This window comes from Heterodontus francisci, chromosome 3 (genome assembly GCF_036365525.1).
Source record: "Heterodontus francisci isolate sHetFra1 chromosome 3, sHetFra1.hap1, whole genome shotgun sequence".
Taxonomy (NCBI): domain Eukaryota; kingdom Metazoa; phylum Chordata; class Chondrichthyes; order Heterodontiformes; family Heterodontidae; genus Heterodontus; species Heterodontus francisci.
In genome coordinates, this window is record NC_090373.1 from 60,680,972 (window position 1) to 60,753,060 (window position 72,089).

Consider the following 72,089-nt stretch of genomic DNA (forward strand, 5'->3'; position numbering starts at 1 on the left):
CGCGCAAAGAAAGATAGTTGTGGTTGTTGGAGGACAATTATCTCAGCTCCAGGACATCACTGCAGGAGTTCCTCAGGGTAGTGTCCTAGGCCCAACCATCTTCAGCTCCTTCATCAATGATCTTCCTACAATCATAAGGTCAGAAGGGGGGATGTTCGCTGATGATTGCACAATGTTCAACACCATTCATGACTCCTCAGATACTGAAGCAGTCCATGCCTACAAGACCTGGACATTATCCAGGCTTGGACTGATAAGTGGCAAGTAACATTCGTGCCACACAAGTGCCAGGCAATGACCATTTCCAGCAAGAGAGAATCTAACCATCTCCCCTTGACATTCAATAGCATTACGATTGCTGAATCTCCCACTATCAACATCCCAATGGGGGTTACCATTGACCAGACACTGAACTGGGATAGCCATATAAATACCGTGGCTACAAGAGTAAGTCAGAGGCTAGGAATCCTCCTGACTCCCAAAAGCCTGTCCACCATCTACTAGGCACAAGTCAAGAGTGTGAAGGAATACTCTTCACTTGCCTGGGATGGGTGCAGCTCCAACAACACTCAAGAAGCTCGACACCATGCAGGACAAAGCAGCCCACTTGATTGGCACCCCATCCACAAACATTCACTCCCTCTGCCACCAATGCACAATGGCAGTGGTGTGTACCATCTACAAGATGTACTGCAGCAACACACCAAGTCTCCTTAGACAGCTTCCAAACCTGCGACCTCTACCAACTAGAAGGACAAGGGCCATAGACACATGGGAACACCTGCAAGCTCCCCTCCAAGCCATACACCATCCTGACTGGGAACTATATCACTGTTCCTTCACTGTCACTGGGTCAAAATCCTGGAACTCCCTTCCTAACAGCACTGTAGATGTACCTACCCCACATGGACTGCAGCAGTTCAAGAAGACAGCTCACCATCACCTTCTCAAGGGCAATTAGGGATGGGCAATAAATGCTGGCCTAGCCAGCGACGCCCACATCCCAGCAACAAATATAAAAAAATAGCCTCCTGTTGGGGTCAGTGTGGTCCCTCCTTTGAGGGAAAGGTAGCAATTCTTGCACCCCCCCAGGGAAGACCTCCCCCAGCCTCACTAACAATGCGCCACCACCCTGTTACCACAGCCTACCTGAATAGCCTCAGTGCCCCCACCCCACTCACATGTCCCAGGGTCTTCATCACTCTTCTCCTCTGCAGGGCCTTCTGAAGTACTGGTAGTGGCCACCACTCCTTGTGGCACTGACGGTATTGCAGAGCTATCGGCCTTACGATTGTGTTAGGACCAACCGCTCCAGTCAAAGCCCCCAATCAAAATATACGATTCTGATTATGGTGGGAGAAACGCACTGTTAATTCAATCCCGTCCCTCCACAGATTGCCTAACATATCATTTAAAACTTTCCAAATTAAAGAAAGACTGAGCCAAATTGTGCCATCTATTAACTCCCGAATGAGGCTAACCAAACCAGGTGTCTCTAAATCAACAAATTAACTGTTTAATTAGAAAAACTAAATTCTTAAACACTATGAAGATACAAACAACATTTAAAATAGAAAAAAATTAGAGTCCTTGCAAATTTACAGTCCAATGTTGCTCGAAGTCCTCACAGTCGTCCGATGGGGTAAAAAGGTTCTTCCACAGTAGAACAGTCCGTAGTCTAACTCCAGCAGTAAGTGATGCTTCCTTCTTCAGCAATGGATTTCAACAATTAATGACTTGCTAACACTTTCAATAGAATCAATCTGACTTTAGAGTTTTTGAGGGATAAAAGATTGTCACAGTCTAACTTCCCTTCCTTCAGTTTAAATTATCAGAGATCTCTGTTTTGGCTTGCCATTTTTAGAATTTTGAGAGATAATAATTAAACACACTAAATTCTCTTCCTTCAGTTTAAATGGCTGAGAGCTCTTTTTTCACCTGCTAACACTAGCTGTCTGTGTTCTTCATTTGAAAAGCCAGTTCAAAATTGAATTGAAACGAATGTATCGTGTAATGCTCAGTCCAAGTGGTTGTATCCAAGGTAACAAGAATGCACCGTTTGAATCGTAGTCTCCAAATGGCTGTTGCCGGGTAACTAGGATGCATTCTTTGAAGTTGGTTGCTTCCCTCTCCATATGTCTGTATCTAACAGCAACCAAAATGCATTTTTTCTTTAACTCCTGAGGCTTGCTGGTTCTTAATGCAGTACGGCTCCTTTTCCAGCCTGAAAGACACACGACATATTCTCCGGACAAATAAAACTACAGGACCATGACAATTGGCTGGCACTCCTTGGAGGTGGGAGCTCATCCCTTAAAGGGACAGCGTCCCTGATGGTGGACAGTTGATTGCCTGCCCGCCATTACATAGCAATAGCACCAAGGGTCCGACGGAGGGCTGAGGCAGGGTCTACCTCCGACCTTCCAGCCCACCGCCAGGACCACCATCGCCGGAATAAAATCCAGCCCACACAGACTGATACAAGTGAATCATATATGTTTGTATTTGCACACTTCAACTGAGAACACATACAACATGTGGCATGAGCTGAGTGGATACCAGATACCTACCCTGAGGAAGGAGGAGAAATTAGGTAGAAAATGTTCTTGGAATGTTAATTTGGATTTTGCATTGCCCATTCTAGAGAACCAGTGGCAGAGGTCTAGAAACAGGTAACCTTCTTTTCCACGGCACTACTAGTCCCAACCAGAATGGAGATGATTGGGTAAATTCCCTGTCAATCACTCCTGGAGACTGGACTGCTGTAATTGACTGGCGTTAATTTTAAGCAAGAGTTCTGTTTGTTGCAACTTGTAGAAACTTTTTAAAAATTATTTTTAGCGGAGGAACATGGGAAGGCCACAGTAAGAAAAAGACAAAAATATTTATAAGGAACTTGCACCCACTCCTCCACTCCCCACCTCCTGCAGTTTACAGTAATAACATAAATCAACATTATTCCTTAAAAAAGAACATTTCATTTCTAAAAGGGTTTAGATGGCCACACAGGGAACAGCAAACTACAGGCCACTTAGCCTAACATCAGTTTTCGGAAAAATGCTGGAAGCCATTATTACGGAAGTAACAGGGAACTTAGAAAATAATAATATGATTATGGCAGAGTTAACATGGTTTTATGAAAGGTAAATTGTGTTTGACAAATCTATTCGAGTTTTTTGAGGCTGGGCTGATGAAAGGAAACCACTGGATGTAGCATATTGAGATCTTCTAAAGGCATTTGTTAAGGTGCCACACAAAGGGCAGGATTTTCCTGGAAGATGGGGGTTGGTGGAAAAATGGTGTGGAGCCGCATTGGGATGGCTCTCTGATGCAGTCCCGTTAGCGGGGAAGTTTCCCAGCAGCCAGTTTGGACACAGATCAGCTGTCCGCCGAATGGAGACAGGTAGTAAATTTAAATAATTAAAGGCCCGATTAGGGGCAAATGTCCTTGGCTGCTGGCAACACCCACCCCCCCACCCCCTGCCAACTCTGTGGAGTAGCTGCCAGCTTCATGGAGGTGACCTTCCTGTGGTCACCCAGGTGACCATTGGAGCTTAAGTCTCCAAAGAGGGGGCCATGGGCAGGGATGCCGCCCCAGTGGGCCATCCAGAAGATCCTGCTTGCTTGGCCCCTCTGATTTTTAATTATTTACACCTGTTTGAGGGTACTTCAAAATTGGGGTGCCCTTCGATCCCCTATCTGCATCTGCAAGGCCTACCTTGCCTGGTGGGGCTGCCCAGACTTCAGAGCTGCTGGCCCTCTGATTGGGCTGGCAGCATCTACATCCCACCCAACGACGAGCTCAGAGGTTGCCAATTAGGATGCTACCGGCGGGAAGATTGCTCTGCCCATTCCACTGCCAGCATGCAGGCTTGGGGCCAGCTTTTGGTCCCACGTTGGGGTCCTGAAGCCTGTGGTAAAATTCAGCTCAGAAGGTTGTTGCACAAGATAAAGGTTCATGGGGTAGGAGGAAATGTGTTAACATGGATAAAGAATTTGTTAAAGGACAGAAGAATAACTGGGTCATTTTCAGGTTGGCAGGCTGCTACTCGTGGTGCCGCAACGATCAGTGTTGGGGCCTCAGCTATTTACAATCTATATTAATCACTTAGATGAAAGGACTGAGTGTAAGGGACCCAGGTTTGCTGATGATACAAAGCTAAGTGGGAAAGTAAGCTGTGAGGAGGATACAAAGGGCATAATCTTCTCACTCTAATCCCTGCCGGAACTGTGGGACCATTTTCGAGAAGGCTGACCACCACCCCCCCCCACCACCCCGGTCTCTGGAGATCCTGCTGTGGGATCTGAGCAGCTGCAGTGGGGTGAGCTTTCCTAAGACAGGAGGTAGAGGACAACCTCTCTAACCAAGCAGCCATGGATAGAAATGACCAAGGAAGTCAACATCAGGAGTGTGGTCCCTCCAACCTGGACACCGTGCACCAAGAGGCTCCAGAATTTCAGGAGGGTATCACAGATGAGTGGCATAACATGTTCAGGTGCCTAGCCCACAATCTGACTTGACCAACATTCACCTGCACAGCTCAATTCAGGTCAACACTCCTTGCAGTTCCACTCATTCCTCTCTGCAGGCACCTCACATTCCCATCTGAGCAGCTCACAGTCACACTCACCGTCAGACTATTGCCCTCTCGCACCAATGCTTCACATTCACTCTCCATAAATGGTGTTCCCTCCTCTCCACACAAGCCATTACAATCATTCATACCTCTTTGCTTTCCCTCCTTGCAGGAGAAGAGAGCACATACTTTGGCAAGAGACAGAGACCCAGGGATGTTGTGGTGGGGGAGGGGGTCCCCCATGACAGGCACCTTGTTGGCTACTGGAAATAAGTGCCCACCTACTCCACTGGGAAGGAAGTCTTGTTCCAGGAGGTTGAAGATGGCAGCAGTGACCTGCTGTGAGAACCTGAGCCTCCTGTGTCACTGGTGCTCAGACATGTCGAAAGAGCTGATTCTCTGTCTGTAGAGCCTGTATTGGGGGTCTTGCCTCCTTCCAGTTGGATCTCAGTGTCCATCCCTTCTGCCCTGTGAAAGGGCATGTGGCTGAGGAGGCTGCAACTGGTGCTACTGCTGGTGTTGCTGCTGCTGCTGGAGCGGATGACTGTAATGTGGCCTCTGCTCTTGACCCTTCGCAGTGGTGTAAAGTAGAGCAGCATAAGCTGCTGCCATGCCGTGATGAAGACTAGCAGCAGGGAGGTGCAGCTGAAGGTGAGTGAAGTGCTCGACAGGTGAACTGCCTTCCAAGAATCACCTGTCAAGCAGTGAAAGCACTCTCTAAGAGAAGAAGGGCTTTGAACAGCAGTCTGTCAATAGCCATGGCTGGAGCTCTTCAGTGTAACTGATCAAAGCCTTGAGTTTCACTGAAGAAGTTCTTCCCCTGTGCATTAACCTCAGTAACCCTGGCAAGTTGCTGACATGTTGGGAAACAGGTTCTCTGGCTGGGATATTCAGGATTCAAGGTTCAAATTGCCCATAATTGGCTTCATAATAACTTCAACCACTTCTTAATTACTTCCCAATAGATCCAAGGGAGTTCCCCACTTGCCTTCAATCCTACCCTGGGAAAAGCCAGAAGAGGGTGGAATCACATCGGGATCTTGACCCAACATCAATTTCCGTGACTTTCCCACCCCGCTCGCTCCTGAACCCACCTCCACCAGGCTGGGAAATGCTCAAAGAGTCTGCAAAGGGATATAGAACAGGAAGGTAGCAGATGGAGTACTATAGGGGAATTGTGAGGTTATGCACTTTGGTAGGAAGAACAGAAAAACAGAATCTGTTTTAAATGGTGAGAAACTATTAAATGTTGATGTTTGTAGGGATTTGGGCGTCCTTATACAGAGACACAGAAAGTTAACATGCAAGTACAGTGAGTAATTAGGAAGGCAAATAGTAAGTTGACCTTTATTGCAATTCGATTTGAGTAAAAGAGTGAGGAAGTTTTGCTGCAATTGTATAGGGCTTTTGTGAGACCACACGTGGAATACTGTATCCATTTGAGGTCTCAGTATCTAAGGAAGGATATACTTAACCTTACAGGCGATGCTGCGAAGTTTCACTAGATTGATTCCTTGGATGAAAGGGTTGTCTTATGAGGAGGTATTGAGTAGAATGAGCCTATACTCTCCGAAATTTGGATGAATGAGAGACAATCTCATTGAAATGTATAAGAATTTGAGAGGGCTTGATAGGGTAGATACTGTTAGGCTGTTTCCACTGGCTAGAGAGTCTAGAACTAGAGGGCATAATCTCAGGATAAGGGGTTAACCATTTAGAGCTGAGATGATGATAAATTTCTTCACTTGGAGGGTTGTGAATCTTTGGAATTCTCTATCACAGAGGACAATAGATGTTCAGTCATTGAGTATATTCAATAGACAGATTCTTGGAGTCTAAAGGAATGAAGGAATATGGGAATTAGGCACGATAGTGGAGTTGAGATTGAAGATCAGCCAGGATCTTGTTGAATGGCAAACAGGTTTGAGGAGCTGTATGACCTACTCCTGCTTCTATTTCTTATGTTCATACAGAAAATTAATTGCCACTTTATTGAGATATCAGAAACAAGAGTGAGGAACCAAAGTTACTATATTTTTCTAGCTGGATTCTGACCCTGGATATTTATGGGGCTGTGTGCTTGGAGCGGAGTTGGGGAGTGGTTATGAAGAGGAAACCGGGAATTACAGGTTTGCTGAACAAAACTGCAGACATCTTTGAAAATTTTTCTCCAGGTTTCCCACCTAATAGCCAGCTAGGGGAAAGCCTGCAGCAGAGCTACAGAGAGGGATTGCGGTCAGGCAATGAGCAATGTGCTCTAGTGGTGGGGGTGGAGGAGAGATTGCAGGGGGAACCAGATGGTGGTCAGTGGAGTGAGATGTTGGTTGGGGGGAGCAAGATGGTAGTCGGAGGGAGTGAGGTGGTGGTCGGGGGAGAGATCGCATGTGGTGGTGGTTGAAGGGTTCCAATCATGGGGGAAAGGAACTGACAGATTGTGGTGGGGGAATGCGTGTTTACAAGGTAGCTTTTTGAGCCTGGAGGAAACACTCCTGCTCCTCCTGGCCCATAAGCATTGCTGTAAAGGCACTTATGATATGGGTCCAGCCCTTGCTGCCTCCTTTTACCTGTCGGGTTTTTCAAGGCTCAGGAACCCCAGCCAGCTGGGTTAAAAATAGAAACACTGTTAAAATGAAGGCACACAGCCTGCTTAAAGAATTTTAACTACTGACCTGCCTCCTGAAAGCATGTTAGTCAACCACCCCTTGTCCCATCTCTGTTAGAACTGAAAATGGTCGGCTCCAAGGTAGCTTAAGTTCTTATTTCAGAGTTTTAATGTTTTAACCTCCCACCTGACCCCAATTCACCCATTTTAGCAGATTAATATTATCCCTGGGCTGCCTTTGTACTTTGTCTGTCTGTGGCAGCCTTCTCTTAGTCATGATGCTCTTTTATGTTTATTTCTACTGGGAAACAGAGGGCAGAATTTTAATCTGCAATGGAAGGTGGGTACCAGTGTGTATGGGAGGTTAAAATATCAAAAAACATTGTGAGTCAGAAACCTGACATGACCCCCTTCACTTCTGCATTTAACCGGTGCGCATTTGGAGATGTGTGGGAAACCCCTGTGGGGATAGTGGGTCTGCATTTAAATATGTAAAAAGGCAATTGAAAGCACATTTAACTCAGGATTCTAGCTTTAACAGCCAGCGCACGAGTTTCCCAAGTTGTCCGAAACTTGCTAGAGTTAACAAAGCGAGAGTACAGTGGAGAATGATGGCTCTGTGAAATTGACAGGCTGGAAAGCCTTTAAATACAGAATTTAAATCCTAGGTGAAAGGATTTTGCTCACAATACCTCCTGAGAGTGTGCTTTCACTGGTTTAGGAGTGATTTCCAACATTTTGGAAGTCATTTTTGCTACCTTGGACTTTATTCACCTCGATCTGCATTTCCCTGCTGTCAGCCTTCACAGCTTATACAACTCTACCTGTTTACAACAGGAGGAGCAGCAACATCAACAGCAACAGCAGCAGCTGCTTTCTCCTCAGCCACATGCTACTCCACAGGACATAGGGGATGGATGCAGAGCACTACATTGAAGGAGGTGATACTCCCAATCCAGGGTATACAGACAGAGGATCAGCTTTCTTGCTATGACTGCCTCCGGCTCCTTCTAAGGATCTGCTCGTGACATCTGAAGGATTTCATAAACTGCCATCACAAGCTTATCATCCAGGTGACCAATGCCATATTTGTCAGGGCCTCCAATTATGTCTGCTTTGCTACTGATGAGGCCAGTCAGAAGGACAGGGCTCTCAGATTTGCTGCATTCCAATAGGTACAGGGAGTCAGACTGCACATAGGTGGCAATCAAGGCACTGTCACATCAACCAGCAGTATTTGTCAATCGAAAGGGATTCCACTCAATGTTCAGCTGCTACGTGACCACCAGAAGGTTGTCATGCATATCTGTGCAAGATATCCTGGAAGCTGCTATGATGCCTTTATAATGTGCCAGTCATATCTCCTACAGGTTTTTTGTTCCCCCAAATAGAGTTAGCAGATGGCTCCTTGGAGACAAGGGCTACCCTCTAAGGATATGGCTGATGACACCTGTGATGAGCCCTACCACTGACCCCGCCTGTGCTCATGTGGCTCTGTACCATCCTCTGCAACAATGAGCAAACCATTGGATTGTTGAAGTTGCAATTCAGGTACATGGACAGATCTGGGGGTACCTTCAGTATGTAGCATCAAGAGTGTCAAGAATAGTAATGGTCTGCTGTGCCTTACACAACTTCGCACTGCAGAAAGGATTGGATCTGCAGAAGCAGTAAGGTGATGACCACTAAATATCCTTGAAGGAGTGGGGGGGGGGGGGGGGGAGGAGGGGGAACAGGAGAGGGAGGAGCAGTCTGAGAAGGAGCCTGATGTGATGGTTCAGATAACCTGAATGATTGAAGCCATATGGCACATCATTGCTGAACCCACTGCTCACTCATCCCTGTGTCTTCAGTAGAGCTAGAAGCAGGCTGCTCTTTGCTCTGACAGCTGAGATGCTCATAGTGGACATCCTCTAGGTTTTGGGGCACAAGAGGGCCCTGCCAAAGATTGTCCCATTTGTACCTGTGCAGGGGCAGACTCAGCCTTCAGGACAGGATGCAGCATGTGGGGCTGTGACTGGGGGTGGGGTTGCGGGGTGGGCAAGGGATGAGAAATAGGAATGCCTTGAGCAGAATGCCCACTTCCATGTGCCCTTTCTCCGTCTTCCGTTGCATGGCCCAATCATATTTTACTGCTAGCCAAGAGCTGGAGAGCACTTTGCTTAACTGCTGTGAGGCACGGAACGGTGACGCTTTTCTCCATCCTATTTAAAGTGGCAGACTAAGTGTGCAGGTCATTGGTGAGGGTAAGCATGTATTTGGTTGCCTGCTGCATCTGATGCTCCATGCAGGTGGCCACACTTTCCGTGGAGGTGGACATCAGCGCAAAGGCCTGAGACATCATGGCACAATTGCTAGAAACGGACTCCTCCAAACTCTCTCCAATGGTATGAAGTGCCTTTGCAAATGCTGACAGAACCTCACACATTTTCTGTTGTTTCTCCAAGATCGTCCTCTTCGTGGATTGATCCCTAAGGCTTCAGCATCCAGCAGAGCAGAATTTGAGTGTCCTGCGCCCTCCAAGAGGGACTCTTCACTGCTGTGCCTGTCTCCAACATCTGCTCCTGCTCAGTTGTGGTGTGCAGCTTACCATGTGACAATCTAGCTAACTCCTTTGGAGGTCTCTCCGAGGTGTATATATCTGTGCTGGTGAAGTGTGTGCATGAGTCATGTGACGGTGTTTCCTTGGATTGTGCAACCTGCTCTGAGGAGTCTTGCTCCTCTTCCTGCACCAGATCCTGTGCCTCCTGTGTCACCATGTATCTGGGAGACCCCCATTCTCCATCACCAATGACCAGGTATTCCTCCACCCTACTGATCTCCATGACCTCCTCCTCTATAGCAGTCAGGTGGCTATTCCTGGAGGGCTACCCCAACCCCAGTTCTCTGCCTCTCCCTGGAGTTCTGCGCTGGTTTCTCCTGCAAGGAGAGAAAGCATGAGAAATGAATTGTGTGGAGAGAAATGAATGACACCATGTGGAGGGTAACTGTGAGGCATGAGTGTAACATGACAATAAGATGAGGGTAAGAATCAGTGTTGGCTGTTCAGATGGGGATGTGAGGAGATGCTTCGAGGGAGAGGAATGAATGTATCTGTAAGGTGTTTTAGTCTATGGAGTGCTGTGCAAGAAAATGCTGGAGAACTCAGAGTGTGGGTGTTGGCACTTGAATGTAGGATACCACTCACCTTTCCTGTCCTAGTGAAGTCATTGAACCTCTAGTAGCAACTACTAGGCACCACACTCCTGCTGCTCACTTCTTCAGTTACTTCCAGCCCTGCCTGTTTGGTTTGTAAGGCTGCTCTCTTCCTCCCATCTGTGGGAAGCAATGCCTCTATTCAGGCACTCACAGTCTGCAGTATGATCTCCAAGGAAGCATCAGAGAAATGGGGGGCAGCCTTTCTACGTTGTAAGTCCATCCTTCTGTTTTCTTTATCTTCAGTGACAGATCTGCAACAGAGCCATTCTGACTCTGGCGCAGTCCCTTTAAAAAGACACCTTCAATTTACAGGTGCAGGTCATCATCATCATGTCGGCACTCTCTGATTTATTGGGAAACCCAGAAGCAGAATGCTAATGCTATGGTTGAGTTAAAAAGCCAGGGCAAAGCATGCTCAAAGAACTGTCTGATGAACACACTGCCAGCACCCACCACTGCGAGCAGGTTGATTAGACAAAACTTCTGCCCATGTAGTTTAATAGGCATGTGTGGACAAACTGAGCTACAGTGACCCGCATCTGTCAATTGAAGGATCTCCATTTAAAGGGACCCCGCCAGGGGTCAGAATGGCTCCAGATCTGTCAATGAGTGCCCGAGGAGAAGTATTGTTCCCCATGGATGGGAGGAAGAGGTCAGCCCTGCGAACCAAACAGGCATGACTAGCAGTAGTTGAAGAAGCAAGAAGCAGAAGTCTGGTGCCTTGCAGCTGGATTTAGTGATGAATCAGAATGGGGTGATCTTGGAGGAGTGCATGAAATTTAAATTCCTGTTGGCTTCAAGCCACAAATGTGGACTGTGCAAAAATGGGGTCCAAACTTTGACTGTGCAAAACCTGGACAGTTGGTCAGTACGAGTACTTCCTGTAGTAGCCCAGCCCAGCGGGGCACTGTACAGATACAGCATCATTTCTGGAAACTTGAACTCAACAGATCAACTGAAATAAAAACAAAATACTGCGGAGGCTAAAATTCTGAAATAAAAACTGAAAATGCTAGAAATACTCAGCAGGTCTGGCAGCATCTGTGCAGAGAGAAACAGAGTTAACATTTCAGGTCTGTGACCTTTCATCAGAACCTTTCATCAACTGAAATATCAGCTTCAGCATTCCAAATCATTGCAGTTTCATTTCTTCTGAAAGGAACAGTAAAACTATCTATAGGATTATTGAACCCTACAGAAGCTGAAGTATTCATGTGAATTTAATCTGCTGCAAAAAATTGCCTAGTTAATTTTTTCTGTTAACTCATGAGGCTACTGTCTGTTGTTCCTGAGTATTTTTTTTTTTTGCAAAGGCCTCCCCTTGCTATAGAAGAGTCAATGGGCAGAATTTTGTTCTGCCCTTGGAGGCGTGCACAGAGGCAGGAGATCCAACAAAATGGCAGGGGACACCGTTCCCGACATTGCTCGGGTCCCTGCCATTTTGTCCAGGAAGGGGAAGGCTGAAGATGACCTTCCCACCCTAGGCCAATTGAAGCCCTTAAATGGCCAATTAATGGCCACCTAACAGCCTCTTCCTGCTTCCACCTTAATTTTGTGTAAGGCAGAGGGGCCCACCGCTGTGGGAGGACGCCGCCAAGTAAAGCCGCGGTCTCCTAGTGGGGTCGGGGGCGGGGGTCTCCTTTGGGGGCAATCCAGGGCCTGTGGAGGGCACCCTGGCAGTGATCACCACCGCCTGCCCCCCCCACAAAGGAAGACATCCCCCCCCACCTTCACCAACACCCCATCCCCATCCAGGGGCCTGTCTGAATGGCTCCAGTGACCCAGACCCCACTCATCTTTCTCGGTGCCTCCGGACATCTTCATATTGCAGGGCCACCCTGCAGTTGCCATTGCTCCCTGTTAATTGACTGCCCACTGTTAAATAGCTTTGGGGGTCCGACGGAGGGCCAAGGCGGGGTCTGGTCCGCTTTCCGGCCTGCTGGTGGGACCTCCATTGCCATAATAAAGTGCAGCCCAATATTTTAGGAGATTTGGGCCTGGATTTTCATTTTCATTTCCTGGGCGGAATGTAGAGAGGTAATTCTAGCGGGGAGGATCATGCACCTCTCACACAGTGGCACAGTGGTTAGCACCGCAGCCTCACAGCTCCAGCAACCCGGGTTCAATTCTGGGTACTGCCTGTGTGGAGTTTGCAAGTTCTCCCTGTGTCTGCGTGGGTTTCCTCCGGGTGCTCCGGTTTCCTCCCACATGCCAAAAGACTTGCAGGTTGATAGGTTAATTGGCCATTATAAACTGCCCCTAGTATAGGTAGGTGGTAGGGAAATATAGGGACAGGTGGGGATGTGGTAGGAATATGGAATTAGTGTAGGATTAGTATAAATGGGTGGTTGATAGTCGGCACAGACTCGGTGGGCCAAAGGGCCTGTTTCAGTGCTGTATCTCTAAACTAAACTAAACATAAACAACCCACTGGATTTGAGGTGGTTCTGTTAATGGTGTGCGATGATCCGTGTGTGAATTTTTTCTCTTCACTCTGCCCAGGTGATGTTTCACACATAGGAAGTAAATACAAAAATTCCATGTCATGTGATTCATTATTAATTGTGGTTTTTAAAAATGTGCTTGCAATACAAATGGCAGCAGGATAATCAATAATAAATTTGGGGTGTTGTTGCTGTTGAGTGAGGGAAATATAACCCTAAATTTTTGAAACTAAACTGATAATTGTCCTATTTTTATGTTAAAAAATAATAGTAATAATTTATGCATAGTGAAATGTTATTTTTAATTGTTGCAATTTTTGATTAACCTGACTATAAATATAGTAGTTTCAAAAAATATATTTGTTAATTATATATGGCAGGGTAATTACCATCTTGACTTAAAATAATCAACTTATATAATTGCAGAGTTGAACCAGCTATAATACCCAGTTTGACCTCAGTCACTGTTTGTACCTGTGTTATTTGTCACTTACTTTGATCTTACTAGCAATCCTCAAATGGAAATACTTCCTATCTAATGTATCTGATATTATTCGATGTACCAATTCCAATTTCTGTTGAGATACTAGATTTTTTAATTGCTAACATATTCTGCATTATTCTAATTATTCTAAGCCTTTCTAATCATTTTTAACAAAAACGATTACTAATAAACCAGAAAGGTACAAATGCAATGAGCCATATTAATTTTCAACTGAAATGTCTTCAAGGATAATTTTCCAATACATTTGTCACAGCTGCCTTACACTGTTTCTCAGAAGACAGTATTAATTTAAATTCTTAAATGCTACATAAAAGGAACAGAGATATAAAGGTATTATGAAGGCAACAAAGCAGCACAATGTTGTTAAAAGCTTCAAACAATTAAGGTTGTTGTTACTATAGCAACAGCTAAATACGATGGATGGTGGTGGTTAAAATTCAGGTTCACTGTGATTTCTAAAATCAAGATTCTTTTATAAAGCATTATTTTATATATGTGTATATATATATCCCTAAATGACATTTAATACTCTACATTAGTCACTGTGAATCTTGAAAGCAAGAAATTTTGGTTTCCAAGCCTTAAATTCTTTCAAATCAACGCCATGAAGTCCCCTCCCCATTTTACCAGCGACGGCGGCAATGCCTTGTGGTGGTCCCTACCCCGCCGCTCGGCGACAGGACCTTCATTAAATACAAATTACTGAATTAATCCTTACCTCATCGCGATGGCCGCTCCTGTTTGGAGATCCGAGGCAGGACACTGGTTGGGAGGGGGGAGCAGGTAAGTTTTCAGGGCAGTGGTGGGGGGGGGTGGGTGGTGGAACGGGAAAAACCATTGCGATTGGTGGAGGGGATAGTGGGAAGGGATTGAAGGTTAAAGCTTGGGGGGAAAGGTCGGGATCACAAGTTTACTTTTTTTGGGGTAGAGGGTAATTAATAAAGTGTATAGTCATTGTGGGGGTGGGAGAGGGGATTGAAACTTTTAATAAACTTTTCCTTTTGATTTTTCAGGTCAGGTAACTTTAAATATTTAAATTTAAATGGAGGGCTGGAAGGCCTTTAAAAATGGCGACTGTGCAGTGGCTCCGGATGCTGTTGCGGGGGATGGAGCGCCCGCCCCTTTATGTCATCGGGGGTGGACGGTCCGGCCCAGACATGTAACTGAGCTGCCACGCTAAATATTGGAGCAGCTTCGCGGGGCAACTCCTGTGCATACGCCCTGCTGCTTTTGGAGATCTGCGGCGAGCTGGAAAATTTCCAGCCATAATGTTACTTGCTTGTAGATTTAAATTAAATTAAAAGAACAGACTGAAGAAGTGTGGTTTATAACATTTTCGAGCCAATTAATTAAAGAAATAATAAAAGAAAGATTGCATTTATATAACACCTTTCAACGACCTCAGAACATCCTAAAGTGAGTTATTTTTTGAAGTGAAGAAACTGAAGGAATGCAGGAAATGTGGCAGTCAATTTGCATACAGCGAGGACCTACAAAATAGCAATGTGATAATGACTAGATAATTTGATTAAGTGATGTTGGTTGATGGATAAATGAGCATCGGGGAGAACTCCCCTGGTCTTGAACATAGTGCCATGGGATCTTTTAGGTCCACCTGAGAGGGCAGGTGGGGCCATGGTTTAATATCTCATTGAAAAGATGGCACTTCTGACAGTGCAGCTCTCCCTCAGTACCATGAGAATGCTACCACTGAGTCATGACTGACACCTTACAACCTTCCCTATAACTGATTTTTTTAACTCAGGGCATGATTTTCTTACTTAAGGCAATGGGGCAATCTTGCCAGCCATTAGATCATTGACACTTTCCCTGTGAAAAGACAGCAGCAGAATGAAAGAGTTGTGTCAGCTGTGGCTCAGCTAGGAGCACACTTGCCTCTGAGACAGAAGGTTCTGTCAAGTCCCTCTCCAGGACTTAAGCTCAAAAATCAAGGCTGACATTCAGTACAGGACTTGGAGTTCTGCACCATTGGAGGTGCTGCCTTTTGGGTGAGACATTAAACTGAGGCCCTGTATGTCTTCTCAGGTGAATCTGAGAGAACCCATGGCACCATTTGGATGAAGAGCAGGGGAGTTATCCCTGGTGGCCTGGCCAGTACTTGACCCTTAATCAACATCACAGAAGCAGATTACCTGGTCATTATCACGTTGCTGTTAGTGGGTGTTTTCTATGCACAAATTAGCTGCCACATTTCCTACATTACAATAGTGACTACACTTCAAAGTACTGTAAAGCACTTTGGGACATCTGATGATTGTGAAAGGTGCTTTTGTTACGACTGAGGCGGGAGGAGTGCACTGTTAATTCAGTCCCACTTCTCCACAGGTCACAGAATATCAATAAACATTCCCACTTACCGAAACAACCAATTAGATACTCTATTTGTCCCCAGAATAAAGCACACCAACCAGGTTTCTTTAATAAAACACAAAATTATCCATTTATTATAAAACCAAGTCTTAACCAATAATGAAGTAAATATATATGTGAATTGAAATATTAAAGCCCTGTATTATTATTCTAGCCCTCATGCACATACATCCAAAAACTGATTAACTGGGTGAAAAGACAGATTTTTGGTTTACAGCTGTTACAAAAGAATATAAGGAATGATTTAAAAAAGAAACTTATTCTGCAAAGATCTGGAAGGAAGTCCTTTGGTTTGGCGAGGTGTCCCAAAGTTGAATAGTTGCAGCCACTAGGACTCTATCCAAGCGAGGTTGATGAACAGACTGTTTTGGGTAGGCACAGAAATTCAACTGCAGAAGGCTTCACATAGGTCTTCCAACAAGTGTGCAGCAGCAGAGGTTTTAGTCTTCATGCATTTGATGCAAAGGTCCCTTTAAAGATGCAAGGTTTCTGCAATCATTCGGGGTTTCTTCAAAAATGCAGGAGGCAACAGTACAACTTCATACACGCTTTTGCTTTTCCAGAGCAGGGATTCTTTTAAAGAAAGGTAACAGTTATCTGTTTTTTCTTCTGATCTCCTGGCAGGTCTATATGCAGATTCCAACTGCCTGCTTTTAGTCCAAAAGCCAGCATCTTTTAACAGTTCAAAGTGAAACTAACTTTTTGCAAGCAAGTCTCATGCTAAGTCATAAATTCTTTCGTCGCAACAAAGGGTAGCTCTTTGGTCAAAACCCCCTGTGGTTTACTCAAAATCACCTGGTTTCCAGTATTTGTTTACTGGTCAAAACCAGGAACCTCTTGGTGACGTTTTTTTTTCCTTTAATAGCATCCATAAAGTTCAGCTATCTCCAGGTGTTTCAATGTCTATGAAATACTTTTTTTTAGTTTTTTAAGAAATATAGATTCCCAGGTTTTTAAACACAAAAAAATGGAAATTCTATAACAATAAATGCAAGTCTTTCTATTTAACATTATTGTTTAATTTCCCACAACTTTACGCAACTGCAGAACCCAGGCAAGCAGGGAGGTTCTCTAGGCCTGGCTAGAGCATGCCTCCAGGTGGCTGCCTCCAGGCACCTAAACTGGTCATCGCCACCTGCAGGAACCTGCAGTCCAACTGGAAAATCCAGGTCGGCCTCCTTTAATTGGCTTGAAATGGCACTTAATAAGCTTGTCAGCTACCCTCTGCATGTGGGAGGTAGCCCTGCTGGCCCACCCGCCCACATCCTGCCTCTGGAAAAATGGCCCAGGGGCAGGATGGAGCTGGGGAAGCAGCACGCCGGCCTGCGGGGCTATTTTTAATTCTCACCCACCTCCAATCCCAGTCCCGGCAGGGCCACAAAATCGAGCTCTAAATCTCTCCACCTTTCTATCTTTCACTTCTCCGTTCAGAGGCTCCTTTAACCCTACCTCTTTGACCAAGCTTTGGGTCATCTGTCCGAATATCTCTTTATGTGGCTGGTCTCAGATTTTGTTTAATATTGCTCCAGTGTAGCTCCTTAGGATGTTCTACAACATTACAGGCACTATATAAATACAAGTTGTTGTTCTTAATAAGAGGCAAATGGCCAATCAGGACCCACCTGTAATAATGCTGCTTTCATATTTCTTAAGCACATAAATTGACATAAAAAGATATACAAACTACAATGATTGATGATAATCTGGAAATGTCATACAAATATTATAGACTCAGAATTTCAATTGAGGATTAACAATTCAATCCCCAATGCAGGTATATCACAAAAAATCAGACTAAATATTAGTAAGGCAATTTGACATTGCCTCTAAAATACAATAACTAACAAAAAACACATTGGAGTAATTGAAGTAACCTAAATTGCCTAGTGGAAACTCAGCTTGACTGCCTGTTGTACATGCCACCCAATTTTACTTTCCATTGACTTAAAATTAAACCATGTGTAAAATGGGAAACAGATTTAGTTAGTTTCCCACTGGGCAGATTAGATTAAAATTATTGAATGTGTTTTTTTATACTTAGTGGTACATCGAATTTACCAATAAACTCTACAGCTTCAAACACTTTGTAGAACAGATATTAATTTTATTTCAGCTGTGGCTTTTCTTACATTTTCTTTTTATGTAACAACTGCTCTCCATTTTCTCCAACAACTATTCTTCCCATTTCAACTATAAATTCCAAATGACCATTTCAGATTTATATTGCTGTCAGTTGCATATGAAAATAAAGTTTGCAAAAATGTGTCTTTCCAGATTACAAAACACATTACAATCTAATTATAGGCTACCGTTACATTCCAACATTATAATAAAATTAGATGTCTCCTGGCCTTAAGAGATTTAACCTCATCAGGAAAGTAAGAGATTTGTGTGAGAAAAGGCAGTGCCAAAGCTTGCTTAGGATGAAAGACATACAGATTATTTGGTATTACCAAGAAAATTACATTTCTTGGCATTGCCTTCAAAAGTGTATCAAACACCTCTCTGAAGGTTTTAATAAAGACTGAACAATAAGAGGATCTTATGAACATTCATTTGGAGGAATAGCATCTGCAGCCATCTGCCATGTAATGCAAAACATCTGCTTCTATATCCATATTTGAGTTACTGCAAAATTAAAGGACAGGAATTCCATGGGCAGGATTTTGTATCCGGGGTCAGAAACCCAGTGTTAGAACCATTTCCAGGTCCTGACCCCACACTAGTGGGGGGGATGTAGTCATAGCCTGAGATTTTCACTGATGACGGCTGCTAATTGGCTGGAGGGCGGGTTTGGTGACCAATTAGCAGTGGCGGGTGCAGAATGGAGGCGGGGGGGGGGGGGGGGAGGTGTGGGGGTGGCTATTAAAGTACGGGCCCAATTTAAAGGCAAGACAACAGCCATTATTGTAGCAGCTGTTTTGATCAACCATGCAAGCTCCAGTTCACCAGGAGGCGAGGCAGAGGTCCTGTTTCCAGGAGGTAGCCGGAGAAGGCCACCCTGCCAGACCAAGCAGGCCTGGCTGGAGGTGGCTGAAACTGTGATCGGCAGAAGTATCACGTGGAGGAACTGGGTTCAGTGTTGCAAGAGGTTTAATGACCTTCTTTGATCTGGAAAGGTGAGTGCAACACAAGACCTTGATAACTGGCCTCTGGGTATGCAACCTCCAGCAGATACATCAGCTGAGCAGCCTGAGGGTGCATGGTGCTTCTTAACATGGGAGAAATGTATGCCCAGGGTGATTACTGGCACCTCATCAATGCCTGGAGCCCTTGATGACCTGGCAGCACTGATACATACAGCTTATGTAAATGAGCTGCTGGCATTGGTCAGAGAGGCTAGCATTGCCTTATCTCTTTCTGTTTTGTCATTGCAGGAGAAGAGAGCACATAATATGCTGGAGAGGCCTCACACAGGTGGAGGAGTGCCCCTGCTTGCCATCCTTACTGCCATGGAGGAGGCAGCGATGGAAATCGCCATGGTGGCCCCACAAGAGTAAGTGGGCGATGGAGAAATGGGAATACTTGGAGGAGAAGGTGAAAAGATCTTTAGATGAATAGGGTGGAGTGTACCCCCTCCCGTCTGACAGCATGCCAAGGACTCAGCTGCATTGGGAAGCCTCAGCACTGTAGAGGCTACTGCTGTCACAGGCTATTTCTCATAATCTTGTGTCTCCACAGGGTCAGTCATGGAGGACTGGCACCAAAGTACTGTCATATCACTGGGGGCATCTCAAACATCTGAGACAGCAGAAGCAACATTGTCACATCACGTAAGTGCATCAGTGCAAAAGACAAGGCTGAAGCATTTGCAATCATCTTCAGCATTGTCGGATGTTGCTGTACAGGAACAGCTTGGCTAGGGGCGCGGCCAGTGCTGCAGCACAAATCTTCAGTACTATTGCTGGAATGTTGTCGAGGCCCATAACCTTTGCAGTATCCAGCGCCTTCAGCCGTTTCTTGATCTCATATGGAGTGAATCGAATTGACTGAAGACTGGCATCTATAATGCTGGGGACCTTAGGAAGAGACCGAGATAGATCATCCACTTGGCACTTCTGGCTGAAGATGGTTGAAAATGCTTTAGCCTTGTCCAGGGGTTGGCAACGTGTCCTTACACGGATACCAGTGTCTGTGGTAAAAATGTTGGTGTCCGTGACTGGTAATTTCGGGGACGAGAGATTTCCCATTGGCTTCTTCTTTCAACCAGTCAGTTTTTTAAAAAGTCACAGCTGTCAGTTTCACAGCTGACATGTGTTTAGAGCAGGAACAATGCTTCCAATTCAGAAAAGTTCAGGGTTATCCGGCGGGTTCCGATTTTTTAAAAAAGCCCACCGAAAAGCCCTGAACTTGTCGCAATTGGAAGCGCTGTTGCTGCTCTGAACATATGTCAGCTGTGAAACTGACAACTGCAATTTTATAAAAAAACAGACCAATCACAAAGTTCAGAGTTCCTGCTCGCGACAGCTATCAGAGAGAGAAGGAGAGAGAGATAGAGAGAGAGGGAGGGGAGGGAAGAAAGGGGAGGGTGGAGTGGGGGACAGATAGAGAGAGGGAGGGATGGCGGTTGAGAGAGAGAGAGAGAGAGGGAGGGAGGTTGAGAGAGAGAGAGAGGGAGGGAGGGAGCAAGGGATAGAGGGGGGGGGCGAGGGAGAGAGAGAGGGCAGTGCAAGGGAGAGATAGAGGGAGGGGGGCTGAGAGAGAAAGAGAGGAGCGAGAGAGGGGAGGGAGAAAGAGAGGGGAGGGAGAGAGAGAGAGAGGGAGAGAGAGAGGGAAGGAGAACACAAGAAATAGGAGCAGAGGTCGACTATATGCCCATTGAGCCAGCTCCACCATTCAATACGATCATGGCTGATCTTGGGCTTCAATTCCACTTTCCTGTCCACTCCCCATATCCCTTGATTCCGTGCGAGACCAAAAATCTATTTATCCTAGCCTTAAATGTATTCAATGATGGAGCATCCACAACCCCTGAGGTAGAGAATTCCAAAGATTCACAACCCTTTGAGTGAAGTAATTTCTCCTCATCTCAGTCCTGAATGATTGGCCCCTTATCCTGAGACTGTGTCCTCGTGTTCTAGATTCCCTGACCAGTGTGAAAAATCTCTCAGCTTCTACCCTATCAAGTCCTTTCAGAATCTTGGATGTCTCAATTAGATCGCCTCTCATTCTTCTAAACTCCAGAGAATACAGGCCCAATTTACTCAGCCTCTCATCAATGGACAACCCCCTCATCCCAGGGACCAATTTAGTAAATCTTTGCTGAACTGCCTCCAGTGCAAGTATATCCTTTCTTAAATATGGAGACCAAAACTGCACACAGTATTCCAGGTGTGGTCTCTCCAAAGCTCTGTATAATTTTGTAAGACTTCTTTATTCCTGTATTCCAATCCCCTTGTAATAAAGGGCAACATGCCATTTGCCTTCCTAATAGGAACCATGCACCTGCATGTTAACTTTGCACATTCCTTGTATGAGTACCCCCAAGTCTCTCTGAACATCAACACTTACCAGTTTCACACCTTTTAAAAAATATTCTGCTTGTCTATTTTTACAACCACAGTGAACAACTTCACACTTCCCTACATTATACTCCATTTGCCATCTTGTTGCCCACTCACTTGACCTGTCTATATCTCATTGCAGCCTCTCTACATCCTCCCTGCAGCTTACCTTTTCAACGATCTTTGTACCATCAGCATACTTAGATACATTACTCTCTGTTTCTTCATTCAAGTCATTAATATAGAGTCTAATTAGCTGAGGCCTCAGCACTGATCCTTGCAGCACCCCACCATTCACTGCCTGCCAACTTGAAAATGCCCCATTTATGCCCACTCTCTGCTTCCTGTCTGTTAACCACTCTTCTTTCCACACTAATATATTGCCCCCAACACCATGAGTCCTTATCTTGCCTATTAATCTTTTATGTGGCACCTTACTGAATGCCTTTTATAAATCCAGGTATAACACATCTACTGGTTCCCCTTTATCTATCCTACTAGTTACATCCTCAAAAATCTCCAATAAATTTGTCAAACAGGATCTCCCTTTAGTAAAACCATGATGACTTGTTCTAATCATACTATGCTTTTCCAAGTGCAATGTTAAGACTTCTTTAATAATAGTTTCCAGCATCTTCTCAAGAACTGATGTTAGGCTAACTAGCCTGTAGTTACTTGTTTTCTCTCTGCCTCCTTTCTTGAAAAGCAGGGTAACATTTGCCAACTTCCAATCTGACAGGACCATTCCTGAATCTAAGGAATTCTGGCAAATCATAGCCAGTGCATCCACTATCTCTGCAGATTTGACTTTTTGAACCCTAGGATGTAGGCAATCTGCTCCCAGGGACGTGTCAGATTTTAGTCCCTCAAGTTCCTCTAATACTTTTTCTCGGCTGATATTAATATCCTTAATTTCCTCACTCTTTTTAGCCCCTAGGTTACTGGCTATTTCTGATATGGAACCTGTGTCTTCTACAGTGAAGACAGACACAAAATATTTGTTCAATGCCTCTGCCATTTCCTCATTCCCCATGATAATTTCTCCTGTCTCTGCCTCTAAGAGACCAACATCTACTTTAGCTGCTGTCTTCCTTTTTATGTACTTATAAAAGCTCTCACAATCTGTTTTTATATTGCTGGCTAGTTTACTTTCATATTCTACATTTTTTCCTTTTTATCAACTTTTTGGTGGCCCTTTGCTGATATCTAAAACACTCCCAATCCTCAGACTTGCTACTATTTTTTGCAACATTGTAGCAAAACAATGTTTTGAGGGAGAGAGAGAAAGAGAGGGAAGGGAGAGAGTTTTAATTTGCACTGTGTTTTGATGGCATTAGATTGGATATATATTTTATATACAGATTAATCGCCCCCATGTCCATGGCCGAGTCAATAATTTGGTGCAACATGTTGGTGCCTATCCCTGGCCTTGTCTATTGCACTGATGTGTTGGGCACCCCATCATTGAGGATGGGGATACTTGTGGAGCCTCCTCCTCCTGTCGATCCCATGCTGCTTCCACTGTTTGTCATGCATGTAGTCCTGTGTTGTAGCTTCACCAGGTTGACACTTCATTTTTGGTGTGCCTGGTGCTGTCCTGGAATGCCCTCCTGTACTCTTCATTGAACCAGGGTTGATCCCCTAGCTTGATGATAATGGTAGAGTGGGGGATATGCCAGGTCATGAGGTTACAGATTGTGGTTGAATACAATTCTGCTGCTGCTGATGGCCCACAGGTCCTCATGGTTGGCTCGTTTTGACTTGCTAGATCTGTTCAAAGTCTATCCCATTTAGCACAGTGGTAGTGCACGACAGAGGGTATCCTTAATGTGAAGACGGAACTTCATTTCCACAAGGACTGTGCAATGGTCACTCCTACCAATACTGTTATGGACAGGTGCATCTGTGACAGGTAGATCGGTGAGGATGAGATAAAAATAGGTTTTCACTCTTGTTGGTTCCCTCACCACCTGCCACAGGTCCAGTCTAGCAGCTATGTCCATTATGACTCAGCCAGCTCAGTCAGTAGTGGTGCTACTGAGCCAGTCTTGGTGATGGACACTGAAGTCCCCCACCCAGAGTACATTCTGTGCCTTTGCCACCTTCAATGCTTTTTCCATGTGGTGTACTGATTCATCAGCTGAAGGGGTTTGTGGGGGGGTGGGGGGTGCGGTAATCAGCAGGAGGTTTCCTTGCCCAAGTTTGACCTGATGCCATGAGACGTTATGGGGTCCGGTCAATGTTGAGGACGCCAGCGCAACTCCCTCCTGACTGTATACCACTGTGCCGCCACCTCTGGTGGGTCTGTCCTGTTGGTGGGACAGGACACACTTAGGGATGGTGATGGTGGTGTCCGGGATTGTCTGTAAGGTATGATTCCATGAGTATGACTATGTCAGGCTGTTGCTTGATTAGTATGTGGGACAGCTCTCCCAATTTTGGCACAAGCTCCCAGATGTTAGTAAGGAGGACTTTGCAGGGTCGATAGGGCTAGGTGTGCCATTGTTATTTCCGGTGCCTAGGTCGAAACCAGGTGGTCCGTCTGGTTTTATTCCCTTTCGACTTTTCTCTAGCAACTTGGTACAACTGAGTGGCTTGCTGGGCCATTTCAGAGGGCATTTAAGAATCACCCACATTGCTGTGAAGTCACATGTAGACCAGACCAGATAAGTATGGCAGATTTCCTTCCCTAAACGTCATTAGGACCCACATGTCAGAGTTCTCTGAGCCAGTGCGGGGTCATGGGCTGAGAATGGAGGAGTCCATTCAGCTTATGTGGGTGACCATGGCTCAGAGCTTTGAATACATGAATTCCTCCATTGAGAAAGTGGCCAACCTCATCAAGAGCCATATGTGGCAGCACTCAGAGTGGATGCAGGAAGGTGAGGTTATCCACTTTGGTAGGAGGAATAGATGTGCAGGGTATTTCTTAAATGGTAAGTGATTAGAAAGTGTAGATGTACAAAGGGACCTGGGTGTCCTTGTCAATCAGTCACTGAAAGCTAACGTGTGGGTGCAGCAAGCAATTAGGAAGGCTAATGGTATGTTAACCTTTATCGCAAGAGGATTTGAGTACAGGAGTAGTGAAGTCTTGCTTCAATTGTATAGAACCTTGTTTAGACTGCACTTGGAGTACTGTGTGCAGTTTTGGTCCCCTTACCTTAAGAAGGATATTATTGCCATAGAGGGAGTGCAATGAAGATTCACCAGACTTGTTCCCGGGATGGTGGGACTGTCGTATGAAGAGAGATTGGGGAAACTGGGCCTGTATTCTCTAGAGTTTCGAAGAATGAGAGGTGATCTCATTGAAACCTACAAAATACTTAAAGGGATAGCCAGGGTAGGTGCAGCTAAGATGTTTCCCCTGGTTGGGGAGTTTAGAACCAGGGGACACAATTTCAAAATAAGGGGGAAGCCACTTAGGACACTGATGAGGAGAAATTTCTTTACTTAGAGGGTTGTGAATCTTTGGAATTCTCTACCCCAGGGGCCTGTGGAAGCTCAGTCATTGAGTATGTTTAAAGCAGAGATTGACAGATGTCTAAATATCAATGACATAAGGGGGAAAAAGAAATTGAAGTGGATGATCAGCCATGATCATATTGAATGAGGGGGCAGGTTCGATGGGCTGAATGGCCTACTCCTGCTCTTATGTTCCGATGTTCCTAACTTCTCTCAGTTCACCATCCACTGTTGCATAGGGTAGGTCACTGTAGCTCTGTCTTCCAAAAGAACGGAATACATTTCATTTGCTCTTGTCAGAGAGGAAGAGGCAGAGCGAGCACGCAACTTTGCAAGGATTGTTGGTTTCCCCATGGTGTAGGATGCCATTGACTACACTCATATCGCTTTGCGGGGACTGCATGTCAATTCTGAGATGTACTGCAACTGGAAGGGATTCTGCTCCCTCAACATCCAGCTGGGTATGTGATCATAGGCAGGGAACCATGCAGGTCAATGCCCTGTATATGCCAACAATTATGATGCCTTCATCTTCCGGCAGTCAGTTGGACTATCTGCATTTGAGCCACCATGACAGACAGAGGGTGGCTACTGGATGACAAGGGCTAGCCACCAACCTCATGGCTGATGTCTCCAGTGTGCAATCCGTGCACATGTGGGCAGGATGCATATAACATGATCCCACATAAAATATAATCATGCGTACGATTGGGGTGCTTAACCAATACTTCCACTGCCTGGATGTCTCCGGAGGAGCCCTGCAATACTCGACAGAGCTTGTGTCAAGACTCTTCGTGGTCTGCTGCATGCTGCACAATCTCACCATCATGACGGCACAGCCCTTGTGAACAGCTGAAGAAGAAGAGGAGAAGGGGTATCGTTTCCATCGTGCTGGATTTCTGTGCCCATCCCCACTGTCCTGTAGAGCAGCAAGTGGCTGAGGAGAAGACATCTGGTGTTGCTGCTGGTGTTGTTCCTGCTGCTGCTTCTGTTGTTCCTCATCAGAGGCCCACGGTAGAGCTGCATAAGCAGCTCCCATGCTTCAGTGACAGCTGATGGGGGGGGTGAGGGGGGGGGGTGGTGCGGGGTGAAGAGCAGATCAAGGTGAGTAAAGTTCAAGGTAGGTGAAAAGACTTCCAGAAAGTTGAAAATCACCTATGAAGCAGGAAAAGCATATCTTGGAACAAGTATTGTGAGCACAAGCCCTTCACATTAGGCCAGCATCTATGCAGTTTCATTTTTAAAGGCTTTCAAGCCTGTCAGTTGCCTTGATCAATGACACCCTGCCGTACACTTACCTTTCTGACCCTGGCAAGTTCCACACAGCTTAGGAAGCATCTGCACTTGTTGTTAAAGCCAGAATCCTGAGGTAAATTCACAAGCCTTGGAGACCAGCGGTGCCTCCACAAGATCCTGCAAATTCGGTGGCAGGACAAGCGCTCCAATATTAGTGTCCTCTCTCAGGCCGACATCCCCAATATTGAGACACTGGTCATGGCTCGTCAGTTACTTTTGGCGGGCCACATCATCTGCATGCCTGACACAAGACTCCCAAAATAAGCTTTCTACTCTGAGTTTCGTCATGGCAAGAGGCTACCAGGAGGGCAGAGGAAACGCTACAAGGATGTCCTTAAAGTCTCCCTGAAAAATGTGACTTCTCCACTGATTTGTGGAAATCTCTTGCCCAAAACTGCCCAAAATGGAGCAAAGTGGCAGAGTGTGCGGATCCAGAATTGGACTATTCAGTCACCTAAGGACTGACAACCCTGGAGTGGAGGAAAGTCATCCTTGTTCCCGAGGGACTGCCTAAGAAGAAGAAGAATTGCTCGTTTGCATATTTAAAATCACTGACCTGACAACTCTATGAGGGTTTCCCACTCACCTGACACATGGTCCAGTAAAACCCGGAGGCGCCAGGTTTCTGATTTAATCCCCCACCCATACCCGAAACCAAAATCCCAATGGCAGTTAAAATTCTGCCCAGTGATCCAACTCGGCCTCTTCCTGAGTTCCCCATTATCACAGATGCCAGTCTTCATCCAATTTGATTCACTCCATGTGATATAAAGAAATGGCTGAGTGCATTGCATGCAACAAAGGCTATGGGCCTCAACAACATCCTACGTGTAGTGCTAGACCTGTGCTCCAGAACTAGCTGTGCCTCTAGCCAAGCTGTTCCAGTACAGCTACAACACTGGTATCTACCCGACAAAGTGGAAAATTGCCCAGGTATGTCCTGTCCACAAAAAGCAGGACAAATCCAATCTGACCAATTACTGCTTGATCAGCTTACTCTCAACCGTCAGCAAAGTGATGGAAGGTGTCATTGACAGTACTATCAAGTAGCATATACTCACCAATACCCTGCTCACTGAATCAGTTTTGATTCTAGCAGGATCACTTGGCTCCAGACCTAAATGCAGCCTTGGTCCAAAAGTGGACAACGAGTTGAATTCTTGAGGTGAGGTGAAAGTGACTACCCTTGACATCAAGACAGCATTTGACTGAGTGTGGTAGCAAGGATCCCTAGCAAAATTGAAGTCAATGGGAATCAGGGGGAAAACTCTCCATTGGTTGGGGTCATACCTAGCTCAGAAGAAGGTGGTTGTACTTGTTGGAGATCAATCATCTCAGCCCAGGACATTGCTGCAGGCGTTCCTCAGGGCAATGTCCTAGTCCCAACTATCTTCTGCTGCTTCATTAATGGCCTTCCTGCCATCCAAAGATCAGAAATGGGGATATTTGCTGATGATTGCACACTGTTTAGTTCCATTCGCAATTCCTCAGATAATGAAGCAGTCTGTGCCCCCGTACAGCAAAACCTGGACAACGTCCAGCTTGGGCTGATAAGTAACAAGTAATAGTCACACCACATAAGTGCAAGGAAATAACCATTTCCAACAAGAGAGAGTCTAACCACTTCCCCTTGACATTCATAAATAAAAATAAATAAAATTAAAAAATTCCTCCCCCGACCCTCCAAATCAAGTTCCTGAGGGTGATCATTACATAGAATCATAGAACATATATGGCACAGGAGGGAGCATTCAACTCATCATGTCTGTGCCAGCTGAAAAGGAGTTATCCAACTTAATCTCACTTTCCAGCTCTTGATCCATAGCTATACGGGTTATGCGCTTCAAGTGCCTATCCAAGCATTTTATAAATGCGATAAGGGAGTCTCACTTTCCAGCTCTTGGTCCATAGCCTTATAGGTTATGGCACTTCAAGTGCAAATCCAAGCATTTTTTAAAAATGTGATGAGGGTTTGTCCCTTTACCATCCTTTCAGGCAGTGAATTCCACTGTCCACTGAGTAAAAAAGATTTTCCTCAACTCCCCTCTAATCCTTCTATCAATCACTTTAAATCTATGGCCCCTGGCATTTGACCTATCTGCTAAGGGAAATAGGTCTTTCGTATCCACTCTATCTTGGTTCCTCAATTTTATACAGCTCAATTAAATCCTCTGTTCCAAAGAAAACAACACCAACCTATCCAAACTTTTCTCATGGCTAAAATTCTCCATTCTGGGCAAGATCCTTGTAAATCTCCTACGTACCCTTGTAAATCTGCCCTGTACTGCTGTGACCAGAAGTGTACTGTCAGGCAAACCCACCACCCCCCCAACCAGCCAAGATTGAGGCACACAGGATTTCACCACATGAACATTAAAATTTTAAACTTGCAAGTTCCTGACTGGAGGGACATTTGTATAGTAACAGATGGTGTTGAAACAATGGGGACCCAGTAGTTGCTTCCCCAATACACGGAAGAGGTCGGACCAGTTTCAGTCACATGACTAACTGGCTGTTGCAAAGGTTTGAACTGAGAGTTCTAAATTGGAGAAAACGGTACTTGAGATCAGAAAGCTCCTGGCTCCTGGTTTGAGAAGACATTTTCTCTCCTGCCTGCTCATCTTCAGGGAACTGAAATCATTGAACACACGTAAACTCAGAGAGATAAAAATCTCCTATGTGAACAAGGTTTACAAAGAATACTGGGCCCCAACGAAACGCAAGACCATATTTATTTATTTTATTTTATTTAGAGATACAGCACTGAAACAGGCTCTTCGGCCCACCGAGTCTGTGCCGACCATCAACCACCCATTTATACTAATCCTACACTAATACCATATTCATACCACATCCCCACCTGTCCCTATGTTCCCCTACCACCTACCTCTACTAGGGGCAATTTATAATGGCCAATTTACCTATCAAGTCTTTGGCTGTGGGAGGAAACCAGAGCACCCGGCGAAAACCCACGCAGACACAGGGAGAACTTGCAAACTCCACACAGACAATACCCAGAATTGAAACTGGGTCGCTGGAGCTGTGAGGCTGCGGTGCTAACCACTGTGCCGCCCTATATCTTTAATCAAGGATTACAGCGAGCTCGAGAAACAGTAATAAGATATTGCCTCAAACTGTTCTACTTATCTTTTCTTCTGCTCTTTTCTGACCCTATTTGCATGTGTGTACCGCATGTGCGTGCTAGCGTGGGGGCGTCGTATATCCGTAGGCGTTAACCATATTAGAGCTTAAGTTTAAGTTTTAATAAAATTTCATCTTTCTTCTTTAAACCACAGAAGGCCTGTGTGAATTGGCTTCTTTGTCTTATAATTGGAAAACTGTGAACAAGGAATCACAATAAAGGGAGCTTTAAACACAGTGTGTTTAAAATTAAACCCTGTTACAATAAAACCAGGTAAAGACAGAAAAAGACCCCTAGATACATTGCTCACCTGGTCGTAAGAGTACGCAATACTCTAGCTGTGATCTAACTAGTGTTTTATACAGTTCTAGCATAACCTCCCTGCTTTTATATTCTATATATTGGCTAATGAAGGAAAGAATCTCTATGCCTTTTTAACCACCTTATTTACCTGACCTGCTACTTTCAGGAATCTGTGGACATGCACTCCAGGATTCCTCTACACTTTTCAGTATCCAACCATTTATTGTGTATTCCCTTACCTTGATTGCATTTCATAAATGCATTATCTCACTCTTTCCGGATCAAATTCCATTTGCCAGATTTTTGCTCACGTGCCAGTCCATTGGTATCTTACTGCAGTCTACAATTTTCTTTCTCACTATCAATTACACAACCAATTTTTGAATCATCTGCAAACTTCTTAACCATGCCCTCTACACTTTTAAATCATCAATATATTTACCACAAAAAGCAAGGGACCTAGTACTGAGACCTGCAGAACCCCACTGGAAACAACCTTACAGGCATATAAATACGCATCAACCATTAACCTTTGCTTCCTGTCACTGAGCCGATTTTGGATCCAACATGCCCTTGGATCCCATGGGCTTTTACTTTTCTGAACAGTTTGCCATGTGAGACCTTGTCAAAAAGCCTTGCTAAAATCTCTGTAGACTATGTCAAATGTGCTCCTACAAGGAGTAACTCTCCTTGTTACTTGCTCTAAAAATCCCATGCTGACTGTCCTTAATTAATTTGTGTTTTTGTAAATGATAATTTTTACTGTCCCTCAGAATTTTTTCCAACTACTTACCCACCACTGAGCTTACTCGGTCTATCCCTTTCTCCTTTTTTAAACAGCAGTACAAGGTTAGCAGTTCTCTGGTACCCCTGGAACTTAACTGGACCAGCCACATAAATACTGTAGCTACACGAACAGGTCAGAGGTTGGATATTCTGCAGCAAGTGACTCACCTCCTGACTCCCAAAGCCTTTGAACCACCGACAAGTCACAAGTCAGGAATGTGATGGAATACTTTCTATGTGCCTTGGATGAGTGCAGCTCCAACAACACTCAAGAGATTGATACCATCCTGGACAAAGCAGTCTGCTTCATCAGCACCCCATCCACCACCTTTGATATTTACTCCCTCCCCCACTAGCACACCCTGGCTGCATTGTATACTATCTACGAGATGCACTGGCACAACTCACCAAGGCTTCTTCAACAACATCTCCCAAACCTGCGATCTTCACCACCAGGCAGCAAGTATGAGAGAACACCAACACATCCATGTTCTCCTCCAAGTCACACACCATCCTGACTTGGAAATATATTGCTGTTCCTGCATCATTGCTGGATCAAAATCCTGGAACTTACTACCTGACAATACTGTGGAAGTACCTTAATCTCACCACATGGACTGCAGTTGTTCAAGAAGGCAGCTTACCACCACCTTCTCAAGGGCAATTAGGGATGGGCATTAAATGTAGCCTTGCCAGCAATGTCCACATCCCATGAATGAATAAACATATATATTTTTAATTTCTAACTTGGTCATAATTTGCTGTATCAGGGCATCTAATGATGCCTGCTGTTAGTTAAATAGACTTGCTGTTGTACTTTATTAAATTTTTGCATGGCAAGTTGTTGAAAGTACGAGCTGATAATGTTGCAGCGAGGGAAACAGGGTATCTGGAACTTCAGTGAACAGGGCAAGCAACTGTATATTTCCTTAACCAATTAGATTGGATTGTGAAATTAGCAGTGCAAGGACTGAGAAAAAAGGGTAAGTTAGAATAAGTGAATTCAATGTCAAATCAGGTACAGATAGAGAAATGATGGAGGTGGAGGGGCGACATGATAGAGGTTTACAAAGTTATGAGCGGCATGGACAGAGTGGATAGTCAGAAGCTTTTTCCCAGGGTGGAAGAGTCAGTTACTAGGGGACATAGGTTTAAGGTGCGAGGGGCAAAGTTTAGAGGGGATGTGCGAGGCAAGTTTTTTACACAGAGGGTGGTGAGTGCCTGGAACTTGCTGCCAGGGGAGGTGGTGGAAGCAGATATGATAGCGATGTTTAAGAGACATCTTGACAAATATATGAATAGGGAGGGATATGGGCCCCGGAAGTGCAGAAGGTGTTAGTTTAGGCAGGCATCAAGATCGGCGCAGGCTTGGAGTGCCGAATGGCCTGTTCCTGTGCTGTATTGCTCTTTGTTCTTTGAAATTAGGGAAAGAAAGACTGAATTATACTGAAATGGGGAGGCTTAACTTTGTGCCAATTTAATTTGTATCTACCACATAAGTGTAGGAACTTCATGCAGTTCAATGCATTTCAATGGTGAGCCAAATGATGAGATGCTGTTTCCACAAAGCAAACAGCAGAGCGGTGCATCTCAGAAAGCAACTATTGGATTTATGCTCTTAACTGCGCATCTTCCATCGCCTGACGTTACTGTAGTATTTGCACATAAATAACAATGAGTGCTTAGCCTCGCTATTAGTTCGACAAATAATTATGGGCTAATTATTTTGTGAAAGAAGGATTACAATGGTTGATTCCAAGTGTATGTACCTTGTCAACACATGAAAAATTATCTTTGTTTACATGTTTTGCACTAAACAGATGGATAGGCTGATAGAAGCTTAGAAATCTTACAGAGCTAAGGACCAATTTTACAAAAGCTCACTCCCAATGAGTGTGTAAAGAGTGTTATGAACAGTGAGAATCACCTCTTGGCTCAGTATTACTGTTGGATGTGTTCAAGGAAATGGCTACAATCTCTTAGATGTAGAGTACATCAGTTCTTGAGCTCGTTTGTGCCTTTCTGTATAAGTACGTTTAACAGGAGCTTGATGAATGGTTGAGGATATGCACACATGATGGGACTCATTGACTGATTACTTTAATATTCTGGAATTAGTTTTTAACATATAAATTTTAATCAAGTTAGTTTTTGTGATAGGGTAATTTTTTTATAATTCATATATAATATGTTAATGAATGAGCAATGTACCCGAAATGAATTTCTGGTCAATAAATTGAAATTGAATAGAATTGAATTCATAAAATCAGCAGCACTCTAAAATAATAGCTTATTCCCGTGATCATCCACCAGCTATCCATCTGTTGATCGTTGCATCATTTCATAATAAAGAGGGTAGTATTTGGTAGTGCACCAAGAATAAGGGTATAATTCTTCCAATTATTTCACTGGTTTTTACTTTGCAGTTCACAATATTTTCAAGCGGTGACTTCAACTGCATCATCGATGCGGCTGGACGATCCGGCAGTGACGACAGCAAACTGGATGCTACGTCCAGATTCCTAGTAGAAACAGTTAAGGATGCCAAACTGCACGACGTCTTCAGCAAACCTGCAGACGGAGCACAGCGCAGATACACATGGTCAAGATCGGACGGGTCTGCCCGTTCCAGGATTGACTTCCTGTTTGTGTCCCGTGCTGTCACGGTCGGATCCACCGACGTCAAGCCGGTGTTCTTCTCCGACCACTGCCTCTTACTGGCCGACTGTCACTTACAGGACGACCAGCGGGTTGGCAGAGGGACGTGGAAGCTCAATGCGACACTGCTGACCCCAGAGAACGTTGAGGAACTCAAAAGGGATTACAAAGGTTGGAGGAACGTGAAACCCCTCTTTGAGTCTCCAGTTCACTGGTGGGAAGCGATTAAGGAGAACATCAAGAGGTTCTTCATCCACAAAGGTGTTCAGAAGGCGAGAGAGAGACAGAGGGAACGGTCCCGACTCCAGAAAATTATGCAAAATCTACTCCGGTTGCATTCAATGGGGGTCGAGGTCAAGGAGGACCTCCAAGAGGTGAAGAGCCAGCAGGCCTCGCTCTTTGCCAAGGAGGCCTCCAAGATCATCTTCCGGTCCAGAGTCCGCTCCATCGAGCAGGATGAGACGTGCTCGCGTTACTTCTTCCAAAAGGTACACAGAGAGAGCTCTGTTATCAGCAGCCTGAAGGAAGAAGATGGCTCGGTAACGTCTTCGCAGCCCGACATACTCAGGATCAGCAAATCCTTTTATGCTGGGCTGTATGACGCGAAGCCCACAGACAGCAGAGCCTCCCAGCCCTTCCTGTCATCTATCACAGAGGTCTTAGATGACAGCAGGAGGGAGGGACTGGACAAGCCGCTAACTCTGGACGAGCTGACAAAGGCCGTCGAGTCTTTCGAGACGAGTAAAACTCCCGGGAGCGACGGCTTACCGGTCGAGTTGTACTCGGCCCTGTGGGACTGGGTCGGCCCAGACCTGCTGGAAGTATACGAGAGTATGCTCCTGGCCGGCAGCATGTCAGAATCCATGAGAAAAGGCATCATCACCCTCATTTACAAGCAGAAGGGGGAGAGGGCAGAAATCAGAAATTGGCGGCCCATCTCACTGCTTAATGTTGATTACAAGATTCTGTCCAAAGTCATAGCCAGTCGAGTCAAGTCTGCTCTGGAGTTGGTGATTCACCCCGATCAGACCTGTACTGTACCCGGCAGGAAGATCTCTGAAAGTCTCGCGCTACTCAGGGATACGATCGCCTACGTACGGGACAGGAGGGTGGACACCTGCCTCATCAGCCTGGACCAGGAGAAGGCTTTTGACAGGATATCGCACACCTACATGATGGACGTGCTTTCCAAAATGGGGTTTGGGGAGGGAATCTGCAATTGGATCAAACTGCTCTACACAAACATCAGTAGCGCAGTGTCAATCAACGGGTGGGAATCGGAAAGTTTCCCGATCAAATCTGGAGTCAGACAGGGCTGTCCTCTGTCCCCGGTCTTGTTTGTTTGCTGTATTGAACCCTTTGCTGAGTCTATTAGGAAGGATGCGAGCATAAGAGGGGTGACAATCCCAGGCAGCGGAGGCACTCAGGTCAAAACCTCCCTGTACATGGATGACGTCGCCGTCTTCTGCTCGGATCCGCTGTCCGTGCGCAGACTGATGAGCATCTGCGACCAGTTCGAACTGGCCTCGGGAGCCAAAGTTAACCACGGCAAGAGCGAGGCCATGTTCTTTGGGAACTGGGCTGACCGATCCTTTGTCCCCTTCACCGTCAGGTCAGATTACCTGAAGGTGCTGGGGATATGGTTCGGAAGGGCCGGGGCGTGCACCAAAACATGGGAGGAGCGAGTAGCCAAGGTACGACAAATGTTGGGCATGTGGGGGCAGCGATCTCTCTCCATTGTGCGTAAGAACCTGGTCATCAGGTGCGAGGCGCTCACGTTGTTGCTCTACGTGGCGCAGGTCTGGCCCATACCCCACTCCTGCGCCGTGGCAGTCACCCGAGCCATTTTCCGCTTCGTCTGGGGATCTAAAATGGACCGGGTCCGGAGGGACACGATGTTCAAATCTCTGGACATGGGCGGGAAAAATGTACCCAACGTGGCTCTCATCCTGTTGACCACCTTCGTGTGCGGCTGCATCAAGCTATGTGTAGATCCCCAGTACGCAAACTCCAAGTGTCACTACGTGCTGAGGTTCTATCTGTCCCCGGTGTTGCGAAGGATGGGCCTGGTCACATTGCCACGGAACGCACCATGCAGTTGGGCGGCGCCGTACCACCTATCCTTCGTGGAGCAGTTTCTGCGGAAAAACACCTTTGACCACCGGTCCATCAGGCAGTGGTCTGCACGGAATGTCCTCAAGGACCTACGGGAAAAGGAAACGGTGGATCCTGTCGGATGGTTCCCCGAGCAGACCGTCAAAGTCATTTGGCGGAATGCCTCATCACCAGAACTTTCAAACAAGCACCAAGACGTAGCTTGGCTGGTGGTGAGAAGGGCCCTCCCCGTCAGATCCTTCATGCACACCCGAAGTCTCGCCCCCTCCGCACAGTGCCCCCGCGTTGGCTGTGGTGGGGAAGAGATGGTTGCCCACCTCCTCCTGGAATGTGCCTTTGCAAAGCAGGTGTGGAAAGAGATGCAGTGATTTTTGTGGAGGTTCATCCCAAGCAGCTCTGTAACACAGGAGTTTGTGCTCTACGGGCTGTTCCCAGGGACGCACACCGAGACAAACATCAACTGCTGCTGGAGGACTATCAATTCAGTGAAAGACGCCCTTTGGTCTGCCCGAAACTTGCTGGTCTTCCAGCGCAAAGAGTTGTCCACCACCGAATGTTGCAGACTGGCACATTCCAAGGTCCAGGACTACGTGCTGAGGGACGCACTAAAGCTTGGGGCAGCCGCAGCAAAGGCTCAATGGGGAAAGACCACAGTGTAAGGTTCCCCCACCAAGCTGGACTGAGGGGCTGGATCCATGGGAAACCCCTCGAACTGTATCGTTAATATTCTCAATTGCTGTAAATGTAAAACTGTAATTGACATGACAATTGTGAAACGGAAGGGTTGGGAAGAAACTCATGACAGTATTGAAGGAAACTGATCTCCCTTGCAGTGTTTGTATTTTTTGGTGCTGTTTGGAAACTGTTTGGCAATGTAATTTTTATAGATTTCTATGAATAAATTATATTTTGGAAAAAAAAACATTTTCATAAGCCTTTTGGTTAAGATCAAGTGTAGTATCTGTTCTTATCAGTGCTTACTTGGTTGAGAAGAGACCATGATCATTGCCTTTTGATCCTGGGGAATCTTTGAGTAAAATAGCTAAAACTAATCTTCGAGCTTCGGGCCAGGGAGTGCGCAACACCGTTCGGGTGGTCGTGAAGGACAAGGAAGGAGATGCACCGGTTGATCGCACCTTCTTCATCAAGAAAATTCTCTTCGATTGCTGCGGATTTCAAGCAACGGACGTCTTCTGCCTGCAGGATTTCCCCATCAGTGGATACTTCGACGTGACGTTCCGGAACGTGGCGGGATGCATCAAGTTCCTGAAGGCGTTCAAGGAGAAAGGGGACCGGGCGCCACTGTCGATCCTCACAGCGGAGCCGCACTTCACGCTTCCATCACAACGGGACCGGATGGCGACGATTCACCTCTACAACCCCCATGTTCCGGAGGTGGATGTACTCACCTTTCCCGCCAGGTACGTCAAGGTGGCCGGCAGCAGCACTGATGTCAAGGACCCCTTTGGGATTTGGACCAGCAAGCGGCAGATCAAGGTCACCTTGAAGGTCGATCCCAGTGGAGCCATCATCCACCCTCCCTCCAGCTTCGCTATCGGGGGAAGTCGAGGCTTCTTGGTCTACGCTGGGCAGCTCAGAGTTTGCCGCACCTGTGGCAAGTCTGGTCACGTGGTGGCCAACTGCAGCACGGTTGTTTGCAAGAACTGCAAGGAGGAAGGCCATCAGACCAAGGACTGTAAGCAGACTAAGTGTTGCAACTTGTGCGGTGTGGCAGGCCATCTCTACAAAACCTGCCCCAAACGCTGCCTCGGTTATGCTCAGGCGGCAAGGTCCAAGGAAAGGCTGGGAGAAGGTTCGACGAAGGCATCCGGTGTTCGAAAGGAGACCAGCAACCTTCTCCGCAGTGAGGAACTTCAACCTGAGAAGGAGAAGGAAGGGGAGGCAGCTGAAACCAGCGACCCAGCACCTATCCTGCGCTCGGAAACCCCTCCTCCACAGACAGAATCAATGGAGGAGGAGGCAGCAGATCGACAATCAGGTCAGTGGCAAGTGGTCCAGAGGAAAACCACAAAGAAAAAACATCCAAAAGCGGAACAGGCCACCACCCAAACCAGTGTCAAGAGGAGGCTACCTTCTGAATCAGACTGCAACAGCTCCTCTTCACTGGACAGGGGAATGCTGGAACGACAGCCCCTTCAAAAGAGGCGGCAGAACTCCAAGGAGATGGAAGATAAAGCATCCCAGCTCCCAGGCACTGTGATGGGCCCGGCGTGCCCCAACCCCAAAGCGCCACACGTAACGACGTAGCCAACGCCTCTCAGCTCCGGGACACTGAGAGCAAAGACGCGTCTGGTGCACCTCAGCTCCGGGAGGCCGGGTGCAGTGATGTTTTCGAGGAGGAACAGATGGAAGCAGCAGAGGATAACCCAGGTTTTTTTCAGGTTGTTTTTCTTCAGGTTTGCACTTGCTGCTGTTCAATATTCAGTATATTCACACCTAATCTGTACTAATGCTTTGTCTTTCAACACACCATTAACATATTGTTTGCCTTTGCTCCGTGACCTTTTGGTCAGCTATGTGGCCTGGTCCAATCTGCACCTTCTCCTTTGTTATCTCTTGCCCAACCCCCACCTCACTTGTTTATAATCTGTGACTTTTCTAATATTTGTCAGTTCTGAAGAAGGGTCACTGACCCGAAACGTTAACTCTGCTTCTCTTTCCACAGATGCTGCCACACCTGCTGAGTGAATCCAGCATTTCTTGTTTTTGTGTGAGAGGATAACCCAATCTTTGCTGCCTACAAGACCCCCCGGATGTCACCCCAGCGGAAAAGCCCCTGCATGAAAAACCAGGAGGGGTTTCTGAGCCCAACTATTGTGAAACAGCTTGCTCACATGATGGGTATGCCGGAACATCCCGAAGGACTGGGACTAGCAAGGACAAATGGTATGGGAAGCAACAACTAACTTTAAAAAAATGGGTGTAAAGATTGCTTCCATTAATGTGCGTAGCATTAAATCTACTACGCGATGTGTTTCAACCTTGGATTACCTCGCCAAGGTCAAAGCCGACCTACTATTTCTGCAGGAGTGTGGAATACCACACCTCAGCACCTACAGGCAGTGGTCGCGATGGTGGTCCCACGGGCCATCGATCTGGTCGGGGGGTAATGATTGCCGTTCTTCCGGCCTGGGTATTCTGCTGCGGGGAGGTAACTTCACCATCTCCGAAGTTAAGGAGGTGGTGGGCGGTCGCCTCCTCGTAGCAGACGTAATGTACAACAACGCTCCGCTCCGGTTGATCAACGTGTACGCCCTGGTACAACGCAGCGAGCGGCTGACCGTCTTCCAGCAGCTCCCACTGCTGCTGGCGACGTCCAGGCCGGTCATCCTAGGCGGTGACATCAACTGCATCATCGATGCAGCTGGACGATCCGGCAGTGACGACAGCAAACTGGACGCTACGTCCAGATTCCTAATAGAAACAGTAAAGATGCCAAACTGCACGACGTCTTCAGCAAACCTGCAGATGGAGCGCAGCGCAGATACACATGGTCAAGATCGGACGGGTCTGCCCGTTCCAGGATTGACTTCCTGTTTGTGTCCCGTGCCATCACGGTCGGATCCACCAACGTCAAGCCGGTGTTCTTCTCCGACCACTGCCTCTTACTGGCCGACTGTCACTTACAGGACGACCAGCGGGTTGGCAGAGGGACGTGGAAGCTCAATGCTATACTGCTGACCCCAGAGAATGTTGAGGAACTCAAAAGGGATTACAAAGGTTGGAGGACCGTGAAACCCCTCTTTGAGTCTCCAGTTCACTGGTGGGAAGCGATTAAGGAGAACATCAAGAGGTTCTTCATCCACAAAGGTGTTCAGAAGGCGAGAGAGAGACAGAGGGAAATGTCCCGACTCCAGAAAATTATGCAAAATCTGCTCCGGTTGCAGTCAATGGGGGTCGAGGTCAAGGAGGACCTCCAAGAGGTGAAGAGCCAGCAGGCCTCGCTCTTTGCCAAGGAGGCCTCCAAGATCATCTTCCGGTCCAGAGTCCGCTCCATCGAGCAGGATGAGACGTGCTCGCGTTACTTCTTCCAAAAGGTACACAGAGAGAGCTCTGTTATCAGCAGCCTGAAGGAAGAAGATGGCTCAGTGACGTCTTTGCAGTCCGACATACTAAGGATTAGCAAATCCTTTTTTGCTGGGCTGTATGACGCGAAGTCCACAGACAGCAGAGCCTCCCAGTCCTTCCTGTCATCTATCACAGAGGTCTTAGATGACAGCAGGAGGGAGAGACTGGATAAGCCGCTAACTCTGGACGAGTTGACAAAGGCCGTCGAGTCCTTCGAGACGAGTAAAACTCCTGGAAGCGACGGCTTACCGGTCGAGTTGTACTCGGCCCTGTGGGACTGGGTCGGCCCGGACCTGCTGGAAGTATACGAGAGTATGCTCCTGGGCGGCAGCATGTCAGAATCCATGAGGAAAGGCATCATCACCCTCATTTACAAGCGGAAGGGGGAGAGGGCAGAAATCAGAAATTGGCAGCCCATCTCACTGCTTAATGTTGACTACAAGATTCTGTCCAAAGTCATAGCCAGTCGAGTCAAGTCTGCTCTGGAGTTGGTGATCCACCCCGATCAGACCTGTACTGTACCCGGCAGGAAGATCTCTGATAGTCTCGCGCTACTCAGGGATACGATCGCCTATGTACGGAACAGGAGGGTGGACACCTGCCTCATCAGCCTGGGCCAGGAGAAGGCTTTTGACAGGATATCGCACACCTACATCATGGCCGTGCTTTCCAAAATGGGGTTTGGGGAAGGAATCTGCAATTGGATCAAACTGCTCTACACAAACATCAGTAGCGCAGTCTCAATCAACGGGTGGGAATCGGAAAGTTTCCCGATCAAATCTGGAGTCAGACAGGGCTGTCCTCTGTCCCCGGTCTTGTTTGTTTGCTGTATTGAACCCTTTGCTGAGTCTATTAGGAAGGATGCGAGCATAAGAGGGGTGACAATCCAAGGCAGCGGAGGCACTCAGGTTAAAACCTCCCTGTACATGGATGACGTCGCCGTCTTCTGCTCGGATCCGCTGTCCGTGCACAGACTGATGAGCATCTGCGACCAGTTCGAACTGGCCTCGGGAGCCAAAGTTAACCACGGCAAGAGTGAGGCCATGTTCTTTGGGAACTGGGCTGATCGATCCTTTGTCCCCTTCACCGTCAGGTCAGATTACCTGAAGGTGCTGTGGATATGGTTCGGAAGGGCCTGGGGGTGCACCAAAACCTGGGAGGAGCGAGTAGCCAAGGTACGACAAAAGTTGGGCATGTGGGGGCAGCGATCTCTCTCCATTGTGGGGAAGAACCTGGTCATCAGGTGCGAGGTGCTCACATTGTTGCTGTACGTGGCGCAGGTCTGGCCCATACCCCACTCCTGCGCCGTGGCAGTCACCCGAGCCATTTCCCGCTTCATCTGGGGATCCAAAATGGACCGGGTCCAGAGGGACCCGATGTTCAAACCTCTGGATAAGGGCAGGAAAAATGTACCCAACGTGGCCCTCATCCTGATGACCACCTTCGTGTGCGGCTGCATCAAGCTGTGTGTAGATCCCCAGTATGCAAACTCCAAGTGTCACTATGTACTATATCTGTCCCCGGTGTTGCGAAGGATGGGCCTGGTCACATTGCCGCGGAACGCTCCATGCAGTTGGACCGTGCCGTATCACCTATCCTTCGTGGAGCAGTTTCTGCGGGAAAACACCTTTGACCACCGATCCATCAGGCAGTGGACTGCACGGAATGTCCTCAAGGCCCTACAGGAAAAGGAGACGGTGGATCCTGTCGGATGGTTCCCCGAGCAGACCGCCAAAGTCATTTGGCAGAATGCCTCATCACCAGAACTTTCAAACAAGCACCGAGATGTAGCTTGGCTGGTGGTGAGAAGAGCCCTCCCTGTCAGATCCTTCCTGCACGCCCGAAGTCTCGCCCCCTCCGCACAATGCCCCCGCGGTGGCTGTGGTGGGGAAGAGATGGTTGCCCACCTCCTCCTGGAATGTGTCTTTGCAAAGCAGGTGTGGAAAGAGATGCAGTGATTTTTGTGGAGGTTCATCCCAAGCAGCTCTGTAACACAGGAGTTTGTGCTCTACGGGCTGTTCCCAGGGACACACACCGAGACAAACATCAACTGCTGCTGGAGGACTATCAACTCGGTGAAAGACGCCCTTTGGTCTGCCCGAAACTTGCTGGTCTTCCAGTGCAAAGAGTTGTCCACGACCGAATGTTGCAGACTGGCACATTCCAAGGTCCAGGACTACGTGCTGAGGGACGCATTAAAGCTTGGGGCAGCCGCAGCAAAGGCTTAATGGGGAAAGACCTCAGTGTAAGGTCCCCCCACCAAGCTGAACTGAGGGGCTGGATCCATGGGAAACCCCTCGAACTGAATTGGGAAATTTTTTGTTTGCTGTAAAATGTAAAAATGCATCTGGCATGACAAATGACATGGAAGGGTTGTGAGGCAACTCATGATTGTATTGAAGGAAACTAATCTCCCTTGCAATGTTTGTATTTTTTGGTGCTGTTTGAAACTGTTTGGGAATGTATTTTTTATAGATTTCTATGAATAAATTATATTTTGGAAATTAAAAAAAAACATTTTCATAACATATAAAGGGAATTTAATCTAAGACTTCCTGCAAGGAATTTAACATTTAACCTAATTGAAACCAGGCCGAATTTTAACTCTGTGTAAGTGGGTGTGTTTTGAAGGAGTTAAAATCTTGCCCCTTATTTCAATAAATTCTATAAGCAAATTATGTGCAAGCTCACATTAGTAGCGTGAGCTTCTAAAATTACTTTTTCGATCTTTTCTGATCTCAAAGGAACTCTCACATTGCCTCCATTTATAAAGCTGCCTCCAAGAAACTTGTTTTCTTTTTTGTAGAAAACATTTCCCTCAGCAACTTTGAATTCACTAGAAATCTGTTTCTTAAATCTGGGAGGACTCTCCTAGCATCACTTTCATACTTTTGGACTGCATACAAGGAAAAACACTTTGCCTGAAAGTTGACCTTTCGCCTCCAGCCTCTCTACCTTTCTCCATTGCAATTTTTCTTGCTTTTTTCTATGTTATCAATACTGTGTGATGCATTTTTGTAGGAAGAATGAAGAGAGGTAGCATAAACTAAATGGTACAATTTTAGAGGGAATGCAGGGACAAAGAGAACTGGTGTGCGTGTACATAAATATTTGGAGGCAGACTGGATCCTTGGTTTTATATATAGAGGTATAACATACAAAAGCAAGGAAGCTATGCTTACCCTTTAAAATACGGATTAGACCGCAGCTCAAGTATTTCATCCAATTCTGGGCTCCACACTTCAGGAAGGATGCCAAGGCCTTAGAGAGGATACTGAGGATGCATGGTATCAGGAAGAAAGACTTAACTTATGTAAAGAGGCAAGAGAAGCTGGGGTTTTTCTCTTTAGAACAGAGAAGGTTAACAGAAGATTTAATGGAGGTGTTTGAAATCATGAAAGGTTTTGACAGAGTATATAAGAAGAAATTGTTTCCAGTGGCAGAAAGATCAGTAATGTGAGAAAATGGATTTAAGGTAATTGGCATAAAAACAGAGATAACATGAGGTTAAAAAATTTACGCAGCAAATTGTTATGATCCAGAATATACTGACTGAAAAGGATAGTGGAAGCTGATCCAGTAATAACCTTCTAAATGGAATTGGCTAAGTACTTGAAGGGGAAAAGTTTGCCTGGCTATGGAGAACGAGCAGGGGAGTGGAACTAATTGAATTTTTCTTTCAAGGAGCTGGCACAGGCACAATGGGCCAAATGGTCTCCTCTGCTTTATCATTTTATGATTCCATATGTCAGTGCTCCTCTAAACTGTCCTATTTTGTTCCTCCTTAGCTCTAATTGTGCTATTCCTCCTCCCTGCATACTTATTGTGTAGTTACGATCAAGAGTTATCCTACCATGCCCTTCTCTAACTCTTTGGGGCTGATTCCTTAATCGGGGGTTTGTGATCGGTAACAGCAATCCTAGTAAGGAGCAATCATGGGTTCACAGTGCCTGGTTTTCTGTCCATTAATTCTGATCAAAATTTTGAATAGAATTCTAGGTGGAAAGCAAACAATTTGGAATCACTTAAGTGCAGGTGGGTGTTATTTTGCTGGATGGATCAGCTAATGCGGGCTGAATGGTCTCATCCAATTCAGGCTTTCATCTTGTGAAGTAAAGGATATTTGGTTGCACAGATCCTCCAATAGCTCTGTGACGTACATCAATATGAAAGGATTCCACTTGCTATCTGGAAAGGTTATAGTGATTCATAAAATACCATAATAATGTAGACTGCCAAATTTCCAAAATCCACATATGATCCTGTAAAATACTTGTATATTGAATATGCTCAAGGAAAATTACCTTGTGCTCAGAAATGATAAGGAAAATTTCCTCACTATGCCATAAGTAACAAACTTCTGAACTTGTTGATGGAAACCTCTGAAATGCTTGTCTGTGCTGATTGCTAATGAAATGGTTCTTGAGACAGCTGAAAGCCAGCATACTGATGCTCAATTTTAAAAAAAAATCTGCTATCAGAAAACATGTTTACCAAATTTTGCCTTTTAGAGAGCAGAAACTTGAAAGTCAATGTCCAGATCAGCTGGCATACCTGTTATGTCACCCTTGTAATATGCTGCTGTATGTGTAGGTACAGCATGGCTGTTTGCAAAGCTCCAGCTCCTGTTGATGATTCAGCTGGTCCCAGTGGTCAAGTGTACGTTTCCATTTTCTTAAAAGGCATAATTTAGCAACCAAACTCTATCATAGCAGTGATTTGTTTTAAAAAAAAAATTCATTGCACTCATTATGTTGGCAGATTATCCTAAAGCCTACACAAATATTCCTTCCATTAGAGCAGACTTAGGAGTTTACATCATTAGAAAAACTTCCAAGCCTGCTGTGAAGAAGACACTGAGACTAGGATGCTTTGGTGGAGACTGTTTATTTCTTGCCACAGAGTTTACTACTCCACTCCTAACAACACCCTGCCAGTGTTGGCTGGGTCTTCTTTATATATAGATCTGTGTACAATTAACTAACCAACACCCAAATCTGTTCACCCTATTACCTTCAACTACTAGGTTTTTAACATCCATTAATAGATCTTATTAGACACTAACAGATTCCCCTCTTTTCTTTAAATTAAATACATATATATAAAATGAAAAGAGAGAGACAAAATAATGATACATTTTTCTCTATCACACATTATTATACCATTAACCTGCAACAGCACCAGCCATTAACATACTGTATATTTCCCCCTTTTTATAAACTAAGAAAAACTTGTTTAAAACATTACAAAACGATCTTAACATTAAAATATTTCCACGTTTTCCTAACACATCATAACACAAGATGGCCCTCTTTGAGGACATCCAATAATTTCTTTGAACAAGCACCTCTCTTCGTAAAACAATCCGACAACAGATGACTTGCGCGACCCATTTTATTTTGGAAATTTCTTTTGTTGCCAACATTTCTTTTATACTCGCAAGATTAGTGGACAACATTTATTATTTCTTCCCGCCAAAAATATAATGAACCCTGCTGCGTTCGAATAACCATTGGGACGATTAGCGTGTGAGACGTCACTAAAAATGACTAATTTCATTTCTTCTGGGTCACCCAATGCTGGAAACTTGAGTGTACATTTGTCCAAACACAATTTCTTCAATGTCTTATTTGCTTTCAATACTTCCTCAACAGTAGCATGTTTCAGCATGGTGCTCAACTCTAATACATTATAGCAAGCATCTGGCCTAGTTTGTGCGCACAACCAGTTTAATTGCCCGATTAAGCTCCTTCACTGGTCTGCTTCTTCCTTGGTTGCAGAGTCTTCCTTTTGTGAGGATCTGGCCCGATTTATTGGGATCCTATTAATATTCTCTAGGTAAGGCGGTTGATTTAGGGTTACCCCCAACTTCACCTGCCTAATAGCCAACGCTATATATTTAAAAGCTCCGACTTCCAATTTTAAATTCCTGTAGAACTTTACCACAAATTTCTCAAATGCCACAGATCCTCCCCACAGAAAATGGTCAATGTGCATCAAGAAAATGCCTGCTAGTTTTTCTTCACAGTACCAATAAAACATTACCGGATCTGCTTTTAGCTGAATACAACCAGCTTTTAGTAGGACGGACCTAACTGAAATATACCACACCCTGGACGTATCGCTTAGCCCATAAACACACTTGTTTAGCTTCCATAATTTCCCCTCCAGCTTCCTTTGGTGGCTTTAAAAATACTTCTGTTTGAAATCTCTCCCCTTGCAAAAATGTTGCTTTGATATCAATGGACTTACATTTCCATGCGTGTGTCGCTAAAAGGGCTAGGAAAATCCTTAAACTTGCTTTTCCCACTGTTGGGGAGTCTACTCTAACTTCTTGGTCATCTAGTCGTTCCTCAAATCCCCGAGCTACAGTCTGGCCTTAGCTTTATACGTAATGGGAAATACTTTCTTTGTACAGATCCATCTATGGGACACTGCTGGTAGTCCTCTATCTGGCACCTCCGTGTATACACCAAACTCTCTCCAACTGTTAAGCTCTTTTTGTTTTGCATCCTTTACCAACTTACCATCTAACTTGTTAGTAGCCATTAGAGCTTCTCTATCGTAAGGGCTCCTACTTCTTGTGGCGCTCCTCGCCTGCTCTCTGTTCCTTGCTCTTATGAAACCACGTCCCCGACTAGATTTCCTTAAACTTTCTGGGCTGCTACTACTCGACCTGTCTCTCCTATCACCAGATTCTTTTCACAAGTTCGTGACCTTTTCCTTGGACTGTGATCACCTTCAGGCTCACTGTCTGAACTTACACTATGTTTTCTAGCCTTCCACTTTTTCACTTCCTGCTGCAAATATATAGGTCTGATATCCTGTCCCTTGTCTTGCACATTCAGCCAATGTTTGTATTTCCCTATGGCCTTTCCTGCCCTTCTTATAATGGTGGCTTTCCTCCATTTACTAGCCCCTTCTGGCATATACATCACTCGATTCCCAACTTTCCGTAGTTGACCTTTGGGATAAATGGCCTGATCCATCCCCATTGGAGCACCTCCTCCCCCTCTTGAACAATCCCCCTCATCGCCTCGCTAAGGCCCAGCCAATTATCCCCAGTGCGGCCTCACACACTTACCTGTATCCCGGGGCCTTGCCCATGTTGCCAATCCTGGTTGAACGCAGTCCCAGCAGTGGCCACTGCTCTTGATGGCACTGCTAGGACTGAAGAGCTGCTAGACTACTGATTGGCTGGCAGCTCTAGGAGGTGGGTCTTCCTGCTTCAGAGGGGCGGAAGTGCCTCCAGAGGCCAATTAAGGGCTGGGCCGCATAAAGTTACAGTATGGCTTCCAGACCCGGCAGTGTTGGGCACGCTACCGACTTTTTCTGACACTGGGTAGAACCTCTGGCCCAACATAAAATTCCAGCCTTTGTTTAGAAGACACAAGATGTGCCTTGCGGAATTTTGGGTTTTCTACTAAAGTGTCATCAGCCACAATTGGAGTATATATCTCATGTCTCCCAGTTAGGGATACCTTAATTACATCAATATGTGTATATTGTAAGCAGTATCCATAAAATAAGCATCAAATTCCATAATTCCTTGCCAGTGCTCACATGTCATCTGTACAGGAAGAAGAAACTTCTATTGATTTGCCCAAAAGGTGCCAACTGGGGAAATGAAAAGAATCAGTCGTGCCTTGTATTCACGGACTGCCACACATCTCAAAAAACTGAGATGCTGCATACAGATGTTTAGCAAAAAAGGATTTCTGTGAAGTAGCAGTAACGCCATATCAGCTGATTCTTCTGCTGGGGACAATATAGATCTTGCCCCAATTTTCTGACCTTCTTTTCAGTTTGGTACACTAGTTGTGAAAATCAGAAAGCTTACCCTCACACTTCAAGTTTATGAGTACTCTGAAAATGAATGCTGCATAGTTTAAACAAGGGCTACATCCTCGATAGTATAGCAGGTTGCTTAATTTGTCTTTCCAATTTTCTATTGTCTGCTTCAAAAAGTAGCCATTTACAGCACTTGTAATGACTGCACTTTGTCAATTATGCAAAAATGATTTCGGAAGGAAACCCATAACTAAGTGACAAATGCATCACTTGTCATATGGAAAACAATCTCTAAGTCTCCTTAATATTCCTGAAGCCATACTGTTACGGCAGTCAGGCAATTAACGATTGGTTCATCTTCTGAAGCATCTATTTTTCTTTCTGCATACAATGTACTCAGTAAACTTAAGACAGAAGTATGTTCAGAGTGATGTATGGATACCTCTTCTTCTTCTTTGGCCTCCTTGTCTCGAGAGACAATGGGTAAGCGCCTGGAGGTGGTCAGTGGTGTGTGGAGCAGCGCCTGGAGTGGCTATAAAGGCCAATTCTGGAGTGACAGACTCTTCCACAGGTGCTGCAGAAAAATTTGTTTGTCGGGGCTGTTACACAGTTGGCTCTCTCCTTGCGCCTCTGTCTTTTTTCCTGCCAACTGCTAAGTCTCTTCGACTCGCCACACTTTAGCCCCACCTTTATGGCTGCCCGCCAGCTCTGGCGAACGCTGGCAACTGACTCCCACGACTTGTGATCAATGTCACAGGATTTCATGTCACGTTTGCAGACGTCTTTAAAGCGGAGACATGGACGGCTGGTGGGTCTGATACCAGTGGCGAGCTCGCTGTACAATGTGTCTTTGGGGATCCTGCCATCTTCCATGCGGCTCATATGGCCAAGCCATCTCAAGCGCCGCTGACTCAGTAGTGTGTATAAGCTGGGGATGTTGGCCGCCTCGAGGACTTCTGTGTTGGAGATACGATCCTGCCACCTGATGCCAAGTATTCTCCGGAGGCAGCGAAGATGGAATGAATTGAGACGTCGCTCTTGGCTGACATACGTTGTCCAGGCCTCGCATAGAGCAAGGTACTGAGGACACAGGCTTGATACACTCCGACTTTTGTGTTCTGTGTCAGTGCGCCATTTTCCCACACTCTCTTGACCAGTCTGGACATAGCAGTGGAAGCCTTTCCCATGCGCTTGTTGATTTCTGCATCTAGAGACAGGTTACTGGTGATAGTTGAGCCTAGGTAGGTGAACTTTTGAACCATTTCCAGAGTGTGGTCGCCACTGGATGGAGCATTTCTGATGTCCTGCCCCATGATGTTCGTTTTCTTGAGGCTGATGGTTAGGCCAAATTCATTGCAGGCAGCCGCAAACCTGTCGATGAGACTCTGCAGGAACTTTTCAGTGTGAGATGTTAAAGCAGCATCGTCAGCAAAGAGGAGTTTCCTGATGAGGACTTCCGTACTTTGGACTTCGCTCTTAGACGGGCAAGGTTGAACAACCTGCCCCCTGATCTTGTGTGGAGGAAAATTCCTTCTTCTGAGGACTTGAACGCATGTGAAAGCAGCAGGGAGAAGAAAATCCCAAAAAGTGTGGGTGCGAGAACACAGCCCTGTTTCACGCCACTCAGGATAGGAAAGGGGTCTGATGAGGAGCCACCATGTTGAATTGTGCCTTTCATATTGTCATGGTGATGATACTTAGTAGCTTTGGTGGGCATCCAATCTTTTCTAGTAGTCTGAAGAGACCACGTCTGCTGACGAGTTCAAAGGCTTTGGTGAGATCAATGAAAGCAATGTAGAGGGGCATCTGTTGTTCGCGGCATTTCTCCTGTATCTGACGAAGGGAGAACAGCATGTCGACGGTCGATCTCTCTGCACGAAAGCCACACTATACCTCTTTATACTCTTCATATTATTGTACTCTTGTAAACATTTGTTTGGAATTCATAGGAGTGATCCAAATACCATCTAACTGCAGCCAACTACCTTGATAGAGAATAAAAATTCCTACCATCTGTGCTAAATAGCTACAGTGATACCATTCTAACATCCTTGATCTGCAACTATAATTAAATCCCAGTTTTGATCAAAATGTTGACGGATCTTTTCTGTAATCTTTTATCACAGGACCACAAGGTAATTGATGAGGAAGACCATTCAGCCCATCTAAATCCAACCATGCAGAAAGATCTTAAAAGTCCTGTTGCAGCATTCAGTTGTTTTTTAAGTACATCCAGGATTTTAGCTTCCACTGTATCTGGAAGTCTATTCCATGTATTGAACACTCTGTATGGAGAAGAATTTTCTGATCCAGGTCCTAAAGTTACCTTTCACTCATTTAACCCATGTCATACTGTCACAATATAAATTAGTATTCCAGATTTAACTTTTCTATCCTATTAACTATCCTAGATGTGCATATAAGATCACCTCTCAGACACCTCTCAGACACCTCCTTTACAGGCTGAAAAGTCTCTGTTTTCCAGTCTTTCCTCATAGCTAAGATCTCTGACACTAGAGAACTGTACGATCTGATCATGACTTCTATTGCATCTGCTATGTAATTCAATATTCCATTGGCTTTGTTAATAGTTCAAAATTTGACATATTTAGCTTTGAATCTACTAAAATTGCTAGACAGTGACATCCTTGATAGTTCTCTCCTTTGTTTCTTTGCTCATTGAAGGTCAGAGTCTGGTATCTGCTATTATAATCTCTGGAGTAGCTTTGTAGGCCCTTAATAATTTTACCAACCTTAATCCATCCACTATCCCCACTGTTGGCTCTCCTCAGCACTTGTCTCCAAATCATGGCAACCTTATCTATAGCTTTGATTTCTGATACTTCATAAATTTCTTTGCCTGTAATTTTCCCATTCATCCTCCGAAGAGAGATTGCGAGAACCTTCAGAGAAATGGTGTAAATGGGTAAAATGAGCCACACTGTTTCTGCAAGTGTTCTGCCAACTTCTCACCTAAGTTATAAGAGGAGACCAGCGGAACCCTATGCAATTCATGGTCCATTTTTTAACCCTGTGGATTTGTGAACTCAGATAGTTTTATAGAGGGAAAATCTTAAAATCTGTCACACTTGCTAAACTTTTTAATCTTCCACTGCAGATTTAACCCACAAGTAAAACAGGAGGAGTATTCAGCAGTATTCAGATATAGCAACAGCAAGTCAGGCGAATCAGGCAGCAACTGGCAGATCAAAAACTAGGCATGAAATGGTGCCAGATCAGGAGATTTCCATGATATGTCAACACCAAATTTAAATTTTGATAGTCGATCACTATCCACAATTCTGTACATTTCATGATTTTTTAAAAAGTCATGTCAGTTGTCTTCTATGTTTCATAGTCAGGAAAACAAAAGCAAAATACTGTGAATGCTGAAAATCTGAAATATAAACAGAAAATGCTGGAATTACTCAGCAGGTCAGGCAGCATCTGTGAAAAGAGAAACTTAGTTAACAAGAGGAATTTTAACCCCCATAAACATGAGGGATTGGGTCAGGTGAGATGTCAAAATATTAAAAATCTCAGTCTGACCCCAACCCGCTACGAACCCACCACGGGGGCAGGAATTGGGTCAGGCAACCAACCTGTTCCCTGGGGGCAAGTCCCTCATTTAAATATTACAATGAGGCTGTGTGCCCTAGGTCTAATCTCCTTTTTAAATTTAACACTGGTTGGCCAAGGGAGAAACGGCAGCTAAAGGGAGACAATGACTATTGAATCCAGCTGGTAAATACAACCCCCTGAGCTAAGATCTCCCACCTCCCTCCACTCTGGTCTTTCCAATTCCTCCAACCCTCCTCATTACTCCTTGGCTGTGGCCTCTGATCGCCCAGCAGGATCTGAGGGAAACCAGTTCTACCTGGTTTCACATCTGCAAAACAATTCTACCAAGCTGCGCCCACTGCACCACCTCCAATTCCATCCCAGCCTCTGAGCTAATATCGGGGCCAATGTTTCAGGTCAATGGCCTATTCTGGCTAAACGTCATTGATCTGAAATGTTAACTCTGTTTCTCTCTCCACACATGCTGCCTGACCTCCTGAGTATTTCCAGCATTATCTGTTTTATTTCATGATCACTGTTCTGCAGTTGTCCAAATCATGCTTTAGAAAAAAAATGTAATGGAAAGATATTCATTTCACACAAATAAAAAAGTCTTCAAGCGAAAAGAGGATGAATTATTTATTATACGTCCACATGGAAGACATCACATTTCAAACCGTCAGTAAATCTGAAATGTCATTTTCAGCAGAGCAACATTGACATCAAGGAGACTTGAATTATGGATGAAATTAACCACAATGCTTCTTTAACCTTGACCTTGCAAGAGAAAGAGAAGTTATGTTACTTTTGTAGAGGGATAATAGGATTGAAATGTTTGATCACATATAAACTTCTTGTAGCAACATCTGTAGTACGTTCTAATTAGAAATTAAATGCTCATAGGCATTAGAATACTGGGACCAAGTCATCAGTCAAAGCAATAGCCAAGATTTTAAATGGGACGAAAACCCAGCAGATCAGGATTCCACTCTAAATTGCAACTTTCTGGCACAACTATGCTGGGATTATACCACTCCAAGGGCCAGAAATTCTAGGTTCATTAATGCTGTGTTGAATAGCCAAAAAACTTGGGAGGAAATGAGGAAAAATAGTTAATAGCATTCAGACATTTCCCAAAGAAAGGCTAGCTGGTATTTCACTATCCTAAGTAGATGACAAATTAATGCATTCAACATAATTTCTTCTCAGTCTTTAAGAAACAACAAACATCATGCTTAGTCCAAAGGGAAGAGTTCTCTTCTAGTTTAACATCCATGCCTAGAACACATTTTGTTATTGCCACTTAATATGGAACTATAGTTCTATAATCATCTGGAAAAGTGGGCCCATAAAACAACTTTAGAACACAATCTATCTGCATAATAGATGACCATTTATTCAGACACAAGCTAGGATTTAAAATGGATAATTGGATATCACGTTATCTCTTTTTCATACGTTCAGCATCTGAACATTGTTCATTTGCTTACAGGCTAAGGAAATGCAGCATAGGAGGATGCAAATATGAACGGGAGAAGACTCTCCTGTTTTAAAAGTAATTGAGCTAATTTGAATCCTCTGTGCTCAGCATCCTGAGGTCTGAGAGGACTGAATCAACGCAACAAGGCTCCTTTGACAGCACCTTCCAAACCCGCGACCTCTACCACCTAAAAGGACAAGGGCAGCAGTTGCATGGGAACACCACCACCTGCAAGTTCCCCTCCAAGCCACTCACCATCCTGACTTGAAACTATATCACCGTTCCTTCACTGTCGCTGGGTCAAAATCCTGGAACTCCCTTCCGAACAGCACTGTGGGTATACCTACCCCACATGGACCGCAGTGGTTCAAGAAGGCAGCTCATCACCACCCTCTCAAGAGCAATTAGGGATGGGCAATAAATGCTGTCCTTGCCAGCGATGCCCACATCTCATGAAAGAATTAAACAAAAACCTGTGCCCACTGCTGATGTCGGCGGCGGGCAAACAAAACAGTGGCCTGCACGGCCAGAGCCACTGCAGTCTTCCGTGCGGCGGCTCATTTGATTAGCCGGGGTCGGCCGCACCCCCTCCTGATCACAATGAGGGGGTGGGCAGTCGGTCCCTAGCAATAGCGTCAGCTGCCTGTGCGCAGGCACTGACGCCATTTTTAAAGGGCTGGCAACCCTACCAGGAGATTTAAATATTTAAAGATAAAGTGAATTTTAAAATTACATACATTTATTTTGCGCCTCTCCCACCCCAAACCCCCATAACCATAAAATTATTAATTTTCCCTTTCCCCCCAAAACACTTACAATCTGAATTTCCCCCACCCTCCGCAAACTGCATAAACTTTAACCTCAAATCCTTCCCACCATCCCCTACACCAATGACGTTACTTTGACACCATTCCACCCACCCACCCTCAGCATTGAGAAATTTACCTCTTCCCCCCTCCTCACCAATGATGCGCCTTGTTTCCCCAGACGGGATCCGAAGGCACGATCGTGCTGACCACCGGGCCGAAGATCGGAGCGGGAACTCAGGTGGTGAATTAAGTATCATTAATTTATTCATTTTCATTTATTTAACTATGCAAATGGGGGTCCCGTTGCTGAGCAGCTGGGGGGCCAACACGAGGCCTCGCCGCCACTGGTAATATCGGGCCGGGCCCTCCTGGTGTCAGGTGCATGGCTGCCCTCTCCTGTAAATCCAGCCCAGAGTGTGTGGATCATGGTGAAGATGGAGGCCTACCTAAAACTCAGGGCTAGTACATTTTTTCTACTCCTCCTCTACTCACTCACTCAGTCACATTTCAGGGCACCATCTAGCATATATTACCTATGTAAGCTCCGCTTGAACAATGTCTTACAATTAGAATTCTGGCACGTGGGCTTTTACTTCCATAGATGAATCTCAAGAACTGCTCACAGGTCACAGCAGTGCCCAATGAACTGATGCTTTATAGCAGCCTGCATCATTCACTTGATCCAAAACAAGTGTTATGATTCCCGTGGAGATCAACAAACAAAAAGAACTGAATTTACTGAACGACCCCAATAAAAAAAACAAAATGGACAAGATTTCACTTTTATAACTTTTACTCCAACAATCAAACCAAAATCAACATAAATTAAACATGAAAGAACTGATGAATCATGGTTAATATATATAGTTTACAGATTACATGCTAATTATCAGATGCAACAAAGATAGATCTCCCAGATATAGCTGTCAGCAAAGATGGCACTGAACAGGCACAAAGTTCCTTGAAAGTATGAACTTCTTCATGTGGATTTCCAACTCCTGTCCTCCAACATGCAGATACTGATGTCTTCTTCTTTTTCTCTTCTTCTTCTTCTTTGTCCTCCTTGTCTCGAGAGACAATGGGTAAGCGCCTGGAGGTGGTCAGTGGTTTGTGAAGCAGCGCCTGGAGTGACAGGCTCTTCCACAGGTGCTGAAGATAAAATTGGGGCTGTTACACAGTTGGCTCTCTCCTTGCACTTCTGTCTTTTTTCCTGCCAACTGCGAAGTCTCTTCGACTCGCCACTCCTTAGCCCCGCCTTTATGGCTGTCCGCCAGCTCTGGCGATTACTGGCAACTGACTCCCACGACTTGTGATCAATGTCACAGGACTTTATGTCGCGTTTGCAGACATCTTTAAAGCGGCGACATGGACGGCCGGTGGGTCTGGTACCAGTGACGAGCTCGCTGTACAATGTGTCTTTGGGGATCCTGCCATCTTCCATGCGGCTCACATGCCCAAGCCATCTCAAGCGCCGCAGGGGATGTTGGCTGCCTCGAGGACTTCTGCGTTGGAGATACGGTCCTGCCACCTGATGCCAAGGATTCTCTGGAGGCAGCGAAGATGGAATGAATTGAGACGTCGCTCTTGGCTGACATACGTTGTCCAGGCCTTGCTGCCATAGAGCAAGGTACTAAGGACACAGGCTTGAAACACTCGGACTTCTGTGTTCCGTGTCAGTGCGCCATTTTCCCACACTGTCTTGGCCAGTCTGGACATAGCAGCGGACGCCTTTCCCATGCGCTTGTTGATTTCTGCATCGAGAGACAGGTTACTGGAAGTATAAACTTCTTCATGTGGATTTCCAACGCCTGTCCTCCAAGATGCAGATACTGATGTAATGGCAGGAATTTACGCCCCCCCCCAAACGAGCAGGCTGGTGGTGGTGTGGGGGGTTTAAAATTAAGTGGGAGGTGAGGGGGGGATGGCGGCTGTTCCTGGCCCCCTCCCACCCCCATTGCAAATTTACACGGGGCGGCAGCGAGAAACGGCTTGTCCGCACCAGGCCAATCAAGGCCCTTAAATGGCCAATTAACTGGCACCTAAGGGACTCACCCGCCACGGTGGGTATTTTAACCTTGGCTGGTGGGCGGCTGAGGCCTCAAAAAACCCGCCTGGTAAAACCAGATGGCCTTCTTGCAGGCTGGTGGGGGGCCTCCCGATCGGGCACTGTGTGCCCCATGGAGTGCCGCCCTGAAGCCCCAACTGCCCCTAACGCACAACACTCACCCCACCCCCATAACCGACCCCCCTTGCCTCGCTGGTGCCCAACCAATTGTCCCCGGCGAAGGCCTAAAAACGTACCTTTTTCACGAGGCAATCCTTCCTGTTGCTTCCGATGGCTGGGTGTAGTCCCAGCCAGCAGTGGCCGCATCTCCCAGTGCCGCTGCTGGCCCACTGATTGGCTGGCAGCTCCATTAGGCAGGACTTTCTGCCTCAAGGAGGTGGACATCCCACCCAAGACCAATTAAAGGCCTGGGGAGCGAAAAATCCCAGTCTGGCTTCCCAGGCACACGGATGCAGGCTCGCCACTGACTTTTCAGCTGGTGGATGGGGCATTATGCCCAATGAAAAATCCGTCCAATGTCTTCTTGTTGATCGTGAGCATTGCAGTCTTCCCTTCAACGTTTCGGTCTTGTTGTCTCTTGAATGTTCTCAGCCTTACACATGACAATCTTGATGGCATGGTTCCACCAGTAATTCTTTAATTCACCGAAAACAGCTGCCGCAATTTGTTTTTGCCAATGGCCAGCTCCCAGAATTAGTATTAGTTTCTCTCTCTGCAGCTTCTATGCCAAACAGCCAGTCGCCTACATGAACTCTGCAGACTTCAAATGTGAGCCTGGATAGCGTTAGTCACATGACTCTGGCCAAATAACTCTGCATCTTATCTGGTTTCAATTTCCCCAGAAACCTGAAGTTTTTAGTTTCACTTTCAAGTTAGGATCTGTCTGAAAAAAAAGCTTTGAAACAGAGCTTTGACAGAATTCGACAAGTCATCTGTTCAAAAAACAGTCCGCATACGCTCCTCCACTGGTCTCGCATTGTGGACTCCATCACACTTCCCCACCTTGGGAAAAAGAAAACTTTCCCTTGGTAAGGTTTTCTTTACAGCAGTTCAGAAACACAGCAAGTTCGTAACATCATAAACATTTTAACAAATAGCTTACTACATACTGTACTGACAACATTTTCATATTCTACAATTATATGTATCAAATTTATAAAACTATAAGGGCTTAACCAATAATAAAACCAAGTAAATGTGCCAATTAGAATGAGCAGGATTCAAACACCAGAAAATTATCGTAACTCTGAGCTTTCCTTCTTTCTTACATCCCCTCTTTAAACTCCAGAGAGAGCATCAGTAATTACATCATGGGCTGAATTGCGGCGTGCTGTGAACTTGGCGGCCTTCCGACATGGAAGAGCCGTGGCACAGCCCCTGCGATATTACGTGCGGGCCTGATTTAAATAGAGGGGACAGAGCGGCCACACCCGATTATGTAGAGGGGGCGGCTGCCACATCCCAGGCAATGGCACCAGGGGCCACCGCGCTGGCGCAGTTTTTAAAGGGCTTTAAGCCCTTAGAAGTAATTTTAATTTTTAAAGGTACAGTATTCGTTATTTTTTATTAACACATAATAAAGATATGGAGGCCCTTCCCCAACCCCCGCAATGGTCGTTTCATTGCCCGATATTACCAACACTTGCCTTTTTCCGTACCCGAACGTACCCACCCAGCCTTCTAACTTTTGCCCTCAACCCCTTCCCACCATCCCCACAGCCAATAAACAATGTTTTCCCTGCTCCGCCACACCTCCCACCCTGAAAATTTTATTTCTCCCCCCTCCCCACCAGGTTCTCGTCTCGGAATTCTGTATGGAGTTCCAAAGTCGTGCGAAGTATGAATGGCAGCCGTAAAATCAGCGTGGGTCAGCCGTCGCCTGCAGGGAAGTTCATTTACATATCCTTATTGTAAATTTGAATATTAAGATGAAGGGCCCGCTGCAAGGCGGTGGGGAGCTGCACCGAGGTCCCCCGGGCGCTACTAATATGCAGCAGGCCCTTCTCGATATCACGAGTTGAGGCAGGCCTTTCCCTGCAGAATTTTACCGCCCTTCCCACTCACCGCAACGTCGAGAGGCTGGTAAAATTCAGCCCTATGTTTCCCTGCAACATGCACAATTTTTAGTGTAAAGTGCTATAACATCAAACTCCAACAGAAAGGCCTGAGGTTCTTTGTTCTGAACTTTTCTAGAAACATAAGTGGGCTGTGATCTGTGCAGACTAGTATTTCCCCTGACTGTTGGTTACATACACCTCAAAATGTTGTAGAGTCAGTACAGACCGAAAGCCTCTTTCTCGATGGTCAAGTACTTTCTTTGATGTTTATGAAGCTTCCTAGAGAAGTAGCTAATGGGCATTCGATACCAGCATCACCTCGGAGCAGCACCGCTCCTACCCCTATGTCGTGGTGTCAATAGCTACCTTGAATGCCTGGGGCTGCAAGAACTGGCTCCTTGATCAAAATGGCCTTCAACTTCTCAAATGCCATTTACATACGAACACACAAATATACAAATTAGGAGCAGGAATAGGCCACTTGGCCCCTCGAGCCTGCTCTGCTATTCAACAAGATCACGGCTGATCTGATTGTAACCTCCACTCCACATTCCCACCTAACCCTGATAACCTTTCACCCCCTTGCTTATCAAGAATCTAGCTACCTCTGTCTTAAAAATATTCAAAGGCTCTGTTTCCACCGCCTTTTGAGGAAGAGAGTTCCAAGACTCACGACCCTCTGAGAGAAAAAAATTTCTTCTGATCTCTGTCTTAAATGGGCGACCCCTTATTTTTAAACAGTGAAGGCTAGTTCTAAATTCTTCCACATGGGGAAACATCCTTTCTGCATCCACCCTGTCAAGAGCCCTCAGGATCTTATATGTTTCAATCAAGCCGCCTCTTACTCTTCTAAACTCCAGAGGATACAAGTCCAGCCTGTCTAATCTTTTCTTGTAAGACAACCTGCCCATTCCAGGTATTAGTCTAGTAAACCTTCTTTGAACTGCTTCCATTGCATTTACATCCTTGCTTAAATAAGGAGACCAATACTGTACACAATTCTCCAGATGTGGTCTCACCAATGCCCTGTATAACTGAAGCATAACCTCCCTACTTTTGTATTCAATTCCCCTTGCAATAAACAACACCATTCTATTAGCTTTCCTAATTACTTGCTGTACCTGCATATAACTGTTATGGCCAGGTGAGGAGGGGGTCTGAGGCTCCCCTCTTGCCCTTCCTCTTGTTTGACTGCAACAGGGTTTATTCCTTTTATACAGTAGTTGTGCTTACCACCTCTGTGAGTGTTTTACCTTTTACCTTTACTGTGATTGTGAAAGAACCAATCAGACAGGTTTTCTTGAGTTTAAACAAGAAAGAGGTAAGTTTGTTATACTTAACACTCTAATCCCGATTTTAAAATAATAAAAGAAAACACAACACATTCATGCATACATTCACACGAGAATTACACACACACAAATAGATTATAGAGGGAAAAATTGATCTGGTGGTTGGATTAAAGTCCACAATAAAAGGAACTTAAGTGCACAGTCTGTGAAGTGGGTGATCCAGCAGTCCTCCAGCTGAAGCTGTATTCTTGAAGTGCTCGCTGGTCAATGTGCACTTTGTGATTGGCCTGCTTTGGTCAGGGTTTTCTTGAAGGCAGAATTGTAATTGGCTCTCTTCCCCTGGTCACTGGCTGTAGCAGTCTGTAGGCTTGGAGGGTCCACAGTTGCAGATGGTTTTCAAACTTGATGTTTTCTGGGGAGAGAGAAAGAAAGAGAGAGAGAAAGGGAAGTCCACAGCTCTTTCTGCTGCTGTAGTCCCAGTTTCTGCTTGTCTTCTTTGAGTGTAATAAAATTTCTGTTTTTCAGAGATAGACAGATGGTCACATGGTTCTCAATCCCCTTTGTTTTTAACAAGGTCCAACATCTAAAATCTAAAAGCTCTCACAGATGGGGTTGTCAGTGTTCACCCCCTGGAGGGACCGCTCCACTTATGAATGCCTCAGAATGACTTTGAATGGCCTGCTAACGAGAATGATCTGGGTAATTTACTCAGTTAGCCAAAGCATTGTTCTGGCTGGGCTTCTTGTTAGACTTTTGTCTCCAGTTCAATGTCCCAGTATTTCAGATGCAAATTGCAGTGGCCATCTTGGCTGATAGTTTTTTAAAAGTTACTGGAGGATTTTTCCATTAAAAGTCTAATGTAAGTTTCCAACCGATGAAATTAATATTTCTCATTTGACATATGGGGTTTTCTTGACATAAACATTTGCGATTCATGCACTAGGACACCCAGATCCCTCTGCATCTCAGAGCTCTGCAATCTCTCACCATTTAGATAATATGCTTCTTTTGTATTCTTCCTGCCAAAATGGACAATTTCACATTTTCCCACATTATACTCCATTTGCCAGATCTTTACCCACTCACTTAACCTCTCTAAATCCCTTTGTAGCCTCCTAATGTCCTCTTCACAACGTCCTTTCCTACCTATCTTTGTGTTATCAGCAAATTTAGCAACTATACCTTCAGTCCCTTCATCTAAGTCATTTATATAAATTGTAAAAAGTTGAGGCCCCAGCACTGATTCCTGTGGCACACCATCTTGCCAACCAGAAAATGATCCATTATACCTACGCTCTGTTTCCTGTTAGCTAGCCAATCTTCTACCTGTGTCAATATGTTACCTCCTACACCATGAACATTTATTTTCTGCAATAATCTTTGATGTGGCATCTTATCAAATGCCTTCTGGAATTCTAAGTACAATACATCCACCGGTTCCCCTTTTTCCACATCACATGTAACTCCCTCAAAGAACTCCAATAAATTGGTTAAACATGATTTCCCTTTCACAAAACCATGTTGAGTCTGCCTGATTACCTTGAATTTTTCTAAGTACCCTGCTCTAACGTCTTTAGTAATAGCTTCTAACATTTTCCCTATGGCAGATGTTAAGCTAACTGGCCTGCAGTTTCCTGCTTTCTGTCTCCCTCTCTTTTTGAATAAAGGAGTTGCATTCGCTATTTTCCAATCTAATGGAATCTTCCCCAAGTTTAGGGAATTCTGAAACATTAAAACCAATGCATCAACTATCTCACTAGCTACTTCTTTTAAGACCCTAGGATGAAGTCCATCAGGACCCAGGGACTTGTCAGCCGGCAGCTCCAACAATTAGCTCAGTACCACCTCCCTGGTGATTGTAATTTCTTGAGTCCCTTCCTCCCTTCCATTTCCTGATTTATGGTTATTTCTGGGATGTTACTTGTATCCTCAATAGTGAAGATTGATGCAAAATACCTGTTCAATTCATCTGCCATCTCCTTATTTTCCATTATTAATTCCCCAGACTCACATTCTATAGGAGCAATGCTCACTTTGTTAACTCTTGTCTTTTTAAAATATCTATTGATACTCTTGGGGCTGAATTTCATGAGGCCTCCGGCATTGGGGGTCGTCGCGGGAAGCCTGGAAAATTCTTCCAGGAGAGGCCCGCCACGACCCCCGATGCCGAGAAGGCCCTGCCGCATTATCCTCTCTTTCCATCACTACAATTGTCCTCCCTAATGAGTACTGCCACCCCGCATCCCATTTTTCCTTCCCTATCTTTTCTGAGCACTTTGTATCCATGAATATTAAGGCCTCAGTCCTCACCATTTTTAAGCCACGTTTCTGTTATTGCCACTACATCATATTCTTACACTGCAATTTGTGCTTGTAGCTCACCAACCTTATGCGCCACGCTTTCTGCATTTACATACATGCATTCTAAACCTGTCTTTGTATTCCTCATAGTCCTTCGAAGTCTACTTGTATCTAATATGGTGCTACTTCCTTCTCTAGTACCATCCAACACTCTCACCCCTTTATGCACTTTATTCCTCTTTTCTACTTCTCTATACTGGTGCCTACCACCCTGCTAATTTAGTTTAAACCCTCCCCAAACACACTAGTGAACCTCTCCACAAGGCCATTAGTCGCAGTCCTATTGAGGTGCAACCTGTCCCTTTTTGATAGATGCCTCCTGCCGCAGAACTGGACCCAATGCACAAGAATCTTAAGCCTTCCTTTTTGCACCATGCCTCAATCAATGCATGGATCCTCTCTATCTTCCTATTTCTACTCTCGCTGGTACACAGCACTGGGAGTAATCCAGAGATTACTACCTTTGAGGTCCTACTTTTTAACTTGCTCTGTAGCTCCTGAATGGTGAGGAATGGTGGATCCATGTTGGGATGGGAAAGTTGGTTTCATTGGAAGCAGAGCCTCACAATCTGCTCTCTTGGTGCGTCCAGTTGCAGGTGTTCCTTGTTGCCTCATCTTCTTCTTCCTCCTACTCTTTCTTCCCCTCTTGCTCTTCCTCCTCTCCTCTCCTCCCAAGGTGGCCTCCGGTTCCCAGGAGGTAATGGCTGTGCTCTTATAATGGCCATGTTGTGGAGGATGAAGCACATCACCATAAACATGGAGATCCTCTCTGGCGCGTATAATATTGAACTCCTCACACGGTTCAGGCAGTGGAAGCACTGCTTCAGAAGGCCGATTGCCTGCTCTAGGATGTTACCCTTAGCTCCCTGGCTTTCATTGTACACTTGCTCTGCTTATCTAGTGGGATGATGGAAGCTTGTCATAAGTCACATGCAGAGGGAGTGGTCTTTGTCCCCAGACAGCCAGCATCTGGTTCTTCATGGAAGCCCACAGATGTTGGGAAGGGCAGACTGGTAGAGGATGAATGCAATGCAGGTACCACCAGGATAGCAGCCATTCACCAAGATGAACTGCTTGATGTGATCGCACACAAACTGCACATTCATTGAATTGTACCCCATATGGTTCCAGTATCTCTCCCGGTTGACATGGGGGACCCATACAGCTACATGGGTGCAACGAATGGCATTGTGCACCATCAGCAGTCCCGCTATTCTGGTACATCCACATGCTCTTTCATCCTGCTCTTGCCTCCTGAGGGAGAAGGTGTTGAATTCCTCTCGCCTGGCATATATGATGTCTATCATCTCTGGATGCTTCAATTAACCTCATACTGTGAAGCATAGGCAACATCTCCCACTGTTGCCTCGAAGAATCTGGTGGTGTAAAAGCTGATGCCGATGGTGACCTTCACACCCACTAGGAGGACTGCTCTCGCCCTGCTGTGCGGCTCCAGGTCAGGGGGTGAAGGAGTAAATCTGAGCCTCCTCAAGCATTGCTCCTGCCACATTGCAATTTAAGGCCAGAATTTTAGGTTGAGGCAGTGGCCTCCATCACTGGAAAAAAAGTCAGGAGCGAGCCCGCCTCTGCTGGGCCTGGAAGCCACGCAGCAATTTTACGTGGCCCAGGCCCTTAATTGGCCTCAGTCGGGACGTCCACCCCTCTGAGGCAGTAAGTCCTGCCTCCAAGAACTGCCAGCCACTCAGAGGACCAGCAGCTCTTTGGTCCCAGCAGTGCCACTGGGAGCAGCGGCCACTACTGGAACTGCACTCAGCCAGGAACAGCAACAATGGAGGAGGCCCCAGAAAATGTGAGTGGGTGTCGGGCCTTGCCAGGGACAATCAGCTGGGCCCTGGTGAGCTGGGTGGGTGTTGGAATGTAGGGCGGGAAGAGTTGTTTCCAGGCGGCAGCCTGTGCTGCTGGGGGTTGCCCTACATGGGGCACAGGGTACCAGATCAGGAGTCTCCCCACCTGGTAACAAGGAGGCTGTCTTGTATGACTGGGCAGCCTCCTCAGGTGCTGAAGCGCCCATGCCTACTCGCCCCACTGCTATTTTACCAGGAGGTACCGGGAGGAGGTACTTAAGTAGCAATTAATTGGCCACATAAGTGCCTGGCATGGCCCAGCTGGGGCGGACGGGCCTTTTGCCACCTCCCCTGCCACGGGTAAAATAGCAGCGGGGGTGGGTACGTGACGGGATTGGCACCCCTCACCTCCCACTCAATTTTACGCCCCTCCCTGCCTCCAGCCCACTCACGGGGGGAGGGGGTGGTGTAAAATTTCTGCCTAAGAGTAGTGCCCTCGGATGACCTATGGTGGATAGGGCCTTTGCTGGAGAGCCTTATTTCTCCTTCCTGCTCACAGAGCTTCCCCTCTCTGCTTCCCAGATCTTTTGCAACACCCCCCTACCTGTGTCAGGTACTGCTCTATCCTCCCTTACTGTATTCAGTAACTTGCACAAAATAGCTCCAGCAGTTCATTTCTTCTAACAAACTCTGCTGCAGCAAAAGTAAGTCAAAAACACTTACCTACAACTTGATGAGTGACCCTTTAAATAATCTAGTACAGGGCCCATCTGGCATCTCTGACCTTCTTGTTTTTACCTATTTACCTATTTACAATTGGTTGCCAGGACTAGCATTGCATCAGCAAGTTAGGCTGTGTGACATCAGGATAATGCCGAATCAGAGCCTTCTGGTGTATGCAGGCTGAACCACATGTGCACACTTCGTAGAGATATAGGGCGGCATTTAATGCCCCACTTGAGAGAAGGCTGTGAGGAAGGATGGGAGTGTAGAATTGGAAGGAAAGGTGGGGACAAAGTCCCCACCACCGTCCTGACAGCCCCCGATAAAATCAGGGGCAAGGAAGGTCGAGGATGGCTTTCCCGCCTGGGGGCTGATTGAGGCCCTTAAGTGACCAATTAATGGCCAGTTAAGGGCCTCATCCCACCGCTGTTGGCATGTAATCAGCATGGGCAATCTGTGGCCTATAGAGGGCCTACTGGTGGTGAAGGTTACTCCTATACCAATACACCCCACCCCAACTGCCTCTGGGGCCTCCTGGACTGGCCCCAGCGAGCCTGCCCCACTTACATGTTCTCTGGGGCTCCATGGTTGTTCCTGATCCTGGGCCTACTGCGGTACCAGCAGTGGCCACAACCCCAAGTGGTGCAGCTGAAACTGCTGAGCTCCCAACCCTCTGATTGGCTGGTAGCACTTGGAGGTGGGATTCCTCCATCCTTAAAGGGATGGGGACCCTGGCACGAGGCAGTTGAGTGCCACTAAATGCTGCAAGGGATCCCCCAAATGGCTGATGCAGGGTTCCCCTCACCTTTCTCCTTTATTCAAAAAGGGAGGGAGACAGAAAGCAGGAAACGATAGGCCAATTAGCTTAACATCTGTCATAGGGAAAATGTTAGAAGCTATTAATAAAGATGTTACAGCAGGGTACTTAGAAAAATTCAAGGTAATCAGGCAGAGTCAACATGGTTTTGTGAAAGGGAAATCATGTTTAACAAATGTATTGGAGTTCTTTGAAGAAGTAACATGTGCTGTGGATAAAGGGGTACTAGTGGATGTATTGTACATAGATTTCCAGAAAGCATTTGATAAGGTGCCACATAGAACATAGAACAGTACAGCACAGTACAGGCCCTTCGGCCCACGATGTTGTGCCGAACCTTTAACCTACTCTAAGATCAAACTAACTACCTACCCTTCATTCTACTATCATCCATGTGCCTATCCAAGAGTCGCTTAAATGTCCCTAATATATCTGCTTCTACTACCACCGCTGGCAGCGCATTCCACGCACCCACCACTCTCTGTGTAAAGAATCTACCTCTGACATCTCCCCGAAACCTTCCTCCAATCACCTTAAAATTATGCCCCCTGGTGATAGCCCTTTCCACCCTGGGAAAAAGTCTCTGGCTATCCACTCTATCTATGCCTCTCATCATCTTGTACCCCTCTATCAAGTCACCTCTCATCCTTCTTCGCTCCAATGAGAAAAGCCCTAGCTCCCTCAATCTTTCTTCATAAGACGTGCCCTCCAGTCCAGGCAGCATCCTGGTAAATCTCCTCTGCACCCTCTCTAAAGTTTCCACATCCTTCCTATAATGAGGCGACCAGAACTGAACACAATATTCCAAGTGTGGTCGAACCAGGGCCTTACAGAGCTGCAGCATAACCTTGTGGCTCTTAAACTCAATCCCCCTGTTAATGAAAGCCAACACACCATACGCCTTCTTAACAACCCTATCAACTTGGGTGGCAACTTTGAGCGATCGATGGACATGGACCCCAAGATCCCTCTGTTCCTCCATACTACCAAGAATCCTGTCTTTAAGCCTGTATCTGCATTCAAATTCGACCTTCCAAAATGAATCACTTCACACTTTTCCAGGTTGAACTCCATCTGCCACTTCTCAGCCCAGCTCTGCATCCTGTCAATGTCCCGTTGCAACCTACAACAGCCTTCCACACTATCCACAACTCCAGCAACCTTCGTGTCATCGGCAAACTTGCTAACCCAGCCTTCCACTTCCTCATCCAAGTCATTTATAAAAATCACAAAGAGCAGAGGTCCCAGAACAGATCCCTGTGGAACACCACTGGTCACTGAGCTCCATGCTGAATACTTTCCATCTACTACCACCCTCTGTCTTCTATGGGCCAGCCAATTTTGTATCCAGACAGCCAACTTTCCCTGTATCCCATGCCTCCTCACTTTCTGAACGAGCCTACCATGGGGAACCTTATCAAACACCTTGCTAAAATCCATATACACCACATCCACTGCTCTTCCTTCATCAATGTGTTTTGTCACTTCTTCCAAGAATTCAATAAGGCTTGTGAGGCATGACCTGCCCCTCACAAAGCCATGCTGACTGTCTGTAATCAAACCATGCTTTTCCAAATAATCATAAATCCTGTCTCTCAGAATCCTCTCCAATAGTTTGCCCACTACCGACGTAAGACTGACTGGTCTATAATTCCCAGGGTTATCCCTATTCACTTTCTTGAACAAGGGAACAACATTTGACACCCTCCAATCATCCGGTACTACTCCAGTGGACAGTGAAGACGCAAAGATCATCGCCAAAGGCGCAGCAATCTCTTCCCTCACTTCCCGTAATATCCTTGGGTATATCCCGTCTGGCCCCGGGGACTTATCTGTCCTCATATCATTCAAAATTTCCAGCACATCCTCCCTCTTAACCTCAACCTGTTCGAGCATATCAGCCTGTTCCATGCTGTCCTCACAAACGACCAGGTCCCTCTCACTAGTGAATACTGAATCAAAGTATTCATTTAGGACCTCCCCTACCTCCTCCGACTCCAGGCACAAGTTCCCTCCACTATCCCTGATCAGCCCTACCCTCACTCTGGCCATCCTCTTGTTATTCACATAAGTGTAGAACGCCTTGGGACCTTCCTTAATCCTACCCGCCAAGACTTTTTCATGTCCCCTTCTAGCACTCCTAAGTCTATTCTTCAGTTCCTTCCTGGCTATCTTGTAACCCTCTAGAGCCCTGTCTGATCCTTGCTTCCTCAACCTTAAGTAAGCTTTCTTCTTCCTCTTGACTAGCAGTTCCACATCTCTTGTCATCCAAGGTTCCTTCACCCTACCATCCCTTCCTTGCCTCATCAGGACAAACCTATCCAGCAGTCGCAGCAAGTGCTCCCTAAACAACCTCCACATTTCTGTCGTGCATTTCCCTGAGAACATCTGTTCCCAGTTTATGCTCCCCAGTTCCTGCCTAATAGCATTGTAATTCCCCCTCCCCCAATTAAATATTTTCCCATCCCGTCTGCTCCTGTCCCTCTCCATGACTATAGTAAAGGTCAGGGAGTTGTGATCACTATCACCGAAATGCTCTCCCACCGAGAGATCTGCCACCTGGCCTGGTTCGTTGCCAAGCACCAAGTCCAACATAGCCTCCCCTCTAGTCGGCCTATCTACATATTGAGTCAGGAAACCTTCCTGGACACACCTGACAAAAACTGCTCCATCCAAACTATTTGCACTAAGGAGGTTCCAATCAATATTAGGGAAGTTGAAGTCACCCATGACAACAACCCTGTTACTTCTGCACCTTTCCAAAATCTGCCTCCCAATCTGTTCCTCCGTGTCTCTGTTGCTATTGGGGGGTCTATAGAAAACTCCCAACAAAGTGACTGCTCCTTTCCTGTTTCTGACTTCCACCCATAATGACTCAGTAGACAAACCCTCCTTGACGACCTCCCTTTCTGCAGCTGTGATACTATCCCTGATTAGCAATGCTACTCCCCCACCTCTTTTACCTCCCTCCCTATTCCTTTTGAAACATCTAAACCCTGGAACATCCAACATCCATTCCTGCCCCTGTGATATCCACGTCTCCGTAATGGCCACAACATCGTAGCTCCAAGTACTGATTCATGCTCTAAGTTCTTCACCCTTATTCCTGACACTTCTTGCGTTAAAATAGACACACTTCAACCCATCATACTGGCTGCAATTTTGTCGTGTCAATTGTCTAACCTTCCTCAGACTCTCTGCACTCGGTATCTGCCTGTTCAACAGCTACCCCATCCACTGATCCGTAGCTCCGGTTCCCATCCCCCTGCCAAACAAGTTTAAACCCTCCCGAAGAGCTCTAGCAAACCTCCCGCCCAGGATATTGGTGCCCCTCCAGTTCAGATGCAACCCGTCCTTCTTGTACAGGTCCCACCTTCCCCAGAAGGTATCCCAATGATCCACATATTTGAATCCCTCCCTCCTACACCAGTTCTGTAGCCACGTGTTCAGCTGCACTCGCTCCCTGTTTCTAGCCTCACTAGCACGTGGCACCGGTAACAATCCTGAGAATACTACTCTGCTCGTCCTGCCTTTCAGCTTCCAACCTAACTCCCTATATTCGCTTTTCAGGTCCTCATCCCTTTTCCTAGCTATGTCATTGGTACCGATATGTACCACGACCTCTGGCTGCTCCCCCTCCCCCTTAAGAATCCTGTAGACTCGATCCGAGACATCCCTGACCCTGGCACCCGGGAGGCAACATACCATCCGGGAGTCTCGTTCGCGACCACAGAATCTCCTGTCTGTTCCTCTAACCATTGAATCTCCTATCACTATCGCTCTCCTATTCTCCCCCCTTCCCTTCTGAGCCACTGAGCCAGGCTCAGTGCCAGAGACCTGGCCACTGTGGCTTTCCCCTGGTAGGTCGTCCCCCACAACCGTATCCAAAATGGTATACGTATTATTGAGGGGAACGGCCACAGGGGATCCCTGCACTGAGCGCCTATTCCCTTTCCCTCCCCTGACGGTCACCCAGCTACCTTTATCCTGTAACTTAGGTGTCACTACTTCCCTATAACTGCTCTCTATCACCCCCTCAGCATCCTGAATGATCCGAAGTTCATCCAGCTCCAGCTCCAGTTCCCTAACGCGGTCTGCGAGGAGCTGGAGTTGGGTGCACTTCTCACAGATGAAGTCAGCAGGGACACAAGTGGTGACCCTTACCTCCCACATCCTGCAAGAGGAGCATGCAACTGCCCTGGCTTCCATCCCCTCCGCTCTAAATTGACACAGAGATTTAAAAAAAAGGAAAACCTTACCTTCCCAAACCCTCCACACAAGAGTCTTTTTTTTTTTGGTTAGAGGAGGAGGATGGGTGGGAGACACTACACATGTAGTGTTTCGGGTTTAGCCACAGCCCGAATATATAAGTTTACTTACCCAGCAGTCCCCGTGTCCGCCGAAACAAAAGGTAAGTTAATTTAAACTGAAACTCACCTTCCCAGCTGCCACCTCGCTCGCACATCAAAGGTTATTGTGGAAAATAAAAGCTCATGGTGTAGGGAGTAACATATTGGCATGGATAAAAGATTGGCTAACTAACAAGAAACAAAGATTAGGCATAAATGGGTCATTTTCTGGTTGGCAAGATGTAACGAGTGATGTGCCACAGGGATCAGTGCTGGGTCCTTAACTTTTTACAATTTATATAAATGACTTAGATGAAGGGACCGAAGGTTTGGTTGCTAAATTTGCTGATGACACAAAGATAGGTAGGAAACGATATTGTGAAGAGGACATTAGGAGGCTACAAAGGGATATAGTTAGGTTAAGTGAGTGGATAAAGATCTAGCAAATGGAGTATAATGTGGGAAAATGTGAAATTGTCCATTTTGGCAGGAAGAGTAAAAAAGAAGCATATTATCTAAATGGTGAGAGATTGCAGAGCTCTGAGATGCAGAGGGATCTGGGTGTCCTAGTGCATGAATCGCAAAAGGTTAGTATGCAGGTACAGCAAGTAATTAGGAAAGCTAATAGAATGTTATCGTTTATCACAAGGGGAATTGAATACAAAAGTAGGGAGGTTATGCTTCAGCTATGCAGGGCATTGGTGAGACCACATCTGGAGTACTGTGTACAGTATTGGTCTCCTTATTTAAAGGAAGGATGTAAATGTGTTGAAAGCAGTTCAGAGAAGGTTTACTAGACTAATATATGGAATGGGCAGGTTGTCTTATGAGGAAAGGTTGTACAGGCTAGGTTTGTATCTGCTGGAGTTTAGAAGAATAAGAGGCAACTTGATTGAAACGTATAAGATTCTGAGTGTTCTTGACAGGGTGGATGTGGAAAGGATGTTTCCCCCTGCAGGAGAACCTAGAACTAGGGGTCACAGTTTAAAAATAAGGGGTCACCCATTTAAGCCAGAGATGAGGAGAATTTTTTTCTCTCAGAGGGTCATGAATCTTTGGAACTCTCTTCCACAAACGGCAGTGGAAGCAGAGTCTTTGCATATTTTTAAGGCAGAGGTAGATAGATTATTGATAAGCAAGGGGGTTAAAGGTTATTAGGAGTAGGCGGGAATGTGGAGATGAAGTTACAATCAGATCAGCCATGATCTTATTGAATGGTGGAGCAGGCTCAAGGGGCCAAGTGGCCTACTCCTGCTCCTAATTCGTATGTTCATATGTTCGTATGTTTCTGGCCTGGCGTCGGGGCCCCCACTGGCTGCATATAATCCAGCACATAGAGTCGTTACAGCAAAGACCGAGACCATTAGGCCCATCTAATCCATGCCGGCTCTCTGTAGAGCAATCCAGTCAGTCCAATTCCCCTGCTCTATCTCTGCAGCCCTGCAAGTTTAATTCCCTCCAGTGCTCATCCAATTTCCTTTATAAATCATTGAGCATCTCCGCTTCCACCATCCTGCAGGCAGAGTTCCAGGTCATTACCACTTGCTGCATAAAAATGTTTATCCCCACATAACCCCTGCACCTCTTTCCCAAAACCTTAAATCTGTAGCCCTAGTCCTTGTACCAGCTAATTTTAACAGCTTTTCTTTGTCATAAACCTGTTATTATTTGGACACCTCTATCAAATTTCCCTGCAATCTCGTTTTCTCCAAGGGAACAACCCCAGCTTCTCCAACCTAACCTTGTAGCTAAAATCCCTCATCTCTGGAACCATTCTGCCAAATCTCCTCTGCACCCTTTCAAGGGCCCTCACATCCTTCCTATAGTATGTTGACCAGAACTTGATGCAATACTCTAGTTGTGACCTAACCAGAGCTTCATAAAAGTTCAGTGTAACCTCCTGCTTTTGTACTCAATACTGCTATTTATGAAGCACAAGATCCCATATGCTTTGCAAACCACTCTCTCAATATGTCTTGACACCTTCAAAGATCTATGTAGATGAGCCCCATGTCCCTCTGTCCCTGTACACTCTTTAGAACTGTGCCATTTAGTCTATATTGCCTCTCCCTATCCCTTCTACCAAAATGTATCACCTCACACTTCTGTGTATTAAAATCAACCTGCCACTTGTCTGCTAGCCTATCTATGGCCTGTTGCAGTCGATTGGCATCATCCTCACTGTTTGACATACCTTTACGTTTGGTATCATCAGCAAATATTGAAATTTTACTCTGTATTCCAATATTAATTAATATTAATTTCAAGATGGCTCCTGGGCTGGAAGCTCCCTAGGAAGCTCCCTTGCTGTTCAACTCTATCCATGGCCATCTGCTCCCATCCCTAACGTTTTCTCCCCCAATCTGCCCTCTTAAACTGTTTAAATTCCCCTGGCTCTTTAAATCAGTTCATTTTAGCCCTATCTAAAAGTTAACAGTTAGTTTAGTGTATGTTACCTGGGCCCACTGCCCTCCCCCAGCCACACCTGCTCTTTGTTTTCTCAATGAAATTGATCCGGATGAAATTGACGAGAACAGCTGCCGATACTTCAATCTCCGATCCTGCTGTCTTCACAGTCCAGAGTGTCTGCAGCCACGGCATGCGGTAAGTCCATTGAGGTGAAGAAGGAGCTGCGGGACCCGAGAGAAGTCCTGTGAAAAGGTGCCCCGAACACCCAAAACATCCACGAACGGCCCCCCCGGCCGCAACTTCAAAGCGCCCGCGGGAGATGGCTCGGAGAGCATCTGCAGCGCACTGTCGGCAATGCTGCATGCCTTTATTTAAACCACTGCAAAAAAAAAACCCTTAGCAAATGTAATCACCTCTAAGTCTGCCAAATGATGCTTCACCTCCCGAAGGACGTGGATGAGCTTTCCGGACGTCGATGGTGGGCACTGAGGAAATGGCTTATTTACCTGCACCAGATTCCACCCCCCCTCCCCCCCCCTTTACCCCCCTTCCACCCCCCCCCACCCCCCGTCCCCTTCCCTGCTCCACCCTCTCAGCTCACCCCCTCACAACCCCGTCCCAGCCCGCCCCCCCTCGCACCATCTTCACCCCGCACCCCCTTCCCCTGCACCCCCCCCACCCCCTCCCTCTACCCCTCCCCCTTGCATCCCCTCCTCCCACCGGCACCATCCTACACCTGTGTAGGGGCCCCAACAACCCCACTGCCTTGTGGGCGTCTCGGGAGAGACCAAGGCTAAGGGAGTAAACCCGAACAGAAAATCCGGAGCGGAACCCCGTAGGCGGTCATGTGTCACCTTTGGCATGTTTCCGGCAGTTCCTGCAGCCATACTGGTGCCAAACGTCGTGTCCTGCACTCCTTTGGACCCCACCAGAAAGGCCGAGAGGGGGGTTTTGACGACTGGGCAACTCTCAACCTCCATAAATTTGCCCAGGCATGCGCCATGGAGAGGTCACTCCATAGTTGCCTCACAGCGACTGAAACAACACGGAAGGCAGCAGTTACGGGTTATAAGTCCAGATAAATTGGCGTAGAAACTGGGCGCCACGGGTTGCCTTTGTCGGTGGGAGAGGTCATTGCACCTCACTGGACAGCTACCGCCCGCCTCAAACCGGGCAGCCCCCGGTCAATAAGGTTCTGTCCCGCCACAGTCTGCCTGCTTCAATGGGTGCTTGGAGCTCAGGGTCATTGCCCGAAAGGTGGACTGATACACCGCACCAAACAACATGAAAAAAGGAAAGAAGGTACCAGCCCTTCGCTTTGCAAGCTGGAACGTCAGAACTATGTGTCCTGGCCTGTCGGAAGACCTTACACAAATCAACGATTCTCGGAAGACCGCCATCATTAACAACGAGCTCAGTAGACTCAATGTGGACATTGCAGCACTTCAGGAGACTCGCCTCCCCGCGAGTGGCTCTCTAGCAGAGCAAGACTACACCT